Source organism: Triticum aestivum, chromosome 4D (genome assembly GCF_018294505.1).
Source record: "Triticum aestivum cultivar Chinese Spring chromosome 4D, IWGSC CS RefSeq v2.1, whole genome shotgun sequence".
In the NCBI taxonomy this organism is placed as follows: domain Eukaryota; kingdom Viridiplantae; phylum Streptophyta; class Magnoliopsida; order Poales; family Poaceae; genus Triticum; species Triticum aestivum.
In genome coordinates, this window is record NC_057805.1 from 62,567,808 (window position 1) to 62,639,896 (window position 72,089).

Sequence of the window (72,089 nt, forward strand, 5' to 3'; positions counted from 1 at the left end):
TTTAAAAAAAGGCGCTACTGCTGCTTAGCAGTAGCGCGCTACAACAAACAGCACTACTGATATCCACATAGCAGTAGCGCGTCAGGAGGAAACAACGCTACTACTACAATTGCCACGACCTTGCCGCCAGACTAGGTATAACCGTAGCGCCTGTTTCCTAAACGTGCTACTGCTATGTCGTTTAGCAGTAGCGCTTTATCCCAACGCGCGCTACTGCTAAAGCCATCCTATCTTCTCCAACCGACCGCCCCTCACTCTGCGCTCTCCACTCCACTCTCACTCCCTGCCGCAACCCCCGTCGTTCGCCGCTGCCGCCGTTCCCCGACCAGCGTCGTCGCCCGCCGCCGCCACCGCTCCTGCTCCTCCTCCACTGAGGCAGTTCCTCCATCCCTCCTCCTTCCACCTCCCTCCCCTCCTCGTCCCTCTCCTGATCCCTCCCTCCCTACCGTGCCCTCCTCCCTCCTCCTCCGGCCAAGCCCTCCGCCAGCAGCCCTCCTCCCATCGCCCTCCTCCCCCTCCTCCCACCCCCTCCTCCCCCTCCTCTCTCCTCCCTCCTCCCACCCCCTCCTCCCCCTCCTCCTCTCTCCTCCCTCCTCCTCCTCCCTCCCCCCACCTCCCTCCATCTCTCCAAAACCCTAAACTGTTTTTTACTGTTCTTGTATAATGTAGTTTTTTACTTTTTTAGTAAGTGTTTAATAGAAATAGTTTATTTAGGAAGTGGTTAATAGAACTAGTTTATTTATAGTAAGTGGTTAATAGAACTAGTTTATTTCTAGTAAGTGCTTAATAGACTAGTGAATAGGTTTTTTGAATATAAAAAAGTTGTAGTAATAGAAAATTTTAGTAATATAATTTTTTAGGTATAGAAAATTTTCAATTATAGAAATCTATTGGAATGCTATATGAGAAATTTTTAGGTATCAAATTTAGTAATAAAAATTTTTAGTAAGAAAATTTAGGTATAGAAATGTTTTGTAATTTTGTTTTTCAATATAGAAATGTATTGGAAAATTTAAGTATTTTTATGTCATTATCACTTTGTCATCAAAGAATGCTATATGAGATTTGATGATCTAAAATTTTACTCGGTGGAATATGCAGGCTTTGCAGAATCGTGTCTCCTTGGAGTGATCATCATCCGAGCTACCTCTACTTCCTCTACACCCGAGAGCTAAAAGTCCACCTCCTCCTTCTCTACTCCTCGGTGTTGAATAGAGTAGAACTAGGGTATTTAGTTATGCTTCTTAACCAAATGAAATGTTCGGGTTATAAGATATATTGAAATGTTTTTGTCAATATTGAACCATTGAAATGCAATGAGCACCAGTTTATGCTCATGTGCGAATGCTTATGATAATTGATTCGGATATAATTTCAAGTTTAAGCATCATTGTATGTGTATGGACATCTTTGTATCGCAGGGAAAATCTGAGTGGCCTATGTTTTGCTGGAGTGTTGATTCATTTCCGTTCTGGCAAATTTCAGGCGCTCGACATGTCCTATTTTAGCAAAGGTAATGCTGGATTTTTTCGTGAATTTAAGCATGACTTGTGCTAGAATATGTAGGAAAGAGAATTAAATGGCATTTGCTAGAAAGAGAATTAAACGACATTTCGCGTTGACTTTAAGTCTGTCGGGGCTCCATACATGACAGTCAAAAAATCAGCGAGGGAGAGTCTCCACCATACATGAGAGAAGAAGAATGTCGACTGTTGTCGTGGGGGTCGCTTCTCCGTCTTTTCCTTGTGCTAGATATTTGTAATGCACTAGGGAAAGGAGGAGTAGCGACCATCACCGACGGTCACAATATCAGAGAGGGAGTGTCCACCATATACGTGCGAGAGAGTTTAGGAACGAAGACTCGACAGACCTAAAGTCAACCCGTTGCATATTGAGTAATAGTGATCTGTGTGTTGAGTTTCCTGGTAGTTGCCCTCGATCTATTTTCAATTAATGTTTCAACTATCAACATAGGAAATGTCTGACGACGAAAGGGAAATCGTTATGTGTGAATACTGCGAAGACTAGGGCGGCCTCTGCGACAGGCCTCACCTAGTTGGTGGTAGGCGGTTCGGCATCATGCTGGATGAGACCTTCAAAGTGGATACAGTAAGTCACAACGACAAGTCTTTTTTCGTAATTAAGCATGGCTTCTACTTCTTTTGCTTCAACTTATAATTTTAATTTTTTACAATTCTACTAGTGTATCCCCTGCCATGCAAGAATGTATGTCTTGGATAAGATTGGTTTCAGTACTATGGAAAGTATGGAGGTAAAGAGAGTTCAGTTGAGGACCGAGCATGGTTATACTTTTTCCGTAAAATTATACAATGCAAACACCTACTCCTATTTCGAATGCAAAAATTGGAGAGCACTATGCAAGGCTTATGCATTTGAGCCTAATATGCTTATCACCTTTGATATTCGTCCGGAAGATGAAATTGAAGGTAATATCGACATCTGGGTCGATGTGCAGACGCCTCCAGTTCTACCATTATGTGAGTTTCTCAACCATATTTATTAAGTAATTTATATTTTTTATTTAAAAATAGTTGACAACTAATTTCTATTGACAACTTATTTCAATTCAAGCAAACATGTCCGGCGCTTGGTACACAGCACCTACTACTGTCCCGGGGCTGAACTAAACCGCGAGGAGATAGGTCATTATGTTTCATGGCTTGAGGATTTTGATACTGTCAAGACAGGTTATTTTCCTGGACTTCAAAATATTAGTACTCAAAACGTGCGACCAATAGTGTGCATATTGAACTACGGTCACATCTATTTAGGAAAGATGGTAAGATTTTTATTATTTGTCCTCAGTGCATCTTTTGCATACATTATTTTTCAAGCTAAACTTTATTGCTGAGTATGTTACTACGATGTTCTTCAACACGGACTCCCGATGAATGTTGTGCCTCGTTGGATCGAGCCTAAAGGTCGCATGACAATGGTTAGCTTACGGCCAAGATATCCTGCATTGCACATGAGTGCATTCATGATTTCTCGAAGCGAGCAAGTCTTAATAGTAAAAGACTGGAGCAAAATTGTGAAGGATCGCAGCAGAGAAGTACTAGGAGGAAGCAATCAGAAGCGCAGCCCATAATTAAGAGACAGGTTCATCTGCATTCTCCAATATGATGAAGCAGGAGTGCTACACATGTTTTATGTTATTTTACCTGAGAGAGAGCAGCAGGAGTGATTAGCTAGCTAGAATGAGTTTGAAGATGATGATGTGCTACACTATGACTATGATGATTAAATAGCTAGTGTTGGTGGTAATGACTATGATGATTATTTAGTTAGTGTTGGTGGTGATTAGATAGCTACACTATGATGATTAAATAGTGTTCGTGGTAATGACTATGATGATTATTAGCTAGTGTTGTTGGTGATGATATGATGCAAGAGTTTTTATATTAATATGATGATGATGTTGATCATGATTATCATGATGATTTGTTATTATGATCATGATTAGTTATTATATCATTGGTGGAAGAAACGCGGATTAGATTCATGTGGATGGATCAAAAGTGAACAAAAGTTGAATTAGTAGGATCATCGTCACACCGAGAGGGACCTAAGAATATCTCTCCATCGTCGGAGGAGCAAATCCCACTCTTGAGCTATCTAGCCCCTTGTCAAACTTCCCGATGAACCTGTAAGTTGTCATTATGATCACCGTGTTATAGATGACGTTTGAGAAAATCCAAAGTCCATCGTACGGTAAGAAGTGAGCATGATACTCTCATGGTCTAAGGAACAAAAGAATACATTAACTCTCCATGTTATATCAATTGACTTGTGACAATAGTATCTCAAAGTATAACAAACAAGTTGGGTCAATTCAGTATGATCGTTCTTCTAATCTCATACTCTCGAAGTTGTTTTGGGACTATCGTTACACCTAACGATATCCCATGATTTGTAAAACATGACCAACATACAACACTTGAGTTAGTCCTAGAGGCAAGACAAGGAATCAGGTTTTACCATTTATTATTCCACACGTGCTTATGAGTTTTCCACTGATCATAGCAGTTATAGCATAGAATATAAACTCTTAATTATAAACATGGAAATAAATAATACAACATTATTGCCTCTAGGGCATGTTTTCAACAAATCCTAGCTACGGGAATCTACACCGATGATCGTGACCAACTTTTCTTCTGATGTTGCTACAAGTTAGTAACAATCAAATCAAACCTTGTATGCATATTCATAGTGGTCCTGGGTCGGTGTGTAGGACGATTTTTTTTTGTTTTCTGTTGCATACCCTAAAGTGGCATCATGAGCCATGCTATGAGTAGATGTAGGATACGATCTAGAATACATGAGATGTATGGGTGTTGCGCAATATATTTTGTCGTAGATGAGATCTATTGCTAAATAATATTTGTGCGAGTAGTAGATGAAATCTATTACTTGATGTTCTTATTGCTTTCTTGAATTTGCGTATTTCTGATCTTGACGGCATGGTGGAATTTTGCAACAAAGTTCTGGTTATCTGCGATCCTTCTATGCTGCTCCCGAGTATGTTGGTTGACAGATCAACGATGTGCTTCAGTTCTTTGTGTTCCACTGTAGTTAAGAAAGATGAACTTTTTGCAAACTAAAAGACATGTAGATATGATCTACATGGGGGGGGGGGGTCATGCGTATGACGAAGTCACTATGGGGCTAGAGATTTTTCATTGAGTCTCGTGTTTCATACACCCTAGAAAGTAAATGTAGCAACTTGAATAATCATACTTGATGATGGACGTTGGTAGTTACGGTTTGTTTTGAAACCTTAAAAGCCGCGTAAAATAAAATCTTGTATGACCCAATTAGAGGCGTCTAACTTGGTTCTGCAGGATGTGCATTGAGATGTGGTATAGCCTTCGTCATATTAATGAGATTATGTGGGAGATGACTATATGATGTAATTAACATGACCTACGTGTCATGATTCGACATGATGACTGGAGCCATATGATTGTCACTTTAACGACCTGTGAGTCAACCTTGTTGTAATGCATTATTTTATTAGCTATAGAGATAGCAATATTATTTAGTGCATCGACATGGTGGTGAAAAGTTTTGCGAAGGTGGAAACCGACGCAAAAGCTGTACACGAAGACGGGGGAGCAATAGCTAAAGAAACAGACCTTGGCAGAAAAGTTCTACCACGACACTAGTTTTTGAAATTGTTGCTACGACAACGTTTTTGACTGAAATTTCATGAAGACGACAAGTACTTCTCCATCGGAATGGGATATAACTTATCATGATATTATGAATTGCCTAAAATGTTTATCCCTTGTATTCACACCCTTTTGATTGGACGATAGTCATTTTTTTAAGGTGATCTCTCACTTAAAATATCAAGTAGTTAGTGTTCTCCGAAGTGTAGCACCGTCTAGAACACGTATATTTTCGGGGTGCGCCATGTCACATGGGTACGAACGATTTGGGAGGTGTAAGGCGGGTGAAGGTGAGATCTCATAGTGAGATCACCTGGTTGTCTTGATGTTCGGGAGGAAAGTCCTGGGCTTGGAACACAGCCATCAAAAGTTGAACAAGAGTCGCATAGAGATGTGATTGGCAAGTTGGCCTACTGGTTAAGATTTTCGTCATCAGTGGTATTACATCAATGGAGAACAATCAAGACACGGATCTTGAATCACTCACTATCAATTATGATAGATATGATTTGAGTGGGAGCACACTTTATAATTCATTTTTTTAATTCTCAATGCAATTAATTATTGAACATTGTCTAAGTGTAATTTGCATTATAGTTGTAGAATAATGGCTCGTGTTTGCACCTTCCCCGTTGAAATAGAATACATGTTATTTATATGGTTACAGTTTTATGATTGGTAACGTAATGTGAGGATTGTCATCAAGAGTGCCAAGAAGGACTTTGTCATATTGCATGCTTTCTACATTCTCCCGCTGATGCTATGGATGATGTGACTCGCATCCTTCGATCCAAAAGCTATAATTCTATCACGGTCAAGTGCAGTATGCATGCTTCCACGAGACCCGAACTTCAGAAGTTTGGGATAGTTATGTGATATTCATGGAACTAAAAATTAGTTCCGGATACAAACAAGGGCTAAAATATATGAGATATCTAAAGCAATATTTTTTCAAGTATTAGTGAAATGTTTACAATGCATTAGATTGATGAGAAATGGGATCCAGAAAAACGGCAGTCATGTGATGATGGTGAACAAAACAACAACTTAAAAGAAAGGATAAGTCCAAAGGGTGTCCGTGACACATACACGCCTAGGAAATCCAGAGCTAATGCCACTCTTAAGTTGGGTGCTCCTTCTGTGAGTAGGGAATATTGGAAGTAAAACCATTAGAAGTATAAAAGGCAAAAAGGAAAGAAGATTGGAAGGTCCAGCTCGGGTATGAATGTCATACAAATTATAGATGTATAGATGGGTGGTCAAAGATATGATTCTTGGGAATCAGGATTAAATTGTTAATAGCTAATTCTTAAGTATTGTGATTAAAAGTTGATCACAAGGATACCTGTTCGATTGCATTATGTTGCAATTCGATGCAAGAACTACTATACGTCCTAAACGACCAGCTGGTAATGAGGGTAAGATACATGTTGGGAACTCTATAAAAATTACCATACTTTCCATCAGTGTATTACCGTTATATTTATTTTCGTAATTCATTTTAGAGTTTTACACTCTAGCCCATTTCATAATGTTTGTTGTAATAAGGTTGTTCATAAGAGAACAATTGATGTTCGTTGTTATGAATAGTGAAGATAATATAATACATTCATAACAATGATGCTAAGTGTCGCAAGACTAAATGAATACCACATTTATGCGGCACTGCGTTTTATCACATTGGGGAAACCCGCATGGAGAAATTTCATAGTGATGGATTTTGAAGTCATTTTGATTATGAATAATCTGATACGTGCAACTTTCGTCCGAAAAATGAAGTGACTAAAATACCGTTCACGGGCCATAAGGAACGAGCAAAGAACTAATTAGTAAACACAAATACCGATGTGTGTAGTAAAATGTTGTTGCTAGCAGTGGATTTGTCCATCTTTGGTGATGACTCAAGTAGATATGTAAATGTTTGCTTAATGAGACATAAGTCCGAATCCTTTGAAATAGTTTAGAAGGTTTCCAAAATAAAGTAGAAATTATTGTAACAAGAAAAATTATGTTTCTGCAATTGGATTGCAGAAAGGAATATTTGAGTTACAAGTTTAGCAAATGTGTGATGAGTTGTGACAAGAGTTTCATAACTTGCACCTCCTGGAACACCACTGAGAGTGGAATGTCCGAGAAGATGTAATCATATGGCATGGTAAGACCAAAGATGACATGAATCAATTTGTCGTTATCCTTTTTGAGGTAGTGCTTTAGTGACTACGGTTTTACACAAAAAGTAGCGCAATCGAATCTGTTGAAGTGACACCATTGTATGGTTCGCCAAACCATGTTTGTCTTTTCTTAACATTTGGAATTTAAGAAATGTGCAAAGTGTTTGCAAAACTATTCAAATCAGACAAGTGCTACTTTGTAGGTTATCCAAAATGTTGGGTATTCCTCCATCACTATGTCGAGGCAAAGTGTTTTTCATAGAGAGCAGTATATTTTGAAGAAAATGCCTTTTGCAAAAGAGTGAGTGTGAGGGCAGTGCAACTCGACGAGATAACATAATATTCATCATCACATCAAAGGAAGAAACAATGGAAGTTGTTCCAGAGTTTCCTACTACGATGGTTGATACAGAAGTCTCTACATGAGATGTATAGAATTCAGTTGAACTTACAGCTGAACCACACAGGAAAAACTCGTGCAAATGAGGCATTGCTGTTAGACAACGGTATACCTACGGTACACATGGAAGCATTGGTGGGCCCTGACTCCGGAATTGGCTAAATACCAGAATAATCCAAGATAGTATCCATATACATGATTCGAGATTAGATTTTGATAAACCCATCTGAAAGACTTAGAGTCTAACGAATACATATGGAACTATAAACTGATACAAATCAAAATGGTTTTTTATCCATAAATCTCAAGTTGTTGCTACTAAAAAATCAAGGAGTTGACTACAGCGAGATTGTCTCACCGCAGCGATGCTTAAAGTTAGTTCGTGTTATACTAGCAATTAATACACATTTCAATTATGAGATATGTTAGATGGACGCCAAAAGGATTTCCAAGGACATGTAAACAAATGTGAGACTAGACATAAGTAAACAAATGTTACTTTCACAAGGTGCGAGATATCCCAAATAAATAAATACTAGTATGGGAACACCACTATTGTAGAAACACAAACTATAAATGCATGTATGTGATCTCAACTCAAACATGGTCTTGATTGCAGTTTCTCTACCCAGCCAATTTTTTCAGTTCTATGTGATAGTAGATGGGGGCAAACAAATTGCAATTTCAACATGGTGATAGATGTTGTCCTCCTACCTAATCTACCATCTTGTGCATTCAACTTACTTGTACCATTAAAAAAGGTTACTCATGCCCATTATAATATGTTTCAAATTCAAAATGTTATTTCACTATAAATATTGCAAAGGACCTACTATGATCACTCAATACTCTTCAGTTACTACAACATGATTTTTCACTATAGTTTGCGTTTTTTTCTTCTCGTGAACCATGCAGCGGCACGAGATACCATCATCTTTTGACGATCTCCTAAGCCGGTGACAACTCTTTGTTTTTTATGACTTCATAGTAACGCACGGGCATTATGCTAGTAATAGTGAGGGGAGGGGGTAGCTCCCAATCAAATCCTTTAAACACCCACAAAGGCGGGGAAAATCTAACAAACGCCCACCAAACTTTAGGTCTCTTGTCCTCGTCACCCATCAAGCAGACAATGCTGCCCCTTGAAGCAACATCTCAGTACTATCTCACACCACACCACGCTAAACCAAACCACCGTGATATCTCATCGCATTGCCGAAAGTGCTACACAGCATACCGCATACACGATGACGAGCCCCACGCTCGCGCGCAAGGCCAAGCTCAAGAACCACCTCGTCTCCGCGAAGGCCAAGCTCCGGCAGCACGTCACCCTCCGCCGCATCGTCCTCGTCGCCGCCGCATCCGCCGCGGCCTTCATTCTCCTCCTCACCGTCCGCACCCTCTCCGCCTCGCACGCCAGATCACCAGGCGCCGCCTCGTCCACCACCTCCCCGCCCGAGGCCGTACGGCGCAACACGCAGCAGCAGCAGCAGCAGCAGGGCGGGTGCGCGAAGCTGCCTGGGCCCGTCGCCGAGGCGCTGGTTCACTACGCGACCGCCAACGCGACGCTGCCGCAGACGGCGGCCGAGGTCGGGGTGACCGCGCGCCTGCTGGCGCGGCGCGCGCCGTGCAACCTCCTGGTGTTCGGCGGCCTCGGCCCCGACAGCGCGCTCTGGGCGGCGCTCAACCACGGCGGACGCACCGCCTTCTTCGAGGAGGACGCCGCCCTGATCGCCGAAGTTGGCGCTCGCCACCCGGGCCTCGGCCTCGAGTCCCACCAGGTCGCCTATCAGACCACGCTCGCCGACGCCGACGAGCTCCTCGGCCTCCGCGGCTCCCCGGACTGCACCGCCTCCCCACCCAAGGATCATCCATTCTCGCCGGACCACTTCGAGGGATCCCCATGCAAGCTCGCCATGCGTGGGCTGCCGGCAGCGTTCTACGAGACGGAGTGGGACGTGATCATGGTAGACGCGCCCACCGGGTGGGTGCCGGAGGCACCAGGGAGGATTGGCGGCGCGATATACATGACCGGAATGGCGGCGCGGGCGCGGCGGCCGGGGAATGGCGAGACGGAAGTGTTGGTGCACGATGTGGACAGGACGGTGGAGGACAGCTTCTCCAGGGCGTTCCTGTGCGCAGGCTACCTCGAGGAGGAGGTCGGCAGGCTCAGGCGCTTCGCCATCCCGAGCCACAGGGAAAAGGAAGGCATGCCATTTTGCCCTTGAGAGCAAAACATAAGCATATCCAACTACAAAAATCTATTATGTTTGTAGGATTTAGAACCAAAAGGATCTGCAACATGTCAATTCCAAGATTCTTGATTTCTTTTTGTTGCCCTGGGACGGACAAGAATGTTTTGATTCATTTTCAGTTATAAACATGGGAAGATGGGATCTGTTGTTTTCGAACTCCAGGCTGAACACTCCCTGTGGCATTAATTTGTGCGAATTCTTTCCTGAATTTCAGTGATCTATCTTTCGGAGTACATTTTAAATTTTCATGCCACGTTGCAATGGATCAAGCAACGTAGTGCCACCCACCCAGGTAGCGGCAACTCGCTACAGCCAGGTAGGGAGTCACCAACTCCTTCCTATGCAAGCACCAACCTCAACAACTCCTCCAACAACTTAAAAGGGAATGGCCGAGTCGACTCATGAACTAACCACCTTTTGTTAGCAGGATCAGATCTACAGCCACCTTTTGTTTTCAAGATACGGGGCAACGGGGTATATATATATGTCATAGGAGATATAGTCTGATCTGGTCATTGCATTTTTCCTAATTTTTCAGGAAGATTGAACTGCAATACCAATTGCAGCTATCGTTCCGATTCCCAGCAGCATCATGGTTCAGCTTCTGCATTTTCATGTTAATATTATGGAAAATTATATGACTGAGGCAGGCCCAAGGATTTGGAGTTTGTTCAGTTGTCATGCTTGCATAATGCATATACCATGGGTTGTCCTGGTGGGATACTGGACTACATTGCTTTATCATGAGAAATTTGCCATCTTCTCAACTCAATGTTTGTTCAGAACTATGTTCTTTATGTTCAGGATAATTTACTAGAGCAATCTGTGGTATTTGTAGTGTACTACATCCTTCCTTGCAAATCTTCTTATACTTCAAATATCATCACGAAGACAAAATATGAGGACCATGAACCGTCAAAAATCCGCTACAAACCTTGGCTTGTATTTCTTAGACCTCCAGCCCCTAAGCTTCACCATGCCCCCTTAGTACACATTCAATACAAATGGCAGCATATGCTCATTAAGCTCACAAGGCATCTGCCTCGCTTAAAAATAATGCTATCGGTATCACCCAACTCTTGTAATGATCATCAGCTGTACAAAAATGGCAGTAGTTCTTTTTCAATTAATTATGCCCATTTGGAGAGAAGTTGCTCTTCTAGAGATGCTTTGTAGAAACATGCATACTGCCATCCCAGGACTTTGAACTTTGAAATGCTGGAATCTTAGACAGTTCGATCCCAATCATCTGTTTCACAGATCTCAACTCTTGATGCAGCGCGCTTTGCGCACCGCTTCCTGAACATTCCGCTCATGTTCTCTAAGCATATCCTGTATGTTCCCATCTTGAGTAGCCACTGGACCAGAGAAATTGACTACTTTGCTCTTACCCTTGTAGTCCTGATCAGATAAAAAACAAAGACATATAATATGTTAGGTAAGAGACATTCAAAATGTTTTAATAGAATAAACTGGAAGGTACATACAAAAGAAACCAATATGTATGAAATGATGGTGAACTGATGTCCCAACAAAGGACAACATAAGCATCTGAACTCTCAGCAGAAAATAATTCATCTTAAATCAAGCACTCACAAATAACCTTTGTGTTTCTTATTCTAGAAATACTAATATAAATATTTTATAATTTTTTTATCATGTCAAAAGAAGAGCTCCTTTTACTTAAGGAATAGTTTTGCAGCATAAACAGCGCCAAGACGCCAACAGTATCACTGGGCTCACACTAAAAAAAGTCCTCGAAGCTTAACTGACATATTATGTGATTTTCTGCTGTGCAGACTTATGCTTTGGTTGATTAAACAGCAGTTGTATGTAAAAAAACACACTATCTTTAGCATTACCATACTTACCACCATTGGGCCTTTTACTCCCATCTCTTTGTTGTGAGAAGCAGGCATAATGTTCCCTACGCCAGTCGATTCAGGTTTAAACATGTCTGAGCCCTTTGTCCTTGAAATGTTGGAATTTGCCAATCGGCCAGATTTGTATGCGTTCAGGTACTTCGTGATGGTCCATATAATTGTTACCTCCCTTGTTCCATGTGGAATCAAACCCTAGAGGTTGTACCTCAGTAGCCAACGTCAGTTGATCATCCTTTGGATTGAGATGTGCGCTATTGAACCTTGTTTTGGTATGCTGAAGCCTCTGTATGATGGAAAAGCAACAGAGTCAAATAATGCAATCCTGTTATTAAAAAGATTGCAGAATGTGACCACTTTAGGAAAAAAGACATAGGAGTGCATCAATTCACGTAAGGCATTCCGTTTCTTCTGATCGCAGTGATCATCAATAAAAAACTATACACAGAAAGGAAGCATCTCAACAAATGATTGCTGAGCTATTGTACGCACCTGCGGTTTAATAGAACCATATGCAGCAAGGTTTTCTCTAGGATTCTCAATTCCTGATCGAACAGATTCTGCCCTTCTTTGTCTATCGAAAGAGAAAGAAGAATTTCTGGGTCAACTAACAAAGCATCTCAACTGCATCCTCCCTATGAACAGAAAGAAAGGATATGAAATCATACCTTCTTGCTTCCTCTTGTCGGAGTCTAGCATCATATTCTTTGCTCGGTGGACACTTTGGCAAGTCCGAAGGGCTGCAAGCAAGTGGCTCTGTTCTGAAAAACTGAAGAATTGAATACATAGGTTAAATACTGGTATACACATATCTTTTAATAAACGCAGTTTGCAAAAGTAGCCAGCTGACCTAATAAATATATACCAACTGATCTAGAAATAATAAGTTGATGATCTTCACCAGGTTAGATGAGTTTTGGCATGATGCTAGGTTTTACTCCCTCCGTTCCAAAATAGATTACCCAACTTTGTACTAACTTTGTACTAAAGTTAGTACAAAGTTGAGTCATTTATTTTGGAACGGAGGGAGTAAAAGGTACTACTGGACCAATCTGACAGTTTATTCCAGCAAACAAAATCTGATAGCTTATTCAGGCCGTATGCACAATGTTCCATGCAATAAGTGGAAAACTAACCAAACTCAGATCTAGTCCAAATGCTTCAGTGAGGTAACTAGCCACATATAGTAGACTAATTAACTTAGTTTCATTTTGTTACTCCTGACATAACATATGCATGAAAGTTGTTTCAGCAAAAAAACATTCAGGCTCATCAAAAGATGTTCAAATTCCTCTACTTACCACAAACAAATTGTACAAAAGTAGATAATTTTATACCGTGGTAACCTAAAAGTTTTCATGGTACTAGTCCTGATCAGTATTTCAGGTTGCTGTTAACAGACCCAATAGTATTGTCCTTTTGAACCCTTGTGGCTGCCCTGCCTTGGTATTATCCTTTTATTAGTGTCATGATATAATACTTTCAGAATTTCTATAAGTCAATAATTTACAAACTAAAATGCGATGACCAGGAACCAGCAGAGTTTGACTAAACTTACGTCACTCTGAAGACTCGAGGCAGCTGTTCCACGAGCTTCTGGTTCTAATGCAAGCAAGTTATCTAGAAGAACTAGAGCTAATGGAGGTAAATCTTTGAAATTCTCGGCAATGCACCGCTTATACTGGCACAGGGGCTTGAACATCCCTGTTGGGGGCACTTCCAATTTCTGCCAGTACTCGTCAGAAGGTGATCCACAGAGCTTGAAAATCTTGTGAATTTGCTCCACCTAGCATGGAATTGTTGTAGAACACATATTAAATAACATAAGAACAACTGTGAGTCAACCAGATCACAATATACCCTTTTCTTGATGCTAAAAGTGTAGCAGTTTCTTGTACCTCAGTTCTGCCTGGCATGACTGGCTTGGCAGTCAGCAATTCCCCAAAAATGCACCCTGTACTCCACATATCCACAGCAGCACTGTACCTGGTGGCACCAAGCAGAAGTTCCGGTGGTCTGTACCACAATGTTGCAACACGGCTTGTCAGTGGTTGCCGACTCTCAGGATCATAAAATGTTGCTAAGCCAAAGTCAGCAATCTTCAAAACACCATTGCTATCAATCAAGAGATTGGAGCCCTTCATGTCACGATGAAGAATTCCTTTGCTGTGGCAATGATCAAGGCCACTAAGTATCTGTTGCATCAAGCACTTGACCTGGATGAGACTCATGAGAAATAATTTAAGTTCATGTCATGCATTCCAATCAAAATATCAGTACAAGAATAGTATCATAATCACCTGTGACTCGGTGACCTTGAGTTCTGGAGTTGCAGCAAGGCCAACAAGGTCATGTTCCATGTATTCAAAGACGAGATATAGGTTTTGTGAAACAGGAGATGTTACTATCCCTTCCAACTTTATAACATTGGGATGATTGAGTTTCCGAAGAACACATATTTCTCTAGCCATAAAGCGCACACTTTCAGGATCTGTATTGACAAACCGAACCTTCTTGAGCGCAACAATTTTGGCTGTTCTAAGATCCCGAGCTTTGTAAACACTACTATAAGTCCCTTGTCCAATCTGCAACTCAAAAGAATAAATGCAAAACGGGGAAATTGAGAAGAAGAAGAAGAAGAAAGTACTAACAAGAAACAATATCATTTTTTTTCCTGATGAAGTAACTTGTATCATCAAACTGATAATGTACCTTACTTAATCTCTCAAACGAATCAGCTCGCAGTGGGGCCCAGCCTTGCACTGCCTCAGGTGCCACAGTCACAAGCCAATCTGGCCAGCCAGTATTCAAATGTTCAGCTGATAACCGCTTCGCCCCATTGAAGAAACCTAAATCCAGTTTATTACCGCATCGTCCAATTATGCCATTGTGCCGAGTGCTGATCCAGATTTTGAGTCTATGTCTTGCCCTCGGCTTCCTAGGAGGGTCAAAACCGAGAACTGGCTTCTCTTTCAACTGGACATTAGGCACTTCTGTATTTCTGTCATCACCAGCAACTTCAGGTACAGCCGACAATTCATCCTTGCTGGACGGTGCGATTAACCCATGTATACACGTGCCATCAGTGGTCTGGCTTTTCGAGGTGGCACTATCTTCTTGTTTAGTGCATTTAGAACAAAAGTGGCCTATAAACACATTTAGTGCCTTTCCACTTGATCGAAGGAATTGAATATGTATCTTCATTCAGCAAAAAAACAAGCAATGCCTGAACTTCTCAATGTTACAACAGCCTTGAAGATATTTTAATTTGACGGCATGAGAAGTCCAAATTCCAGACTGTAATATGAAGAAAAAAGATATGTCCAAACATTTCCTTCAACTTGAGTGCAAAGTTCATTGTACTAGAATAAGAAAGCAAAACTAGGAGAAACTCAATTAGAATCTTATGTCGAGAATAAAAAAGAGAAACTTTGACCATGGTCATCATTGCAATTTCTAACTCTATCCAAGGAAGTTATTCCAAATTTAAAAAGGAATTATACTGTAAGCAGCCAAATGTGATCGAAATTCCACATTTCGAAGCTAGCATCAAGAGCAAAACAGTTTTACTATATCAAGGACAATTTAAAAACAAATACAAATTCAAATAGATCCATAAACCAAAGTTACAAGTTAAGAAGTAAAAAAAAAAGCAAGGATATAGACAATCCATCAAAACTGCAATGTTCTAATACAACAATAAACTAATATGATCAAAATTCCATCTTCTGAGGCTACATCATGAACTGGTCATTCTTCTGGTTAAAATTGATTCAATTGTAAGAGCAAAGCATTAAGGCTAAAACAATCGAAATTACTTTTTGAAGGGAAATCAAATAATAAACCTATAAAGAAAAATCACAAGTTAAGAAGTCAGCAACATGAGCAAGGGATGCCAACAATCCATGAAAACTACAATCTTGTCATACACAACTAATCAATTTAAGCTCTTCACAGCAAAGGACAGAACCATATATAGTTTAGCTGTCAACTAGTCATATATTTCAACATTTCGAGGAAATATGTGAAGAATTGTGATGGATACCTTAATTTCCCGCTTGACGCTCCTTTCAAGAAAATGCAATGGCACCAGAAATTGAACAATCTCCCCCACCTTCCCCTCACTCCATTCTAATCCTCAAATGGAGGAGAGGAAGGTGGGAATAACTATGCAAAATGAATTTGTTAAAACGAGATTGTGCCTTAATGGTATATTTTTGTGAAGATCTCTTTCGCGCTAATTGAACAAAAAGTAAGGTAGAGAAAATTCAAACAAAAAAAAGACAATAGAAAATGGCACCTAAAAGGTACAGTGATGCAGATTAAAAACTACAGGTGGGGAGGATTTGTAGAGAGCTAAAGTTAGCCCGTATGCATGTTTCTTCTGTCTATTTTCTCCCTGCCCTATTATGGATAGAAGTGGATGAATAAATAAACCATGAAATAATCCTGGGACGAAGAAATTACAGAAGCTTCCAGAAGTAACTAAACCTTGCAGTGCAGGTCAGGATTCCTGCATACCCGGAGTCGATCCGACTGACAATTTGACGTGACCTTCTATAACACCTTGGGGTGAGCTGATCATGTGAACCGGCTTTGTTCGAAGATTGCAACAAGCTTGACCCCCGAACAAGTGCGAGCACACAACATCCTAGTCCAGCATTTCGTCAAACACCTTATGATCAGTCTCCTCACGCTCGTCGAGCAGGCACCGAGACCTCATGGTGAATTGGTGGTGGTGGGCAACGTTGCCGATTAAATTCAAGATTGTTGGACGCAAGCGGTGGAGGTGGAAGTGGAGGTACGTGCCGGCCGGGGCCGGCATGAGAAGAGAGAGATAAGAGCATGCCATGTCATCTACAGCTCATCTTATAGCCAACATGTATAATAATAGATCAAAAGAGTGTACTTTTTTTTATTATGTGGCCCACCTTTCATTCTCACAAAGTGCCTAGGAGCACGTGCTAGAGCTGGCTCTTCACGAAGAGCCCGCTTACATTCTCTCTCCTTTTCTCTTTCCTCCAACTAAGCAGAAATATACTAGTTTATTTCTTATAGCCCGCTGACTCAGCTCTATTGTACTTGCTCTAGCGTCGGGGAGGGGGGACTGCTTCTTGGAAGTTCGTGTCCTTCGTCCAATTTTAGGTGGGTGCTGGGAGCTTGCTGCTGCATCACCACTGCCTCCCAACTTTTATGTGTCTTGGTCTGATGGTCACTTGTTCAGTGCATGTTTTAATTGTTGCGTTCCAAAATCCAAATTCTTGTTTCAACTGAGGCAAAAGATTTATCTGGTCCATTAATTAAGTAAAGAGGGTTGTTCACTTAATTTGTAAAAAAAAAGAGTAAATCCCATTTCGCAAAAAAAAACTGAGTGAATACCGTCACAAATTTCTTAAGGTACGAGGACTAGGGCATCTCCAACGCCGACCCGAAAACCTCCCGCGACCATCCGGACTGCACGGTCCGGACCGCGAAGCCATCCAATACCGACCTGTATCGGTCCGCAGGGCGGCCCGGACGCGATTTCTCCAGCAAACCGGTGACAAAACTGGAGGAGGTCTGAGGGAGACCGGACCGACCCCAAGCCCGCTTTCTGACCGCCCTGGCCCACCAAAAAACCCTCCTCCCTCCGCATGTTTTCTGTCAGCGCCGCTCCAGAGCGTCAGCGCCCACATTCATGCCTGGCCAGAGCGGACGCGACCGCTCACTGGCGCCGGCATTGAAGTGGCGCGCCAGCCGAGAGAGTGTCGCCCCCGCCGCTTCCCGGTGCAGGCAAATGTCGCGCGTTCAAACGACACGACAGCCGCCCGTCCGTCCATTTGCCACCCGCATTGATGGCACGCAGTTGCCGAGGTGTCTCCTCCGGCGCCACCTGCCCGTCCCTCTGCCGCCCACCGGTGCAATATAAATCGTTGCCTGGTACCCCTGCCATAGCCACAGTCATCCCTCTCTGCACCACTCCCCGCCATGGTTCCCTCCAAGCCAAAGCTCTCTGGGACGGGCTAACGTAAGAGCACAAGAAAGCCATGGCCGCCATAGGTGCGGACTGGCAGGCCGGTAGGTAGCCGGAGGACTCCTCCTCCGATGACGTGCAAATGGAGGACGCCTCCGACGACGAGCCAGCGCCACCCTCCTCTTCCTCCACGACACCCTCCTCCTCCGCTCCATCCTCGCCGGTTGATGACCCACAAGTACAGGGGATCAATTGTAGCTCTTTTCGATAAGTAAGAGTGTCGAACCCAACAAGGAGCCGAAGGAAATGACAAGTAGTTTTCAGTAAGGTAATGTTTGCAAGTGCTGAAATTGTAAGTAGTGTAGTAGTTCGATAACAAGATAATTTGTAACGAGCAAGTAACGATAGTAGTAACGAAAGTGCAGCAAGGTAGCCCAATCCTTTTGAGGCAGAGGACATGCCAAAACGGTCTCTTATGATAAGCAAAGCATTCTTGAGGGTACACGGGAATTTCATCTAGTCACTTTCATCATGTTGGTTTGATTTGTGTTGGCTACTTTGATAATTTGATATGTGGGTGGACCGGTGCTTAGGTGTTGTTCATACTTGAACAAACCTCCTACTTATGATTAACCCTCCCGCAAGCATCCGCAACTACGAGAAAAGTATTAAGAATAAATTCTAACCATAGCATTAAACTCTAGGATACAATCGGTCCCTTACGGAACAGCGCATAAACTGGGGTTTAAGTTTCTGTCACTCTCGCAACCCACCATCTAATTGCTACTCCACAATGCATTCCCTTAGGCCCAAAATATGGTGAATTGTCATGTAGTCGACGTTCACATGACACCACTAAGGGAATCACAACATACATACTATCAAAATATCGAACACATATCAAATTCACATGATTACTTGCAACATGATTTCTCCCATGACCTCAAGAACAAAAGTAACTACTCACAAATGATAAACATGCTCATGATCAGAGGAGTATTAAATAGCATAATGGATCTGAACATATAATCTTTCACCAAATAAACCATATAGTAATCAACTACAAGATGTAGTCAACACTACTAGTCACCCACAAGCACCAATCTATAATTCCGGTAACAAGATTGAATACACGAGATGAACTAGGGTTTGAGATGAGATGGTGTTGTTGAAGATGTTGATGCAGATTGCCCTCCCCAAGATGGGAGAGTTGTTGGTGATGACGATGACGATGATTTCCCCCTCCGGGAGGGAAGTTCCCCCGGCGGAATCGCTCCACCGGAGGGCAAAAGTGCTCATGCCCAAGTTCCGCCTCGAGACGGCGACGTTCCGTCCCGAAAGCCTTCCTGTTATTTTTTCTAGGTAAAAATGACTTATATACCAGAAGATGGGCACCGGAGGTGGGCCGAGGAGGGCACAACCCACCAAGGCGCGCCTGGGCTCCCTGGCGCGCCCAGGTGGGTTGTGCCCACCTGGTGGCCCCCTCTGGTAGTTATTTGCTCCAATATTTCTTAAATATTCCATAAAAATTCTCTGTGAAGTTTCAGCTTGTTTGGAGTTGTGCAGAATAGGTGGCCTGACGTAGCTTTTTCAGGTCCAGATTTCCAGCTGCCAGAATTCTCCCTCTTGGTGTGTAACTTGCAAATTATGAGAGAAAAGGCATTTGAATTACTCCAAAAAGCATTATTATGGATAAAAACATCATAAATAACAGCAAGAAAACATGATGCAAAGTGGACGTATCAACTCCCCCAAGCTTAGACCTCGCTTGTCCTCAAGCGAAAACCGAAATCGAAAAACATGTCCACATGCTTTGAGAGAGAGAGGTGTCGATAAAAACAAAATACGAACATAGAAGCATCATGTTGATTATTATAACAGCAACAAAATTAAACATAGGACTTTTATCATAGAATTTTTATCATACACTTCTCATGAATAAGTAACAGTTCATCACATAATCGAAGTATAAAGCAAAAGCTCTATTAAAAACCGACAAACTATGTTCTCAGTCAACTTTGCAACTACAATTCATCATCTTTTCAGGAAGAGTCACGTGTCGGAGCCTTTAGGCAAGTCCACATACTCAACCATCCTATAGTCTTCTATGATTGCTAACACTCACCTTGTACACATGATCAAAACGTTTCAACCGGACACATAGAAAGACAGGGGCTTATAGTATCGCCTCCCAACATACTCACCTCAAGGGTGATGTCAATAATAATAACGCATGCTATCTATATTCAACTGGACATATGTGCCTAGATCTTTCCTCATCACATGATGCTTGCCAAAGGAGAAAAATAAAAAAGGAGTAGAAGGAAAACTTTGACTCTTTGCATAAAAGTAAATACATGAAAGTAAAAGATAGGCCCTTCGCAGAGGGAAGCAGAGGTTGCCATGCGCTTATTTATTTGCATGCTCAATCCCTTAGTGCAAGAGAATGTCACGTTGTATTGCCCCTTAAGATGACAACCTTTATTATGCAGTCTGTCGCTTTTATTCTTTGTCATCCAAGTTCGTCCAACGCTCAATTTTCTCTTACACTAAATGATCTCACATATTTAGAAGCAATTTTTATTGCCTTTTTGCACCGATGAAAACTTACTTGAGGGATCTTGCTCAATCCCTAGGTAGGTATGATGGACACTTGAAAAAGATTTGGGTTTAAGGGTTTTTGGATGCACAAGTAGTATCTCTACTTAGTGCGGAATTTTTGGCTAGCAAAGATAGGGGCAAGCACCACATGTTAAAGGATCTGTGACAATATGACTTCTATGTGAATATAAACAAACATAAACCATTAAGTTGTCTTCCTTGTCCAACGTCAACAATTTTGGCATATAATATTTTGATGATGGATCACAATCACAAAAGATTTCTAGGATAGTATATTTATATGTGAATCTTCTCTTCCCTTATTAATTCTTTCATGAGTTGCATCATTGACTAATTCTATGTTTGTCAATCTCTAATAAAATTTTCTAGTTATACTTTTCCTTATGTGGTGCCATCACCTACCATAGGATTAGTATATGATCTATTGATTTGTTTCCTTCTTTTATTCATTCACTTGTTCTTTCTTATTTATTTTCTTTACTTGCAACAAGAAGGTAAAGAAATCAAAAACTCAAACTAAACTTTATTATATAACTTGCACACGATTACAATGATAGATCACTAAGCAAACTCTCAAAAAGAAAGGATCGAACTAAACTTTATTTCATCTAAAGCAAAAAGATCAAACTAAGATAAGTAAACGCAAAAAGATAGTGGGATGATACGATACTGGGGCACCTCCCCCAAGCTTGGCGGAAGCCAAGGGGAGTGCCCATACCCGATACTCAATTCTCCTTTGGTGGTGAAGAAGATGGTGGTGGTGATGTAGAAGAGGTCTTGTCCTTCTTCCTCAGCTTATGCTTGAGGATAGAATTTTCCTCCTTCAACTCTCCGATCTCCTTAGGCCTCTTTGGTTTATTAGGGAGGCTTGACTTCTTGAATTCCACATGCATGTCCCCAGGTTGAGGCAGCGGGTTTCGTCTTCATCTGAGCTCGTCTATTCCTTTTCCCTAGGATAATAGTCTTCCTCCTCCTCCGTAGTCCAGCCATAGTGCTCCTCATCCCCATAGGACTTGGGGTTTGCGACGAGATCAGCGACATAGCTCTCCCCTTCGGAGTCTTGGGATGACATATTTCAGATCTGTCAAGAAAACAGCAGGAAAAGAGAACAGAGGATTTCTCATCGATACGGTGGTTAACAGGTTCGGGAAGTATATATAGATTTTTTTTATCTTGAAGGACAAGTATACGGGAGAGAAACGGAGTCCGGGAGGTGTCCCAGGTGGGCACAACCCACCTGGGCACGCCAGGCATGCCTGGCGCGACCTGGTGTCTTGTGCCCACCAGGGGACGCTTCCTGGTAGTTTCTTTATTTCCTAAATTTTAAAATATTCCAAAACTGACAAAAAAATATTTTTGCGGATTTTTTGGAGTCCGTTTACTTACCGTATCATGTACCTCCTTATTTCCACGATTCTGGAGTGTTCCGGAAGGACTCTTTTATGTGTTCTTCTGGTGTCAAAGTTTGGATAATATTACTTTCAACATTAATGGGCGTACCTGAGATATAATGCTTTATTCGTTGCCCATTGACAACCCTCGGGTTAGTACATTCGAAATTATTTATTTTGATGGCTCCAGACCGGTAAACCTCCTCAATGACATATGGGCCTTCCCATTTTGAGAGGAGCTTTCCTGCAAAGAATCTGAAACGAGAGTTGTACAAAAGAACATATTCTCCGACTTTAAACTCATGCTTTTGAATTCTCTTGTCATGCCATCTTTTAACTTTTTCTTTGAATAATTTTGCATTTTCATAAGCTTGGGTTCTCCACTCATCTAGTGAGCTAATATCAAATAACCTCTTTTCCCCAACAAGTTTGAAATCATAATTGAGTTCTTTGACTGCCCAATAAGCTTTATGTTCTAACTCAAGAGGCAAATGACAAGCTTTTCCATAAACCATTTTATAAGGAGACATACCCATAGGATTTTTATATGCTGTTCTATAAGCCCAAAGTGCATCATCTAATTTCTTAGACCAATTCTTCCTGGACCTATTGACAGTCTTTTGCAAATTTAATTTTATTTCTCTATTGCTAAGTTTAACTTGACCACTAGACTGAGGATGATAGGGTGATGCAATTCTATGGTTAACATCATACTTGGCAAGCATTTTACGAAAAGCACCATCAATAAAGTGTGAACCACCATCAGTCATCAAATATCTAGGGACTCCAAACCTTGGGAAAATAACTTCCTTAAGCATTTTAATAGAGGTTTTGTGATCAGCACTACTGGTTGGAATAGCTTCTACCCATTTAGTAACATAATCAACAGCAACCAAAATATGTGTATACCCATTAGAGGAAGGAAAAGGTCCCATGTAATCAAATCCCCAAACATCAAATGGTTCAATAGCAAGTGAACAATTCATAGGCATTTCCTGACGCTTACCGGTATTACCTATTCTTTGGCATTCATCACAAGATGAGACGTACTTACGGGCATCCTTGAAGAGAGTAGGCCAATAAAATCCAGACTGCAATACCTTGTGAGCAGTTCTATTTCCAGCATGATGCCCTCCATAAGCCTCGGAGTGACATTTCCGTAGGATTTGTCCCTGTTCATGCTCAGGTACACAACGTCTAATAATACCATCTACTCCTTCTTTATAAAGATGTGGGTCATCCCAAAAGTAATGTCTTAAATCATAGAAGAATTTTTTTCTTTTGTTGGTATGTAAAGCTAGGCGGTAAATATTTAGCAACAATATAATTAGCATAATCACCATACCAAGGAGTACTACTAGCAACATTTACTGCAGCTAGCTCCTCATTAGGAAAACTATCATCAATAGGTAGTGGGTCATCAAGCACATTTTCAAGCCTAGACAAGTTATCGGCTACGGGGTTCTCAGCTCCTTTTCTATCAATGATATGCAAATCAAATTCTTGTAACAAGAGAACCCAATGAATAAGTCTAGGTTTAGCATCTTTCTTTTCCATAAGATATTTAATAGCAGCATGGTCTGTGTGAACAGTTACTTTGGAATCAACAATATAAGATTTAAATTTATCACAAGCAAACACCACTGCTAAGAATTCTTTTTCAGTAGTAGCATAATTTCTTTGAGCACTGTCTAGAGTTTTACTAGCATAATGAATAACATTCAGTTTCTTATAAACTCTTTGTCCTAGAACATCACCAACAGCATAATCACTAGCATCACACATAATTTCAAAAGGCAAGTTCCAATCGGGTGGTTGAACAATAGGTGCAGAGATTAGGGCTTTCTTGAGTGTTTCAAAGGCTTCAAGAAACTCATCATCAAACACAAAAGGGATATCCTTTTGCAAAAGATTAGTAAGAGGCCTAGAAATTTTAGAAAAGTCTTTGATAAATCTCCTATAGAAACCAGCATGACCTAAGAAACAATGAATACCTTTGATGTCCTTAGGACATGACATTTTCTCAATTTCCTCAACCTTAGCTTGGTCCACTTCAATACCCTTCTCAGAAATCTTATGACCCAAGACAATGCCTTCATTAACCGTAAAGTGGCACTTCTCCCAATTCAAGACAAGATTTGTTTGTTCACATCTCTGCAAAACTCGATCAAGATTGCTTAAACAATCATCAAAAGACTTCCCATAAACAGAAAAGTCATCCATGAAAACTTCAACAATCTTTTCACAAAAGTCAGAGAATATAGCAGTCATACATCTTTGAAAGGTAGCAGGTGCATTACATAAATCAAATGGCATACGTCTATAAGCATAGGTTCCAAAAGGACAAGTAAAAGTGGTCTTTTCTTGATCAGGTTGAGAAACAGGTATTTGTGAAAAGCCAGAGTATCCATCAAGGAAGCAAAAATGTGTGTGCTTAGATAATCTTTCAAGCATTTGATCAATAAAAGGCAAAGGGTAATAATCTTTTCTAGTTGCTTTATTTAATTTTCTAAAATCAATTACCATTCTATAGCCTGTAACAATTCTTTGTGGAATAAGCTCATTCTTATCATTAGGAACAACAATAATACCTCCTTTCTTGGGGACACAATGAACCAGACTTACCCATCTACTATCGGCTATAGGATAAATTATACCTGCTTCCAGTAGTTTTAATATTTCCGTTCTTACCACCTCTTTCATCTTCGGATTTAACCGGCGTTGGTGATCAACAACGGGTTTAGCATCAGGTTCCATATTAATTTTGTGCTGACATAGAGTGGGACTAATGCCCTTTAAATCATCAAGAGTATATCCAATAGCAACTCGGTGCTTCCTTAGAACTTTCAATAATCTTTCTTCTTCATGTTCTGAAAGGTTAGCACTAATAATAACAGGATATATCTTCTTTTCATCAAGATAAGCATATTTCAAAGTGTCTGGCAATTGTTTTAATTCAAACACAGGATCACCTTTAGGTGGAGGAGGACCTCCTGGAGTTTCAACATGCAAATTGTGTTTAAGTAGAGGACGTTGTTCAAAGAAAATCTTATCTATTTCATTTCTTTCATGCATATGTAACTCATTTTCATGGTCTAGCAAATATTGTTCTAAAGGATCAGTAGGTGGCACAACAATAGAAGCAAGACCAATTAATTCATCCTTACTAGGCAATTCTTTTTCATGAAGATTTCTACTAAACTTGGAAAAATTAAACTCATGAGACTCACCACCAAAGCTAACACCGACAGTTTGTTTCTTACAATCTATCTTAGCATTAACTGTGTTCAAGAAAGGTCTACCAAAAATAATGGGACATAAGTCATCTTGTGGGGAACCAATAACAAGAAAATCAGTAGGATATTTTACTTTCCCACACAGGACTTCAACATCTCTAACAATCCCAACTGGTGATATGGTGTCTCTATTAGCAAGTTTAATAGTAACATCTATTTCTTCTAACTTTGCGGGTGCTATGTCATTCATAATTTCTTGATATAAAGTGTAAGGAATAGCACTCACACTAGCACCCATGTCACATAAACCATGATAACAGTGATCTCCTATTTTAACTGATATGACAGGTATGCCAACAACAGGTCTACGATTATCTTTTTTATCAGGTTTAGCAATTCTAGCAACTTCATTACAGAAGTAAATAGCATGCCCATCCATATCTTCCTCTAAGAGATCTTTAACCATAGCAATGCTAGGTTCTACTTTAATTTGTTCATCAGGTTTAGGTGTTCTAACAAAACTTTTGTTAACCACAGTTGAAACTTTAGCATGTTCCTTTATCCTAACAGGAAAGGGTGGTTTCTCAATATAAGCAGAAGGAACAACTGGATCAACATTATAAAGTATAGTTTCTTCCTTAACTGGTACTGGTTTTTAATTTCTTCTTTAATAGGTGGGTGATATTTAAACCACTTCTCTTTAGGGAGTTCAACATGACTAGCAAATGATTCACAAAAGGAGGCTACTATCTCAGAGTCAAGTCCATATTTAGTGCTAAACTTTTGAAAAGCATCGATATCCATAAAAGATTTAACACAATCATACTTAAGTTTAATACCTGACTCTTTACCTTCGTCGAGTTCCCAATCTTCAGAGTTGTGTTTAATCCTTTCCAAAAGATCCCACCGGAATTCAATAGTCTTCTTCATAAAAGAACCAACACATGAAGTATCAAGCACGGTTTGATCACTACGAGAAAGCCGAGCATAAAAGTTCTGGATAATAATTTCTCTTGAGAGCTCATGATTGGGGCATGAATATAACATTGACTTAAGCCTCCTCCAAGCTAGAGCGATGCTTTCTCCTTCACGAGGCAAAAATTATATATATAATTCCGATTACGATGAACTAGATGCATAGGATAATTTTTTTTGGTGAAATTCCAATTTCAAGCGATTCCAATTCCATGATCCAATATCATCGCATAGCCTATACCATACCAATGCTTTTCCCTTCAAAGACAAATGGAAAACCTTTTTCATCACCTCATCTCGGGGTAGACCTGCAAGCTTAAACAATCCACAAATTTGGTCCACATATATCAAGTGCATATCAGGATGTTCTGTTCCATCTCCTGCATTAGGATTAGCTAGAAGTTGTTCTATCATACCCGAAGGAATTTCATATTCAATATTTTCAGTAGGTGCAGTAGGTTGAGGGGTAGCTAATTGTGGTTCTGGACGAGGTGAAGATACCCCGAACAAACCCCTCAAAGGATTGTTTTCCATAGTAACAAGTGACAATAAATTTCAGCACACTATATAAATGTTTCCTTACCGAGTTCCACTTACCAAAGGCGCGCGGTCTATTATGATAAGCAAAGCGTTCTTGAGGGTACACGAGAATTTCATCTAGTCACTTTCATCATGTTGGTTTGATTTGTGTTGGCTACTTTGATAATTTGATATGTGGGTGGACCGGTGCTTAGGTGTTGTTCGTACTTGAACAAACCTCCTACTTATGATTAACCCTCCCGCAAGCATCCGCAACTACGAGAAAAGTATTAAGAATAAATTCTAACCATAGCATTAAACTCTAGGATACAATCGGTCCCTTACGGAACAGCGCATAAACTGGGGTTTAAGTTTCTGTCACTCTCGCAACCCACCATCTAATTGCTACTCCACAATGCATTCCCTTAGGCCCAAAATATGGTGAAGTGTCATGTAGTCGACGTTCACATGACACCACTAAGGGAATCACAGCATACATACTATCAAAATATCGAACACATATCAAATTCACATGATTACTTGCAACATGATTTCTCCCGTGACCTCAAGAACAAAAGTAACTACTCACAAATGATAAACATGCTCATGATCAGAGGAGTATTAAATAGCATAATTGATCTCAACATATAATCTTCCACCAAATAAAACATATAGTATTCAACTACAAGATGTAATCAACACTACTAGTCACCCACAAGCACCAATCTATAGTTCCGGTAACAAGATTGAATACACGAGATGAAATAGGGTTTGAGGTGAGATGGTGCTGTTGAAGATGTTAATGGAGATTGCCCTCCCCAAGATGGGAGAGTTGTTGGTGATGACGATGACGATGATTTCCCCCTCCGGGAGGGAAGTTCCCCCGGCGGAATCGCTCCGCCGGAGGGCAAAAGTGCTCCTGCCCAAGTTCCGCCTCGAGACGGCCGCGTTCCGTCCCGAAAGCCTTCCTCTTATTTTTTCTAGGTTAAAATGACTTATATAGAAGAAGATGGGCACCGGAGGTGGGCTGAGGAGGGCACAACCCACCAGGGCGCGCCTGGGCTCCCTGGCTCGCCCAGGTGGGTTGTGCCCACCTGGTGGGCCCCCTCTGGTAGTTATTTGCTCCAATATTTCTTAAATATTCCATAAAAATTCTTTGTGAAGTTTCAGCTTGTTTGGAGTTGTGCAGAATAGGTGGCCTGACGTAGCTTTTTCAGGTCCAGATTTCCAGCTGCCAGAATTCTCCCTCTTCGTGTGTACCTTGCAAATTATGAGAGAAAAGGCATTAGAATTACTCCAAAAAGCATTATTATGGATAAAAACATCATAAATATGCAAAATGGACGTATCACCGGTGCATTGCACCATGACCAACGACGAGGCCCGTGCCCATTATATGGACATGGTGCGGGAGGAGCGGGAGGACCAGTTTCGGGAGGCGCAGGCCGACGCCAACTACAACCACAACCTCCTCCAGGGGCATCTGCAGGCAGAGGAGCAGGTCACCACCGGCAGGACGGTCGCGCCGGACGCGGACCTGGCGGAGCAGGAGGCGCTGCTCGAGTCCTACCGCTCCACCCACAAGATCCGCCTCGCCCCCTGGCGTTACCGGCAGTAGGTCGCGGAGGTGGCGGTCGTCGGCAAGGAGTGAAACGACGAGGCATTGTTCGGCGATACCGACGAGGAGGAGGCCGCGCCCCGGTGCCACAACCATGAAGATGTCGGCACGTCCGCGGGCACCGCCGGCAGCGAGGAAGAGTAGTGCACGGTAGGTTGCCGCTGCTCGTGTCCCAGGAGGCCACGGCTCCTCCCCTCTCGTCGACACCAAGCTTGGCGGGCTCACCATCTTCGCCCGATTAGTCGCTTGGCGGTGACGTGGAGTCGGACAACTTCAGTTTCCGAGGCTCTAGAGGAGGAGGTTACGGAGGCGGAGATGGAGAGCGCCGAGGCGGAGCTGGAAAAGGCGAAGCTTCTGTTCTCTTGGTTCATGGCCGGACACGGGGAACGGGCATCGGCGATCATTTAGATTAGGTATTAATTATACTCCAGAGCTCGCCTAGCACCGCTTTGATGTATCTGTAATGAAATCTGTCATCTTTATATGAAATCCGGCCTTGATTATATGAAATCCGGACTTGTTTGAACGAATTTCATCTGGTTGGTTCGAGTTTGTCCGTGGACGGATGTGGGAGGAAATTTGCGGGTTGCTGTTGGAGATGCCCTAAGAGCATCTACAACCGGACTTGTCTATATGACCTCCTACACGTTCACGGACAAGGTCGAGTCACCCTCAAATGTCCGCGTCCACAGCGGTCCTTCTCGCACAAAAACCCTCAATTCCACACAATCTCATGTAGTGTTAAACACACAACGTTAAACACACAAACATACATAATTCATCTAGATTAACAGATATAGCATAGGGGGGTTCTCTTACATGCCACCGGACTACCAAAAACTGACATGTTGTACTAGCTAAAATCTGGCTATGGAGGAAGTTCACCCTCATCCGCCCTTGCCCTCGTCCTTTCCTTTGCCATTGCCCTTGCCCTTACCTTTACCCTCTTCATCGCGGAAGTAGCGGTCGAAGACACAATATGGATCGAGCCAGAGCTGTCGGATGCGTCACCGGCCTACTCCTCCTCCTCCTCTACTTTGGGAGGCAGGCCGGCGAGGGCACGGTGTTGTTGTCTGTTAGGATGGGCGCTTTTGCTTTGTAGGTTTGTATGGTCGTTGTTAGTGTGGTGTTTGTGATACGCTCGTTGTTCTTAGCGAGTGGTAGTCTTCTTATACTTACAATTCTGCCTTCTATAAAGTTATGGTACACCTAGCCGTACTCTCGAAAAAAATTGTTCCCCTTGTGTTTTTCTTTCTCTGTCCAGAGCACCCAAAATAACTACAGATAAATTGCACAATTCATCCATAAAATAGCATGCAAATATTCTAATGCAATAATAGTTTAAATATAAATATTACAAACCAATATAAATTTTTAAATAAAATAGTTCAAATTTGATATTTGGGCATGTATTTTAGTTGTCCTTTTGAAGCGCTCACAGGTGCTCATTCCGAAGCTCGACGCTGAATCTGTTGATCCATTTGGATAAAATCCCGAAACATCGTGTGGACTCTGTGGTGAAAGTTCGATAGGACCACTCATGTTCTTAAAATCTAAACCAATGTGAATTGCCTCACCCTCATAATCATGTTGTGCATGATTACACAATCTATCATCACCTCCCACAATTTCTCTAGATCCCATAATTTTTATAGGTCTTCAAACAACTGCAAAATGGTCTTGAAGCATGCCAAATGCCCGATGGAGCGACGGACGTCCAACAAGATCTGGTGGGCGGCCGGCAATGGTACAACGCCGACGTCTATTTGGGAGGGAGCATATACAAAGTAAAGGAGGAGGGATGGAGTGAGAATGTGCGGGATCCGCAATGGTTTTGGCTGAGTCTAAGGTGTCGGAGGCTACATGGCGAAGGTCCGGACGCCTGCAAATCTTCCAACTTTGCAACCGGTTTGTGGGATTTCGGACAGCCAGATGCATCAGTGAATGTTTGAGGCATGACACTGGAAGACAAAAAAGGTCCGCGCGGTGTTGAAGTTGCACTTAGAATTGAGCCACGTCATCGGTTCGTTCATGCAGCTCGTTCCAGACCACTCAGGCCGCAACGGGACAGCAACCTATAAATGTGTCCGCTTGTCTTCCCCACACCCACACGCTGTCACGAAGCCTCGTGTCCGTCCTTTATCTTCGCTCTGTGGCCATGGACGCTCCACCCCACACCACCACCCCGCCCTCCTCCACCACCCTAACCCCTCCGCCCCCACACGCCTCCTCGCATTCCCCCAATGGCGGCCATTACCACCACAACCGCGTCCTCCTCCTTCCTCCACCGCCGTATCTCCTCGTCACCAGCAACAACCACCACCCCGCGTAGCCACCTGGTTCCCTTCCACGCGCGCAACCGGTGCCACCCCAGGTTCGCCTGCCGCGCCACCGATGTGTCCGGGGCCGAGCCATCGGCGCCTCCAGAGACCGGAGGGGGCAGCAGCTGGTTACCGGTGGTGCCGCTGGCGGCGCTCCCGCGGGGAGAGCGCCGTGTGATCGTACAGGGCGGGGAGGAGATCCTGCTTCTCTGGTACAAGGATGAGGTATTCGCCATCGAGAACCGCTCCCCGGCCGAGGGCGCGTACACCGAGGGTCTCCTCAACGCCAAGCTCACGCAGGTAAACTGCTCGGCAAAATGCCTGCATGTAGTCTAGTCTGTGTACCCGACTCATCTGTGTGACTCTTTTGGAAGGTTAAGCTCACACAGTCAGTTTTTCAAAGTGCTGTATAGAATAATAGAAGTATAGGCGAAAAAACACTTGGACAAGATACATACTAAATGGTGCATGTAGAGCTTGGCTTCTATTCTATATCAGTACAAAATTTCCATGTTCTAGGTTAATTGACCCTGCACACACCGAGACTGATTAAGCTGAAGGACAGCGAGCTCTATATGTCTCTTATTTGCTGATTTTCTTTCATCTTTTATCTGCTATGGCTTTTATGTATCTCCTCGGAGTGTGAAATTTTGTTATGATGTAGATCATCCCTGTTTTCATTGGACATTCTTTTCTTTAGCCGTGCAATTATATTTTTATTCTGATCGGCAGGTGTGTTGAATTTTACTAATTAATCAAGAAGTGAATGCTAAAAATTACCTATTAATGACCTTTGAAAACAAATTCATGAGCAATTCATCGAAGTTTCATTATATTAAACCAAACATAATACAGTTCTGAATATGAACGCTGAGACGAAAATAGTTGGGAAAGATGGACACACAAGACATTGTATTTCTGTTACAAGTACACACGTATATTCATCGAAAGGGATGGTGGCAATTCTTGATTTAAATATCGTATCAGAGATTTGAGGCCTTAAACTCCTGTTTGAAATATATTTGTCAGAGTGTTGGTGTTCAATTTCTTGAGTTACATGTCATTGACAGTTTTGCCACTACTGTAAGTAGCCCTAGTTTCTCATATTTTAAAATTCCATGTCATAGGGGAGTTTTGCCCATGTATCAATTTTTGTAACAGGACTAAATTTTTTTCGAAAAGGAGGAAGGGTAACAGGACTATGAACCGAGTGAGACAGATGTCAGAGTCAATTTGTTGCTGAGATGCCTATTAGCTAGCAAGTTTGAATAGGAGTGATTTCATGGCAGTTTTCTAGTTTCTTCTTTCCAGTTGCCTGCCTTCCCCTGAGACATGCTTTGGATATCCTTTCATTTCAAAACAGAATTATGCTATGAGACAACCATGACCTATTATTCAACAATCTTTATGTTTAATTTAAAGAAATGGTAGGGTCACTGCTCCAAATATGTGAAGGTACATGCAATTCTGTGAGTTCTATCACTAAGGATATAAATTCGAACACACATTTTATTTTCTGAACTGTATATATTATGCTGTTATATCAACTTTTGGGCACCTGGGTTTGCATAAAAGTTCACATTTAAATATGTTCAGAAATTTGATGTGAGGGAAACGTCTTCACTTCGAGTTAAGACAAAGTTCTAGAGGTTTCAGATAGTTATTCGCTTGTTGGTGCACCATATCACTTTGCCATCTGCTATTTCTTATACTGCAAGCTGCAATGCTGCTAGTCTTTTTTTTTCTTACCACACACTCTGAGTGTAAACTCCATCGCTTGCTTGCATGAGATAATTCCTCTCCATATCTCAAGGATGTAACCTTATGTTATTTGCATTTCAGGATGGCTGCATTGTTTGCCCATCAACAGATAGTACCTTTGATCTTCGCACTGGAGAAATAAAAGAGTGGTATCCGAAAAACCCTGTTTTAAGGGCTCTGACACCTGTATTGAGAAAACTATTCGTGTACCCTGCAAAAACGGATGGAGAAAATATATACATCAGCATTAGGGGCGCTGCTAGCTCTGTAGGATCAGCTGAGATTCTGTTCAGCGGGAAAGCTCAACCAGGGAGTACTGCATCTGATGTCAACATCGAAGAGGTTTCATTCTCCCTTGCTCCATTACTTTTACTCTGAAGCTTAAGATCATATCTATGCATAATGCATTTCTTTTATCTTTCATTAGATGATCCCTGCATGGATAATTTACTCTAGTCTACTCCATTCTTAGCAAAAAGGGAATTTTACCAAACTGGTTACAGTTTGCAACTAGAATATGACATGTTTGTGTTACATTTTCAGGTGAGAATGGTGGTCGATGAAGGTGTAGGAGGTTTTGGTTTCACTGCTTACAATGAACTGGTCAACGGAAAAGCTGCCATAATTGGCTTTCTATTGTTGATAGATTTTGAACTTTTAACTGGTAAAGGCCTTCTCAAGGGGACTGGTCTATTGGACTTCATCTATGCAATTTCAAGAGCTTTCAGCTCGTAAAGATGTTTTCTGTTTAGTGTGGAGTGTTATCAAGGTATATCACTACTCATGTAAGTCTAGATTTTGTTTACATACAGTTGAGTACACGAGCAATTGTAAGTGAACATTATGTTTGCCCACAAAGTAAGGAATACAAGATAACTTCTTCTACTCGCACTCTTGGATCTGTCTGATCGTCCATGAACCCCAAAATGAGGTTATAGGTTAAGCAAGAAAAAGGGCTACGGGCTTCTCTTATACTCCCTCCGTTTCTAAATATAAGTCTTTTTAGACATTTCAAATAGACTACAACATAAGGATGTATGTAGACATATTTTAGAGTGTAGATTCACTCATTTTGCTTCGTATGTAGTCACTTGTTGGAATCTCTAAAAAGACTTATATTTGGGAACGGAGGGAGTAATCGGTAATAAACTCACTTTTCCATTACCTGGTTGGGGTTCATGTGAATGAGAAAATTGATGTTAAGGAAAACCAAGAAAGTAGATTGCATGTATGACATGGGAAACAACAAAGCTGATGGTACCAGGAAAAACTTTTTCGTTTATTTTCCTTTATTTAAATCTGATCACAAAGATATTTCTGAAAGCCAGATACTATGGGGAGAAAGCACCATATTATGTATTACAAATAACTTCTCTTAGCAATTTTGTTTTTTGCTGTATATGTCTCTTGAACCTCATGGTATTGAAGGTTACCCAAACTCAATCCTAAAATCTCAGCTTTTGTAAGATAGGTCCTTTCTACCCCTTTTTTGATAAAGTAAGATAGGAACCATAAAATGAGATTGTTTTAACTATTTGAGTTTCAAAACAATCTCATCTTAGGATTTTAGGATTAAGTTTGGGCCCTATCTTACAGAAGTGCTGAAGCTTCTTCGTTTCCATCCCCAGCATTCTCTTTGTGCCAGTATTGCTGCCCTGTTAGCATACGGAGTTCATTGCTTCCAGTTTCTGGCTTCAGAAATCCCATTTTTTCTGCACTTGGCTGTATCTCAGATGAGATCATTGAGTGGTTTATCTCAAAAGAAGATGATAAGATTTTAAATCTAGGTTTCTGCTTGTTTGATTTTCAGGTTTATTAACTCGAACCTGAAAGAAGTGTTCGAGTGAATAAACCACTTCTTTCAGGTTCGAGTGAATAACAAGAGATTGCTGCTTGTTATCATGCAAGGAGTACAACAATACTGTATTATTTCCGGTGTGAGGTTTAGTGGAGCAATCTGATTTCGAAGTATTTATGTAAAGCGCCTTCGAGTGCCAGGCCGGTTATCTTGCCAGTTGATCTACTACGTTAACCAAGGGGGCAATGGTTGTGTGCATCATCGATGCAGAAGCAGGGACGCAATAAACTTTTCCACCATCTAACACAAAAGTGCACAACAATTTCAATGTCATCGTGAGGAAATGTAGAGAGCACATGCCCCAGGTTCATTTCAGTGTGGAGTTCAACAATGCTTATGCTCTTCTAGAAATGTAAAGAGCACATGCCCCAGGTTCATTTCAGTGTGGAGTTCAACAATGCTTATGCTCTTCTCTCAAATAGGATGCACAATAAATGGAAATTCAAAATGGAGTTCGGCTTTTTTGCTCCTGCGTGAACAGTTCAAAAGAAAAAAAAGGTAAGAAAAACCTGATTTTTTTAATGAACATGTTTGTGTCTTCTAACCGTGTGTATATCTTTTGTGAATAAAAGACCAGATCACCAAGCATGTCTTTTATTAATGAAAAATTGCGTGACTTTTTGGCAGTGCTTTTTTTGCCCAGACCAGTACACATGCCTTTTGTTCACCAAAAAATACACATAGTTCAAAGACACGAATATGTTCAATGTAAGAAAAAAAAACAGATTTTAACTGTTCATGAGTCTGAGCTCGAAAACTCCTCCCTCCTACAAAAGAACTTAATCATTTGACGTTCATGTACGATAGCTACGTGTTTGCAAAATCACAGACACTGTTTCTCCTTTGAAAATTTGCACATAGTTCGAAGACACGAAACATGTCCACAATCACAATGGCAGTCAAAATCAACCTAAGCTTTACTTATAAAGGGATAAAGGACCAATGTCATGCTCGGGAAGGAATAGGGAGAACATGCTCAAGGTCAACCCAAATCTCGGAGACACGGACTGAATCAGACAACTGAACAGATAGTAGTACGTTAACCTGGAATTGTTTTGACACACCCTTAAACTAGAGCTTTCTGCCCCCTACATTGTTTTGACCTCGGAAGCTTCCTTGAGCACAAAATAATCCAGTTGCCTACGTATACCTTCTTTCTTGATCTACGCGGCAACAAAATTTTGTGGTTTTATTCTTAGATGTCAATTGGAAAGTTGCATACCAGAAAGTGGGCAGTCTAAGGGTAATTTAGAGCGAAAATAGATTCTGGACCAAGGGGCGTATGTTCTCAGGATCTGAAGGGAATGTTGGTAATGTTTGGGAATTGGGAGTTGAGCCAGGAATGGTGAAATGAGAAATGGGGAGGATCAAAATTAATCATACTTAACTGAAGTTTGGACGTTGTTGGCAGATATTTCTGGGCTCATGTTCACCCTTCTTCCTCCTCCGGTAGATTACATACTTCCTTTTCTATCCTGGTCCTCTATGCTTCTTGTCTGGTGTGATGTCCTTCTCATTTTTCCTGTTTAGTCTTGTAGTCCTTATTCAGCGCGTGTGTGTGAAGCACGTACATCTTTCTTTCTAAATGGAGTGCGATAGATTAATGCGACAATTTCGGTGGTATTCCATTGTTCTAAGTCTCTATTCATCCTGCAATCTTATCTCTTGGTCTTTGTGCTGCCTGTATATCCATCCGTAACACATTTAACATAGCCAAAAGAGTACTACTTTTCAAGTAAGATTCTCACCCGTCCCCCGCGTCGCCCTCCTATGGCGACACGAGGAAACCCTAGCCGCGATGCTAGCGTCCTCCAACCCTTACATTCCTCTGCATCGCCGTCACCAGAGGTATTCTTCGGCAAAGCCTCTGCGGGCTCCTAGAACGATGGCAATGGGGCGGCCCTCCGGCGTTGTTGCGCGTTGGCGGATAGATGAATGGTTAAAGCGCCCAACTTATAATTGGTATATTTGCGGGTTCTTCTGCTTTTTGTCGCGGCGGCGATGGTTGCTCAGGCTGTGGGGGCGCACCGGCGGAGCTTTGTTCAGGCCTGAGCCTAGGCGTTGCGCCCGCCGGCGATTTGCATCGGCTGGAGCGTGACGACGCGAGGATGGGCAAGATCCGGCGAGCGTTGCGCTTGGCCGGGGCGGGTAGGCTCAGCGGGGCCACCCATGGTGTAGTTGACAACAGAGATCGGCATTCAGCCGGGGTTCCATGCGCGGCGGCTGGGATGGCGTTGCTTGGCCGAGGCGATAGCAACATCTTCTTTCTTTGACGGTGTGGCAGCTGAAGAGGTGGTTTGTGTGTTGTGGATCTGGGGCCCTGTCCAGATTCGTCGTTGGCGTGCTATGGCATGCCACAACGTGGGTTTGGGGCAATGGAGATGGGGCTCTGCGGTGGCTACATTGGCAGTCAGTGTGTGCTCCATTCGAACAGTGTCGTCATGGGTGCCAACTGGAGTTGACGGTGCGGGTGGTCTTTGGCGTGGCTACTCCCTCTAGTGTTGTGGCGCTGAAAGTGCTAGTTATCGACTAGAGAGGGGGCGAATAGACGATTTTTATGGAAGTCTTCAAGACAGGCAATGTCTTTGAAGACAGACAACCAAATAACACCTACACAGTATGCAGCGAAAGATAAACTACACTAGCCATGCCATAGTCAAAGAAACAGTAATGAGTAACCTTGAAGACAAATAGCAGCTAGGTAGAACAGATCGGAATTGAAAGACAATATGAAGCCAAATATGCAATCAGGTGAATGTCTTCACACAGAGAAGTCAATCAGAGCAGGCAAGTAATGACTTCATGAAGCTAAACTGTAAGTAAAGGAGTGAAGTGATAGAACCAGTAGCTTGACGAAGACAAGGATTTGTTAGACCAATTCCAGTTGCTGTGAAAACTGTATGTCTGATTCGGGAGGCTGAAATTGAACTCAGAAGACCACGTCTTCACCTTATTCCCCTTGAGCTAAGGTCACTTAGTCCTCTCCCAATCACTCAAGTAAGTCTTCAAGGTAGACTTCCAAACCTTCACGGGCTTCGTTCACCGGCGACCCATAATTACTCTTGGATCCTCAGAACGCGATGCCTAACCGACTGGAAGATCACAGTCTTCAAGTGTAATAAGTCTTCAGATCACGCAGACAGAAAGACTTCAGTGATGTCAAACACTCTTTGGGCTCTGGGTGTTTTGGGTTTTGTCCTCGCAAGGATCCTCTCTCAAAGGCTTCAGAGGTGGGTTGCTCTCAAATGACAAAAGCCGTGCACTAACTTTGAGAAGCCACCAATTTATGGTGTAGGGGTGGGCTATTTATAGCCAGGAGGCAACCCCACATGCTTTGTTTGAAATGACCCTGGATCACTAAAGAACCAACAGGTGTCTAATGGTCGCATTTCAAACACACGTGACAGCTTGACTTGGGCTACAAGTAAAGCTGACTTATCCAACACAGGATAAGATTTTCTCTCATTGTCTTCACTTGAAGACATATGATTTGGGTTGAGCATCACGTCAATTTTCTGACATTGTTCACTTGGAACCCACTTGACAGTTCGGTGGTTCCTATGACTCAAGAAAGAAGAAAATGAACTATGGAAGAAACTATGTCTTCAAGCGAATGTATTCAAACGTCATTATCTTCGACATGAATGTCTTCACGAACCACCATTGTCTTCAATGTCTTCATACATTTTTAGGGGTCATCTTCGACTGGTAAACCGAATCAATAGGGACTTCTACCTGTGTTCTCCTGTGAATCCCACAAACACATTAGTCCCTCGACCACGTTTGTCGTTAGTACTCCAAAACCAACTAGGTGTGGCACTAGATGCACTTACAATCTCCCCATTTTTGGTGATTGATGACAAACTGGTTGAAGTTTTCAATGGAGATAAAAGTATGTGAAAGTTAAAGAACGTGGTCATTGGCTTCATGAAGTTGAAGGGTCCCCCTGAAGATGTGCATATGAGTAATTTGCTTTTGAATGCAAATGCACATTGCAGGTTTTGCTTTGTGGAGATCTCCCTCTGTTCATGAAGTCAAATCATAGTGCATACAAGAATGTATTGAAGATAATGATATGCACAATGATAAATGGTCGTCTACGGAATGATTTCATGCGCATAAGATAGAAATTCAACCACGCAGTCAAAAACAACAGAAAATGTAGCAGACGTCCCATCTGGACTTAAGTGTTACAACTCGGAAACCAACAGTTTAGGAACAAGAGTTGCAAGACTTAACAAAATAAGGCACCCGACCCATATAGACCCGCTTGAATGCTATCAACCCGTATGCTTCTCCCCCTTGTCATCGAATGACCAAAAAGGAATGAAGACATAGGGTGTCTAAGCTTTCCCCGGAGGTGTTGGTGAAGATGTTGGGGCAGCCGGGTCGACGGTGGAGTTGGGCGGTGCAGAAGGGCCTGATGCATCATCGTGATGCAGTGAAGCCATAGTGGGTGAAGTGGCGTCGTCCTCCTCATCAATGACGCATGCGACAATGGTTGGAGCAGATGATGAGTAGTCAGAATCTTCAATTGATGGTGTAGGACACCAGTTAGCTGACTGCGGAGGCTTGGAATCAAACTTGAATCGTTTTGTGAAGCCATCTGCAATGAGATCATCTTCAGAACAGAGCGGTGTGAGGCTCTTCCAAGCATGTCGGCAAGCTTCATGAGCAACAAACGAGTTCTTGGTGGAGAGGTTGTGAATCAGATTGACATCCACAAGAAGACTTTGCATCTAATGCTTCATCCAATCATGATGCCTATCATGCTTCTGATGAAGAGAAACTAGAAGTTCTCTATCATTGAGTACGCGAGCATGCTTATGAGCCCTCTGAGGAACTGTGCTGGCGGTCGCATCAGTGTTGGCACGATGCGGCAGACGAAGCTGACCGACAAGTGGACCAGCAGCAACAGGATTGGGCACATGGGTGGCTTCAAGAGGAACAGAGAAGCTCTAAAAGGCAGCATTGTCTTCACGAACTGGTTCTTTGGCAGGCTTAGGATATATGATTTCAAGAGACATATGCACTTGAGGCAAGAAGACAACATGATTGCGCGCCGGAGCTTGATAGTTGATGCTGGAGCGAAGCTTATTAATCAGCCACATTATCCATGGAGCACAGAATTTCTGGCCAAACAGATAAATGCCTGAGGCTGCCAACTGCCTGATGAAGAAGTCATGCGTATTGAAGCGGATGCCATTGAGGATATAGAAAACTAAAGTCTTCATGGTGCCTTCTAGCTTCGCAGAGGAGGAGTGCCCTTTGATTGGCCACGGAGTATGCCTCACAATGTGGTAGATGGTGTGGGGCAAGTACTCGAGGTCATTGACGAAGAAATGAGTGGGGTACTCAGCATCTGTAGGCAATGGCTTCATCATAGACAATATTTGGCTCTGGCTTCTGGAAGATGTGTAAGTGCATCTAGTGCCCCTTAGTGATTTTGGTGTATTGAAGACTTATAGGTTAAGGGACTAATGTGTTTATGAGTGTACACAGGTCTATAAGTCTATGAGGAGTTTGATATTTACAGAGAAAGTCGACCCCTAAAAATGAAGTTCTTCGACTGAAGACTTTGGATTTCTGAAGACTTTCTGAAGACTTTGAAAGTGAAAAAATTGGTGTGACCTTGAAGACTTGGTATTCATTTGAGGAACATGAAGCATGAAGACTTTTGTTTTCGTAGTTTCATTTTCTCTTTCTTGAGTCATAGGAAACACCGTACTGTTAAAGGGGGTCGAGGAAATACTAAGGAAAAATTTCCATGTGATGCTCAACTCAAAATCCTACACCTACCAATCCCTTCGAGTGAAGCCATTGGAAATCTCATACAGTTCAGTCATATTCTTCAGTGTCTCTGAGGAATTTGTTCTGACTGAGGAGTTAGGAATTCGCCAGCGCGGATTGCCTACACAGTGAGGAACATGATAGCCCTGAGGAATTTGATACTCAAATTTCCGACCGTTGCTGTGCTATGCGCCAGCTGTCCCAAAATATCTACCCACCTAACAGTCATATCATTGAAGGGCATTTATGTCTTATCATGTCGGGCAGCTCCCTAGGCTATAAATAGCCGCCCCCTACAACCACTAGCTGGTTGGCTGCTCCGAGAGAAACTGTCACTTGTCATTTCAGAGCATCCCATCCTCCGAGGACTTTGAGCGAAAATCATCGAGTGAGGAAAACCCAAACCCAAACACCTACAAACCCAAAGTGATTGAGCATCACTGAAGAGATTGATCCTGTGTGGATCCGACGCTTGTTACCTTTGAATACTGTGCTTCTTCCAGACGGTTAGGCGTCATGGTCTAGAGCATCCAAGAGGAATTGTGGATCGCCGAGTGACCGAGTTTGTGAAGGTTCGAAAGTCACCTGAAGACTTACCACGAGTGATTGGACGAGGTCTGTGTGACCTTAGTTCAAGGAGAATACGGTGAGGACAGTGTGTCCGGGACTGTGTGTCCTCAGGTTTAAATACCTAGCCGCTCCAACCAGATGTACAACTGAGACAGCAGTTGGAACTGGTCTACCAAATCATTGTCTTCACCAAGCCAACCGGTTCTATTTCCTCAACTCTTTCATTTCCTCATTACTGTGTTGTGTGTTTGTCATATCTGTGTTTGAAGACTTTGACTGAAGACTTTCTCAATTTCCCCAGTTCAATTTCTTTAGTCTGTTTGTCTTCATCCTGTGTTATCCTGTGTTTACGCTTTCTATACTTTGTGCCTGTCTTCATTTCATCGTGATGACCATGCTTGTATCCTGTTATGTTTACTTCTGAGTACTTATTCTGCTGCAAGTAGTTCTTCGCTAAGGAATTTCCTCACCCGCAAATTCCTAAGTGAAGAATTCATAAAAATCGCCTATTCACCCCCCTCTAGTCGATATAACGCACTTTCAATTGGTATCAGAGCAAGGTACTCCCTTGTTCTGTGTGATTTTGGTTTAATCGCCTGGAGTTTTAGTTATGTCGACTGCAGGGATGATCAATGTCTCTGCTGGGTGTCCTACCTTTGATGGGACGGACTACCCCTATTGGAAGAATAAGATGCGAATGCATCTTGAGGCAATTGATAACGATCTCTGGTATGTTGTGGAAAATGGTGTTCCCTCTGTCTCACCCTCACTGAATGCTACCGATGTGAAGAGATTCAAGCAACTCGATTCTCAAGCGAAGAATATCATATGTGGCCATCTGAGCAAAAGACAGTATGGAAGAGTGAGTGCTTTGGAAACTGCTAAGCTTATCTGGGATAGGCTGTCCAAAGTGAATGAAGGAGTCTCAACTCAGCGTGACTCTCGAGTTGATGTTCTTCGCAATCTCTTCAACCGCTTCAAAAGACTCGAAAATGAAAATGTTCAACAAACCTTTGATCACCTCACTGACATCTCAAATGAGCTTCAAGCGCTGGGTGCCACTAACATCACCGACCATGAGGTGGTGAAGAAATTGTTGAGATCACTTAATTCCTTATTTGATACTCTGGCATTGATGATACAAGAACGTGCTGATTACAAGTCACTTGATCCCGCTGATATCCTCGAAAGGCTAAATACTCATGAGTTCCAGCTTGCTGAAAAGAGAGACCTCTATGGTTCGAGCTATGGCAGATCACGTGCACTGAAGGCCAAGGCAGTTTCTGAGTCTGAAGATGAAGACTCTGGCAGCAGCCTTGGTGATCCTGAAGAACTGAGCCAGGAACTAGCACTGCTCGTGAAGAAATTTCAAAAGTTCTCAAGACGTGGTCGCTTTGGAAGATCCTCAAGGAGCAATGATTCCTCATCCAGTGACTACAAGAAGAGGCTTTGTCACAAATGCAAGAAACCTGGACACTACATTCAAGATTGTCCTCAGTGGGAAAAGGAATCAAAGAAGAAGAAATACAAGGATTACAGTTCTGATGATGCGAAGAAAAAGAAGAAATCCTCAAAATCTTCATCATCAAAATCCTCAAAGTCTTCATCTCACAAGAAGAGCAGCTCCAAGAAGGCTCGGGCATTCATTGGCAAGGAAATGGACTCTGAAGCTGAATCTGAGGAACATGAGGAAGAGGAGGCATCTGAGGAGTCTGAGTCTGGAGTAGCTAGTCTAGCTCTCGCTACCGCATTCGTCAGCAAGTCTATCTTCAACTCTGAAGAAAATGGCTTCACCAACAAGGCTGATGAAGGCAATGATGACTACGCTCCCACCTATTGCTTCATGGCAAAGGGTGCCAAGGTACTCAAATATACCTCCTCTGAATCTAGTGAGAATGAATCTGATGAAAACCTCAAGCCCAGCTACTCTAAACTTGCTAAGATTGCTGTGAAACAACAAAGGGCTTTTGAAAAGGTTCAAAACATGCTAGACAAAAGTGATGATATGTTGGGTGAAGAAATGGATCACACTAAAACCTTGACTGAAAATCTTCAGAGACTTCAGACTAGGTTTGACAACCTTCAAGGTCATCATAACACTCTCTTATCTGATCATGAAAAGCTTTCTTATGAATTTATTCAAAGAAAGCAAGATCTTGAGAAGCTAAGAGTGAGTTATGAAGATCTTCAGAACGAGCGCGATTCATTACTGGCTCAACAAATCAGCGCTGCTCAGGAAGAATTTGTTCCTCCATGTTTGAAATGCATTGAACATGAATCTGCTAATTCTTCACCTGAATGTTCAAATGCTTCTAATGCTACAAATTCTTCAACTATCTCTGCTATCACTAATTCCTCATCTGAGGACATTTCTAGTATCACTGACGATGCATGGCTGAAGGAATTGTACATGACAGGCATGTACAAAAGCCTCAAAGGGCATCAGACTGTTTGTGATGTGCTTAAAAAGCAGATCCTCAACAGGAACCCTAGGAAAGAGGGTATTGCCTTTGAGAGGAAACTCAATGTTGATGGTACATATTGGAAGCCTGAGCAGTACCCCAAAACCTCATGGGTTGCTGCAAAGGGACCTCCAGTTGATCCATCTAATTTACCTGGCTTTACATGTGAATCTTCTCATTCTTCTGATGAGTCATTTGACTCCAACTATAAACTGTTTAAAAATTAGAATGGTGAAGTATTTGCTAGATATGTTGGCACTAACTGCAGGAACGGTTCTCCTATGAAGAAAATCTGGGTTCCCAAAAGGTGCCTTGAAAGTCTTCAGGTGAATGTCCTCATGACACCACCTGTGAAGAATAGGAACCCCAGATCAAATTCTTCATATGGACCAAATTCTTCATATGGATCCAAGTCCTCATACGGACCAAATTCCTCACGTGGATCATATTCCTCAAAAGGATCAAAGTCCTCATCTGAACATCATTGTGCTAACAACTCTGTTTCGCAGGGAAGAGCTAAGGGCTATGAATATGAGCATTATTCTTCTAATCATTATGTTCATAAGTCCTCGAAGAATTTCTTTGCTTATTCATATGCTTACCCTAACTCCTCTTATGTGAAACGAAATGGATTGGCTTCTATGCCACCTTTCTCGTATGGAACTCGCAGAGTGATGAACTCTTTGCCACCCCTTCAGATGTGGGTGGTGAAGAAAAATGACTAATCTCTTATGCAGGGTTAGGTCTCTAGACGTGCTCAAACGTCTGAAGATTTGCTGGAGACCTGAAAAGTGTCTGAAAGGATGCAGGCTAATCATGAGGAAATGAACTTTCATTTTTCACGTCCTCATATTGTTTTAACTGTTGCATTGCTTGATGAAATTGGTCTGATGAATTGTGATGGCATATTCTTCACTGATGAAGTATATGAAGTTTGTAAGCTGCACTAATTCATCTGCAGGATGATCAACCCAAAGCCACTGAGTGGGTCCTCGATAGTGGATGTACAAATCACATGACTGGTGACAAGAATCTATTGATGGATGCTCCCTTATCACCATCGCATCTGAAGCATATCATCTTCGCTGACAAAGGCAAAAGTCAGGTATTGGGTCTAGGTAAGGTTGCGATCACAAAGGATCGACACATGGACAAAGTCATGTTTGTTGAGTCCTTAGGATACAACCTCATGTCTGTCTCAATGCTTTGTGATCTTGATATGGTTGTTGTCTTTGGCAAGTATCGTTGTGTTGTGGTTATGGAAGCTGACAATTCCAAAGTCTTCGAAGGCTTTAGGAGAGGAGACTTGTATATTGTTGATTTCTCTACAGGACCGCAACCAGCCGTGTGCCTACTTGCAAAAGCTTCAGAAGGCTGGCTATGGCATCGACGACTTGGTCATGCAGGCATGAGGAATTTGCACACGCTTGTGAAGAAGAAGCACATCATTGGCATTGAGAATGTCAAATTTCTCAAGGATCACTTATGCGGAGCCTGTGAAGCTGGAAAGATGACCAAGGCTAAGCATCCAGCAAAGACTATCATGACCACTACTCGACCATTCGAATTGCTTCATATGGATCTCTTTGGTCCTAACCATTACTCAGCAGTCACAAATGATGCATCTCTCTATGCCTTTGTTATTGTTGATGATTACTCTCGTTACACTTGGTTACATATTGTCACTTACAAACATGAAGTGCAGGAAGTCTTCAAACGATTTTCCTCGAGGGCTTCAACCAACTTCGGTGTGAAAATCAAGCACATCAGAAGTGACAATGGAACTGAGTTCAAGAATTCTGGTCTTGATGACTATCTTGATGAACTTGGTATTACTCATGAGTTATCTGCTCCTTACACTCCTCAGCAGAATGGCGTCGTGGAGCGCAAGAACAGAACTCTTGTTGAGATGGCTCGCACTATGCTTGATGAGTACAAGACGCCTCGTCACTTCTGGATTAAGGCAATTTATACTGCGTGCCACATCATCAACAGGGTATATCTTCACAAATTCTTCAAGAAGGCTGCCTATGAACTCCTCATTGACAAGAAACCCAATGTGAGTTATTTCAAAGTCTTCGGTGCTAAATGTTGGATTAGAGATCCTCATCACAATGCTAAATTTGCAACAAAAGCACATGAAGGTTTTATGATTGGTTACGGAAAGGACTCGCACACCTACAGAGTCTTCAACAACGTTCTTCACAAGGTTGTTGAAACTGTAGATGTGCCGTTCGATGAAACTAATGGCTCACAAAGAGAGCACCTACCCTCTGTGATAAATGAACCAGCACCTGAGGAAACTATCAAGTTCAAGGCTACTGAGGATGTCATTCCTACCGAAGAATCTGCTGAAGAATTCATTCCAGAACGTCAAGAACGTCGAGCTAATGCACCTGAAAAAAATGTTGAAGAAAATGGTGCTGAAGAAAATGCTGATCAAATTCCTCGACGACAACCAACTCATCCTCATGTTGCAAAAGAAGTGCAAGTTGAAAAGATCATCGATGACATTGAAGCACCAGGTACTCTCACACGCTCAAAAGCTTCACATTTATCTAACTTTTGTGGGCACTATGCTTTTGTCTCTATCACAGAGCCCACTAAGGTAGATGAAGCATTTCTGGAGCCTGAGTGGATTCAGGCCATGCAAGAAGAATTACATCAATTCGAGCTCAACAACGTCTGGGAACTGGTTAAACGTCCAGATCCTCGCAAGCACAATATCATTGGCACAAAGTGGATCTACCGCAACAAGCAAGATGAAAATGGCCTTGTGGTGAGGAATAAGGCACGGCTTGTAGCTCAAGGCTACACACAGGTTGAAGGAATTGATTTCGATGAAACTTTTGCACCTGTTGCTAGACTTGAAGCTATTCGCATATTACTTGCTTATGCTAACCATCATGATCACTTTATATCAAATGGATGTGAAAAGTGCATTCCTCAATGGTAAGCTTGAGGAAGAAGTATATGTTGCTCAACCCCCAGGTTTTGAAGATCCAAAGCATCCTGACAAAGTCTTCAGACTCAATAAGGCCCTCTATGGCCTCAAGCAGGCCCCTCGGGCATGGTATGATACTTTGAAGGAATTCCTCATGAAGAAAGGCTTCAAACCCGGTTCACTCGACCCTACTCTTTTCACTAAATCTTATGATGGTGAATTGTTTGTGTGCCAAATATATGTTGATGATATTATCTTTGGCTGTACTGACCAATGTTATAGTGATGAATTTGCCTATATGATGAGTGAAGAATATCAAATGTCTATGATGGGAGAATTGAAATTCTTCTTAGGTCTTCAAATTCGTCAACAGCGCAATGGCATATTCATATCTCAGGAGAAATACCTCAAGGATGTACTGAGGAAATTCGGCATGCAAGATTGCAAAGGCGTCAAAATTCCGATGCCCACAAATGGCCATCTGTGCATTGATGAAAATAGTATTGACTTCGATCAAAAGGTATACCGCTCCATGATTGGTTCTTTATTGTATTTATGTGCATCTAGGACAGATATAATGCTTAGTGTTTGCATGTGTGCCCGATTTCAAGGTACACCGAAGGAATCACACCATAAGGCTGTGAAGCATATTCTTCGATATCTAGCTCACACACCAACACTTGGATTACGGTACCCCAAGGGCTCGGCTTTTGATCTCACTGGATATTCTGACTCTGACTATGCTGGTGATCGTGTGGACCGCAAGTCAACATCTGGTACATGTCGTTTCCTCGGACGATCTTTGGTCTGTTGGTCCTCGAAGAAACAGAACTGCGTATCACTGTCTACTTCTGAAGCTGAGTACATTGCTGCTGGTTCTTGCTGTGCTCAATTGCTGTACATTGCGTCAACGTGAAGAATGTGCCTCTCTTCTGTGACAATGAGAGTGCCATCAAGATTGTTCACAACCCAATTCAGCACTCGAAGACAAAGCACATTCAGATTCGTCATCATTTTCTTCGTGATCATGTGTTGAAGGGCGACATTTCTATTGAGCATGTGAAGACTGAAGAACAGCTTGCCAATATCTTCACAAAGCCCTTGGATGAGAAGAGATTTAGCAAGTTGCGGTGTGAGCTAAATATCCTAGAATCTTCGAATGTTCTTTGAAAAGGACACTCATCCCAACACTTATGCAAAATTGATGACTTAGATGTGCAACACATGAAGAAACATTTTTCTTCAATCAATGAAGAATAACACTCTAAGTGTGAAGAAATTAATGAAGAATTTGATTCTCAGAGCCCTACGACAATTGTACGCGGTGTCTGAAATCATCATTCTTATACGGTGGGTCACGCCACCACAAAAGTTGAAAATCTTCAATTTGAGTTTTTCCTCAGTTTTTGAAATTCCTCAGTTGTTCATTTTCTTCAACTTTGCATTGTCTTCACCGTTTCCGTCGTTTTTCTTCATTGGCTATATATATATGTTTATGTCCTCTACAACATTCACTTATGGCTAATTCTTCAAGTTGCTTTTTCTGCTAAGTGAATGTGATCGGACCCTTCCCCCTCTATGCTATACTCAACCCAATCTATTCATAAATTCTTCATGTGCGTTCTATTTGAAACTCGTTCAAAATCTTCACTGTGTCCTTGTCACCTGAAGAATTTGCGAACGGAACGTTAAAACTTATCTTATCCAAATTTTCGGCTTTTCCGCTCAAACCGTTCCGCATCCCACGAAATACTTATCTATTCACCCACGATCTAACACAATCTCCACTTCTCAGTACGTGGGTGACACATGTCAAGCGAATGAGAAGGGTCAGGGGCACGTTCGTCCAATTTCTTCGGGCGAACAGTTTTTCACCGTGGCTATAAATACCCCCTTCCCCTTCCTCACTTCCTTTACTCCCCTAACACAATCTCCCCTTCCTCACTTCCTTCAATAGCAATAGGGGACTGAGGAATTTGCTGTAAAGGTGTGAAGAGTGGAGAGTTGGGGTGCTGACTTTCCCAAAAGTCATCATTCATCACTGGTACAGCCAATATCCACGTCTTCATCTTCTATTTCTTCAACGCCGGCCTCTTTAGCAGTAAACTGAGGCATAGGCGAGGAAACATCTGGAGTTGAAGGGATTTCATCCACTTCAATTTCTTCATCCATCTGCTCTGACATAGCAGTAGAAGGAGTTTCTTCATCAGATCCGCTAGGGACCACATATTCTTCATCAAAAGGGACGATTTCCTTCGATGGCATGGAGGAAACAGGAACAACATCAATTGGATTAGCAAATGAGCTTGTCAATTTCTTCATCTTCTTCGGTGCTGAAGAATCTGAAGGAGCTGATGCTTTCCTTTTCTTCACTGCTGCACGTTCTGCAGCCTTGGTCTTCTTCACATCTGATGCAGATGGAAGGATTGGAGTTGGGGTAGGCGCATGAGGAGCAGAGGAATGTGGTTGATTTTCTTCAGGCACAACTGATGCAGTTGCCCTGACCTCTTCATTTTCTTCAGGTGCACCACTAGTGGATGCCCTGGCAATTTCATCAGCGGCTGGAATGCAGTCATCAGCCCTGGAACTCACATTTTCTTCAGCAGCCTGAAAGTCATCAGCGGTGCTGGCATGTTCTTCAGTTGGCTGAGCAGATGCTTCAGCCTGAGAAATTTCTTGTTGCGATGGGGCTGCAACATTTGAGGTGAACTTCTCAGTCAGTTTAACAAACCTGACCTTTGCTCCTTTCCAATCAGCATAGTAAGCATTGAAATCATCGCTGAGGACTTTGATTTCAGACTGGATCTTCACAAGTTCATCAGTTGTCATAGAGACAATGTTGTTCTTCAGGAATTTCTCCTTCCTGTACTGCGCTTTCTTGATCTGCCTGGCCTTCTCAAATTTCCATTTCTCTTCTTGGATAAAGGAAGTCAACATATGACTTTGGCCAGGAGTCAGCTTGAAGTCAGGCATAGGAGTGTTTGGGTCCTTGTGCCAGAGATCAATGTAATCGAGGATCAACTTTGGATCTAAAAGCAGAGGCACATTTGTGCCCTTGGCTCTAGCGGCCCTGACTTGCCTATCTCTGATGATTTCAGCACGTTCTTCATCATCAGCTTCGTCTTCTTCAGACGGCACTTGGAAGGCGACCTGCTTCTTGTGAGGACTTGGGCGAGAGCCTCGTCCAGCAGTGGTCTTTGTCTAAAGCTGAGAGGGTCCTGTTGAAGAATTTGGAGCAGCTGAGGAACTAGCTGAACCTCCTGAGGCAATAGAGATGCCTGTAGTCCTTTGGCACGTGGCAAGATGCACAGGTGCTGAGGACTTGGTCGTAGCAGCTGAGGACTTTGGAGGAGCTGAGGATTTTGGAGGAGCAGGGGCAGCGTGAGGAATTGGCCGTGAGGGCATTGAAGGTGAAGCACTTGGCTTACGCGCAGGCTTCTTTGCCATGGATTTCTTCAGCTTGACAGAGGCCTCAGCGGCAGCAGCAGAGTCTACATTGAATTTCCTCACGGCTTCTCTGGCTTGTCTAGCCAGCTTGACCTGGCGCTTGGCCCATTCATCAGGATAATCCTCACCACGCTTGAGGCTGGTGAGATCAGCTTCTTGGCCAGGTGCCAATGGAGGTCTTGGGCATGGAGGATTGAGTGTGAATTTCTTCATGTACTTGGGAGTCACATACCTGTACTCCCTCCACTCTCTTGCCCATCTCCTCTCTATCTTCTGAATGCGCACCTTACGCTATTTTTATCTTCCTCAGGGTGTGTGCAGTACCCAACATAGATGTCCTCAGGGATTTCAAATGCAGTGTTGACCTCAGGCCTCTTTCCTCCTTTCTGTGGCTTCTTTCCATCAACTATTTTCTTCAGATGAGGAATTTGAACAATTGAATTCTCTGAAGAAGTATGCAACTTTTCTTCAAGGAACGCTGCAAATGAGTTAAGTTGACGAGAACCTAGAGATTCAGCAGCGGACATGAGTACCTGTGAACAGAGTATAGTTGCGAGAAATTTGGAGAGGTCATATGCGTTCTCAGAAGGTTTTTCAAAAAGAACAAGTTTGAGGAATTTGACCAGATGAGTCTTGAAGAATTTCACTAAGCGTTCTTTGTCTTAGGTTCTAGAGTTGTATAGATCGAAGATCCACACAATTGAGGAATCTTGAAGAAAAATTATTGCTTAGAGAAACGAATCAAGAACAGATGACATGTGAGGTGTTTAGTGTGTGAAGAATTTGAAGAATAAACACCTTTGAAGATTTTGTAGAAATCATTTGAATCAAAGAGGGCAGTAAGAGTAACTTTTAATTACCCTGGATGAAGAACACGACGAACTGTGAGGTGGAGATGTGAAGTTCGTCAGTGCAGATCTTCCACGCCCTAACTTGGCGGAGGAAGACAGCTACGGCGGCGGCGGAGTGAAGAAATCCGCGGCCGGCGCGAGTACGGCGGCGACGAGGTCGAGGCAGTGAAGCTCTTCCTCACCGGCGACGATGAAGTAGCGGCGGCGCTAGGGTTTGAGAAGCTCGAGCGGGAGAGAGAGGTCGAGCGGAGTAAAGAAAGTGAGGAAGGGGAAGGGGGTATTTATAGCCACGGTGAAAAACTGTTCGCCCGAAGAAATTGGACGAACGTGCCCCTGACCCTTCTCATTCGCTTGACATGTGTCACCCACGTACTGAGAAGTGGAGATTGTGTTAGATCGTGGGTGAATAGATAAGTATTTCGTGGGATGCGGAACGGTTTGAGCGGAAAAGCCGAAAATTTGGATAAGATAAGTATTAACGTTCCGTTCGCAAATTCTTCAGCTGACAAGGACACAGTGAAGATTTTGAACGAGTTTCAAATAGAACGCACATGAAGAATTTGTGAATAGTTTGGGTTGAGTATAGCATAGAGGGGGAAGGGTCCGATCACATTCACTTAGCAGAAAAAGCAACTTGAAGAATTAGCCATAAGTGAATGCTGTAGAGGACATAAACATATATATAGCCAATGAAGAAAAACGACGGAAACGGTGAAGACAATGCAAAGTTGAAGAAAATGAACAACTGAGGAATTTCAAAAACTGAGGAAAAACTCAAATTGAAGATTTCCAACTTTTGTGGTGGCGTGACCCACCGTATAAGAATGATGATTTCAGACACTGCGTACAATTGTCGTAGGGCTCTGAGAATCAAATTCTTCATTAATTTCTTCACACTTAGAGTGTTATTCTTCATTGATTGAAGAAAAATGTTTCTTCATGTGTTGCACATCTAAGTCATCAATTTTGCATAAGTGTTAGGATGAGTGTCCTTTTCAAAGAACATTCGAAGATTCTAGGATATTTAGCTCACACCGCAACTTCCTAAATCTCTTCTCATCCAAGGGCTTTGTGAAGATATCGGCTAGCTGTTCTTCAATCTTTACATGCTCAATAGAAATGTTGCCCTTCCACACATGATCGCGAAGAAAATGATGACGAATCTGAATGTGCTTTATCTTCGAGTGCTGAACTGGGTTGTGAGCAATCTTGATGGCACTCTCATTGTCACAGAAGAGAGGCACATTCTTCACGTTGACGCCATAGTCCTTGAGAGTTTGCTTCATCCACAGCAATAGAGCACAGCAAGAACCAGCAGCAATGTACTCAGCTTCAGCAGTAGACAGTGATACGCAGTTCTGTTTCTTCGAGGATCAACAGACCAAAGATCGTCCGAGGAAACGACATGTACCAGATGTTGACTTGCGGTCCACACGATCACCAGCATAGTCAGAGTCAGAATATCCAATGAGATCAAAAGCCGAGCCCTTGGGGTACCATAATCCAAGTGTTGGTGTGTGAGCTAGATATCGAAGAATATGCTTCACAGCCTTATGGTGTGATTCCTTCGGTGTAGCTTGAAATCGGGCACACATGCAAACACTAAGCATTATATCTGTCCTAGATGCACATAAATACAATAAATAACCAATCATGGAGCGGTATACCTTTTGATCGAAGTCAATACCATTTTCATCAGTGCATAGATGGCCATTTGTGGGCATCGGAATTTTGACGCCTTTGCAATCTTGCATGCCGAATTTCCTCAGTACATCCTTGAGGTACTTCTCCTGAGATATGAATATGCCATTGCGCTGTTGACGAATTTGAAGACCTAAGAAGAATTTCAATTCTCCCATCATAGACATTTGATATTCTTCACTCATCATATAGGCAAATTCATCACTATAACGTTGGTCAGTACGGCCAAAGATAATATCATCAACATATATTTGGCACACGAACAATTCACCATCATAAGATTTAGTGAAAAGAGTAGGGTCGAGTGAACCGGGTTTGAAGCCTTTCTTCATGAGAAATTCCTTCAAAGTATCATACCATGCCCGAGGGGCCTGCTTAAGGCCATAGAGGGCCTTATTGAGTCTGAAGACTTTGTCAGGATGCTTTGGATCTCCAAAACCTAGGGGTTGAGCAACATATACTTCTTCCTCAAGCTTACCATTGAGGAATGCACTTTTCACATCCATTTGATATAAAGTGATATCATGATGGTTAGCATAAGCAAGTAATATGCGAATAGCTTCAAGTCTAGCAACAGGTGCAAAAGTTTCATCGAAATCAATTCCTTCAACCTGTGTGTAGCCTTGATCTACAAGCCGTGCCTTATTCCTCACCACAAGGCCATTTTCATCTTGCTTGTTGCGGTAGATCCAATTTGTGCCAATGACATTGTGCTTGCGAGGATCTGGACGTTTGACCAGTTCCCAGATGTTGTTGAGCTCGAATTGATGTAATTCTTCTTGCATGGCCTGAATCCACTCAGGCTCCAGAAATGCTTCATCTACCTTAGTGGGCTCTGTGATAGAGACAAAAGCATAGTGCCCACAATAGTTAGATAAATGTGAAGCTTTTGAGCGTGTGAGAGGACCTGGTGCTTCAATGTCATCGATGATCTTTTCAACTTGCACTTCTTTTGCAACGCGAGGATGAGCTGGTTGTCGTCGAGGAATTTGATCAACATTTTCTTCAGCACCATTTTCTTCAGCATTTTCTTCAGGTGCATTAGCTCGACGTTCTTGACGTTCTGGAATGAATTCTTCAGCAGATTCTTTGGTAGGAATGACACCCTCAGTAGCCTTGAACTTGATAGTTTCCTCAGGTGCTGGTTCATTTATCACAGAGGGTAGGTGCTCTCTTTGCGAGCCATTAGTTTCATCGAATGGCACATCTACAGTTTCAACAACCTTGTGAAGAACGTTGTTGAAGACTCTGTAGGTGTGCGAGTCCTTTCCGTAACCAATCATAAAACCTTCATGTGCTTTTGTTGCAAATTTAGCATTGTGATGAGGATCTCTAATCCAACATTTAGCACCGAAGACTTTGAAATAACTCACATTGGGTTTCTTGTCAATGAGGAGTTCATAGGCAGCCTTCTTGAAGAATTTGTGAAGATATACCCTGTTGATGATGTGGCACGCAGTATAAATTGCCTTAATCCAGAAGTGACGAGGCGTCTTGTACTCATCAAGCATAGTGCGAGCCATCTCAACAAGAGTTCTGTTCTTGCGCTCCACGACGCCATTCTGCTGAGGAGTGTAAGGAGCAGATAACTCATGAGTAATACCAAGTTCATCAAGATAGTCATCAAGACCAGAATTCTTGAACTCAGTTCCATTGTCACTTCTGATGTGCTTGATTTTCACACCGAAGTTGGTTGAAGCCCTCGAGGAAAATCGTTTGAAGACTTCCTGCACTTCATGTTTGTAAGTGACAATATGTAACCAAGTGTAACGAGAGTAATCATCAACAATAACAAAGGCATAGAGAGATGCATCATTTGTGACTGCTGAGTAATGGTTAGGACCAAAGAGATCCATATGAAGCAATTCGAATGGTCGAGTAGTGGTCATGATAGTCTTTGTTGGATGCTTAGCCTTGGTCATCTTTCCAGCTTCACAGGCTCCGCATAAGTGATCCTTGAGAAATTTGACATTCTCAATGCCAATGACGTGCTTCTTCTTCACAAGCGTGTGCAAATTCCTCATGCCTGCATGACCAAGTCGTCGATGCCATAGCCAGCCTTCTGAAGCTTTTGCAAGTAGGCACACAGCTGGTTGCGGTCCTGTAGAGAAATCAACAATATACAAGTCTCCTCTCCTAAAGCCTTCGAAGACTTTGGAATTGTCAGCTTCCATAACCACAACACAACGATACTTGCCAAAGACAACAACCATATCAAGATCACAAAGCATTGAGACAGACATGAGGTTGTATCCTGAGGACTCGACAAACATGACTTTTTCCATGTGTCGATCCTTTGTGATCGCAACCTTACCTAGACCCAATACCTGACTTTTGCCTTTGTCAGCGAAGATGATATGCTTCAGATGCGATGGTGATAAGGGAGCATCCATCAATAGATTCTTGTCACCAGTCATGTGATTTGTACATCCACTATCGAGGACCCACTCAGTGGCTTTGGGTTGATCATCCTGCAGATGAATTAGTGCAGCTTACGAACTTCATATACTTCATCAGTGAAGAATATGCCATCACAATTCATCAGACCAATTTCATCAAGCAATGCAACAGTTAAAACAATATGAGGACGTGAAAAATGAAAGTTCATTTCTTCATGATTAGCCTGCATCCTTTCAGACACTTTTCAGGTCTCCAACAAATCTTCAGACGTTTGAGCACGTCTGGAGACCTGACCCTGCATAAGAGATTAGTCATTTTTCTTCACCACCCACATCTGAAGGGGTGGCAAAGAGTTCATCACTCTGCGAGTTCCATACGAGAAAGGTGGCATAGAAGCCAATCCATTTCGTTTCACATAAGAGGAGTTAGGGTAAGCATATGAATAAGCAGAGAAATTCTTCGAGGACTTATGAACATAATGATTAGAAGAATAATGCTCATATTCATAGCCCTTAGCTCTTCCCTGCGATACAGAGTTGTTAGCACAATGATGTTCAGATGAGGACTTTGATCCTTTTGAGGAATATGATCCACGTGAGGAATTTGGTCCGTATGAGGACTTGGATCCATATGAAGAATTTGATCTGGGGTTCCTATTCTTCACAGGTGGTGTCATGAGGACATTCACCTGAAGACTTTCAAGGCACCTTTTGGGAACCCAGATTTTCTTCATAGGAGAACCGTTCCTGCAGTTAGTGCCAACATATCTAGCAAATACTTCACCATTCTAATTTTTAAACAGTTTATAGTTGGAGTCAAATGACTCATCAGAAGAATGAGAAGATTCGCATGTAAAGCCAGATAAATTAGATGGATCAACTGGAGGTCCCTTTGCAGCAACCCATGAGGTTTTGGGGTACTGCTCAGGCTTCCAATATGTACCATCAGCATTGAGTTTCCTCTCAAAGGCAATACCCTCTTTCCTAGGGTTCCTGTTGAGGATCTGCTTTTTAAGCACATCACAAAGAGTCTGATGCCCTTTGAGGCTTTTGTACATGCCTGTCATGTACAATTCCTTCAGCCATGCATCGTCAGTTATACTAGCAATGTCCTCAGATGAGGAATTAGTGATAGCAGAGACAGTTGAAGAATTTGTAGCATTAGAAGCATTTGAACATTCAGGTGAAGAATTAGCAGATTCATGTTCAATGCATTTCAAACATGGAGGAACAAATTCTTCCTGAGCAGCGCTGATTTTTTGAGCCAGTAATGAATCGCGCTCGTTCTGAAGATCTTCATAACTCACTCTTAGCTTCTCAAGATCTTGCTTTCTTTGAATAAATTCATAAGAAAGCTTCTCATGATCAGATAAGAGAGTGTTATGATGACCTTGAAGGTTGTCAAACCTAGTCTGAAGTCTCTGAAGATTTTCAGTCAAGGTTTTAGTGTGATCCATTTCTTCACCCAACATATCATCACTTTTGTCTAGCATGTTTTGAACCTTTTCAAAAGCCCTTTGTTGTTTCACAGCAATCTTAGCAAGTTTAGAGTAGCTGGGCTTGAGGTTTTCATCAGATTCATTCTCACTAGATTCAGAGGAGGTATATTTGAGTACCTTGGCACCCTTTGCCATGAAGCAATAGGTGGGAGCGTAGTCATCATTGCCTTCATCAGCCTTGTTGGTGAAGCCATTTTCTTCAGAGTTGAAGATAGACTTGCTGACGAATGCGGTAGCGAGAGCTAGACTAGCTACTCCAGACTCAGACTCCTCAGATGCCTCCTCTTCCTCATGTTCCTCAGATTCAGCTTCAGAGTCCATTTCCTTGCCAATGAATGCCCGAGCCTTCTTGGAGCTGCTCTTCTTGTGAGATGAAGACTTTGAGGATTTTGATGATGAAGATTTTGAGGATTTCTTCTTTTTCTTCGCATCATCAGAACTGTAATCCTTGTATTTCTTCTTCTTTGATTCCTTTTCCCACTGAGGACAATCTTGAATGTAGTGTCCAGGTTTCTTGCATTTGTGACAAAGCCTCTTCTTGTAGTCACTGGATGAGGAATCATTGCTCCTTGAGGATCTTCCAAAGCGACCACGTCTTGAGAACTTTTGAAATTTCTTCACGAGCAGTGCTAGTTCCTGGCTCAGTTCTTCAGGATCACCAAGGCTGCTGCCAGAGTCTTCATCTTCAGACTCAGAAACTGCCTTGGCCTTCAGTGCACGTGATCTGCCATAGCTCGAACCATAGAGGTCTCTCTTTTCAGCAAGCTGGAACTCATGAGTATTTAGCCTTTCGAGGATATCAGCGGGATCAAGTGACTTGTAATCAGCACGTTCTTGTATCATCAATGCCAGAGTATCAAATAAGGAATTAAGTGATCTCAACAATTTCTTCACCACCTCATGGTCGGTGATGTCAGTGGCACCAAGCGCTTGAAGCTCATTTGAGATGTCAGTGAGGTGATCAAAGGTTTGTTGAACATTTTCATTTTCGAGTCTTTTGAAGCGGTTGAAGAGATTGCGAAGAACATCAACTCGAGAGTCACGCTGAGTTGAGACTCCTTCATTCACTTTGGAGAGCCTATCCCAGATAAGCTTAGCAGTTTCCAAAGCACTCACTCTTCCATACTGTCCTTTGCTTAGATGGCCACATATGATATTCTTCGCTTGAGAATCGAGTTGCTTGAATCTCTTCACATCGGTAGCGTTCAGTGAGGGTGAGACAGAGGGAGCACCATTTTCCACAACATACCAGAGATCGTTATCAATTGCCTCAAGATGCATTCGCATCTTATCTTCCAATAGGGGTAGTACGTCCCATTGAAGGTAGGACACCCAGCAGAGACCTTGATCATACCTGCGGTCGATATAACTAAAACTCCTGGCGGTTAAACCAAAATCACACAGAACAAGGGAGTACCTTGCTCTGATACCAATTGAAAGTGCGTTATATCGACTAGAGGGTTGGTGAATAGGCGATTTTTATGAATTCTTCACTGAGGAATTTGCTGGTGAGGAAATTTCTTAGCGAAGAACTACTTGCAGCGGAATAAGTACTCAAGAGTAAGCATAGCAGAACATAGGCATGGTCATCATGATGAAATGAAGACAAACACAGAGTACCGAAAGCGTAAACACAGGATAGCACAAGATGAAGACAAACAGACTGAAGAAATTGAACTAAGGAAATTGAGAAAGTCTTCAGTCAAAGTCTTCAAACACAGATATGACAAGCACACAACACAGTAATGAGGAAATGAAAGAGTTGAGGAAATAGAACTAGTAAGCTTGGTGAAGACAATGATTTGGTAGACCAGTTCCAACTGCTGTCTCAGTTGTACAGCTGGTTGAGACAGCAGTTGGAACTGGTCTACCAAATCATTGTCTTCACCAAGCCAACTGGTTCTATTTCCTCAACTCTTTCATTTCCTCATTACTGTGTTGTGTGCTTTTCATATCTGTGTTTGAAGACTTTCTCAATTTCCTCAGTTCAATTTCTTCAGTCTGTTTGTCTTCATCCTGTGCTATCCTGTGTTTACGCTTTCTGTACTCTGTGTTTGTCTTCATTTCATCATGAGGACCAGCCCTACATGTGAATCCATTGTACGCGTGATTTTCGCTCTGCATAGGTTTCTTCTGGATTAGATTTATACATCTCATATAGATCTGGAGGCAGATCCAGTGCAGTGTTGTCTCTGTGTTGCCTGCCCCCTTTTTAGCTGACTTACCACGTGCCATTGGCTTCACAAGAATGATTGGCTTCACAAAAGAGATTGTCTTCTCTTTACTGGTTAGACAGGAACTGGCTTCAAGAGAATCAATATGACGATGTAAAAAGTCTGCAAATGAATTCAGACTATGAGAAACAAGAGACTTGCCCACAGACATGTACCGCTCAAGAACAGATGGAGAACTGCTAGATGAGTTTGGAGAGGAGGCCGAGCTGTTTGATCTCCCGCGCCCTAACTTGGCGGCGAAAGATAGCTACGACGGCGGCGAGGCGAAGATGACCGCAGCCGATGTGAGTACGACGACGGAGAGGTCGTGGTAGCAAAGCGCTTCTTCTCCGGCGATGATGAGAGCTAGCAACAGCACTAGGGTTGAGAGCGAAATAACGATGGGAGTAGCAGATTTAATGACCGCGGGGGCTTTGTATTTATAAGAAGAGTAGCGACGTTGTGAATTTACTCTGCTGCCCTTGGCGGTACGCATCTGTGCGATGTGTGGCATGCATGCACAGTTTAAACAACTGTGCCACGACCCCGCGCATTGCTGGTATGACGGGCGGTCATTCCGGCTTCTCCGGATTCTAGCAAAAAGGATAATAATAATTAACTAAAATGTTTTAAATGTTTGTCTCAAAATCTTCAATTGACAAGGACATAGTGAAGACAATCGACCCGTGTCAATAGAATGCATATGAAGATTTAGAGAGTAGGAGAAATAAGCATAAATGGGGTAAGGGTCCGATCACATTCACTTAGTGCAGATAAAGCAACTTGAAGACATAGCTATTAGTGCATGTTGGAGAGGACATGATATATATATATATATATATATATATATATATATATATATATATATATTGTAGTAGCAATTCATGTTGCCTGGAATGCAAAATTCAGAAATACTGAATGTCATTTCTATGGATTTGTTTTTCAAAAAATTGGGAGAGACATAGCAACTGGGCAAGATCATGTGCTGGCTGCCTGGGCTAGAATGGACAGTATATCTTGTACCAAAAATGACAATATAAACATGTTTGCTGGAACGAATGAAAGCTTTACTCTCCAGAAAATAGTGTTTTGACTTTCCAAGTCTGATATGCTGCGAACACACTTCTACACCTGTTAGATGCTAGTTCTACTATTAAGCAACCAACATCCCAAGTTGATGAGTGGTTGAATTGAACACTGCTTGTACAACAGAATAAATGGATGAGCTCTCAGTTTGACAAAGTTTCCTGTACATGAAAGTCTCCTATGTGATAGCAGCAGCTCCTTGGTATAAATCAGAGCATGTCTCCCTGGTATAAAAAAACCAGAGCATATTTAGTGTTATGTGCTCCGTGGTATAACAAAACAAGAGCTTGTTCAGTATTATGCGTTGCTTGGTATAACAAAACCAGAGCATGTTCAGGTTTATATGCTCCTTGGTATGACAAAATTAGAGTTGTTCAATATATATCATGGGCTCCTGCTACTTGGTACACCCCAGTCAACTCAACGTTGGTCAAAGAAAATAAGAGAAAGACAGTTGGATAGAAGACATATTCTCTTTCATTACAAGAGTTCAGTACCTTAAAAAAATCAAACAACAACTCAAAAGGTGTATAAATTCATGAGTTTTGAAGACAACCGAGGGCCATCATGGAACACCATTTCCCTTCACCTCTTGCACAATCTCAACCCGTTTGCCTTTATTTTTTTTGCTGGGACAATTGCGACTATCATGAAATACTATTTGGTTGCACGTCTTGCACATGCGTGCGACCTTTCCCTTGGCTTCCTTCTTCTTCTTTTTCTGATCCTCCTGACTCGTTTCCTTTCCACTTTTTATTCTTTTGCATCTCCCCACGATACGAACATCAGTTGGTGGGTGTATGTCAACTTCGGTAGGAATGTCACAACCAATAAAAGCCTCATACTCTTCTTGTCTAGTGTGCTTCAGACCTGATGCAGGAACCATTTCATCTAAAGGCGCTTCAATATTCAATACACTTGATGTTAAAAAGTCCATGCCTTCATCCGAGTGTTTGGCCTTTTGAATTAGATCTTCCAACTTATTGCGTACAATTGAAATCTTCTTTTTTGTAGCCTCATTCAAGGAGTCGGTGCCCTTCTCTTCCAGTAAATTTCCATGCTCATCATAAACATTCTCCCTGTAAATAAAAGAAAATTATGTCAACCATTAGATTTCCAAATAGATATGAATGGCAACTGTATAAATTTTTATACCGTTTGCATCGCTTCTCCCATATTTTCATAATGTAGTAGGATGGAAGTACATTTTGATTTTCAACTCTCAACACCTGGATAATATGGCGGCATGGGATTCCAATTGCCTCAAATAACTTGCATGAACAAGTAGCTATCATGGTTGTCGTGTCGCACTGATCTTCCCTAATCTTGTGGGATCGACCTCTCAAGGTCACATTTTTTACTGCTCCATCTTGTGAAATGCCTTGAACGCAACAGTGGTCTCTTGCTGCAAGAATCTCCTTCTGAAATCTCTCAAATACTTCATATGTAAACACTTCTCTACCTTGTTTTTCTATTGCCCATGGTGTCAATAGTTGCGGCGTCCTATGAATGCTTCAGTTGTCTGCAATCAACTCCTCCTCACGTTGGCATTCTAATGTTGTGTCAAACCTGAGCCAGAACTCAACAAAAGCAAGCTTGCGATGAATGAAACGGTTAAAAAATGAATTTGCACTTTCAGACCTTGAAGTGGTTCGTAGAATGCCCGCCAATGGTATGTCCATAAAGTAAGCAGGTATCCATGACTCATGAATGCTAAATCTGTTAGCCAACCACTCATTCTCCTCCAGGCGATAGTCTGAAATGATGGAATTCCATTGCGACTCAAACTCGACCGGAGTTTCTGAACCCCATACACACGAATTCATCCTCTCCCAAAATTCAGGTTCTTCTCTAATCATTGGTTCAATCTTCTCAGGAACTTTCTCCATTATGTGCCACATGCAGAACCTATGCACAATGTCTGGAAATACTTCATCAATTGCATTCTTGATGCTACGGGCTTCATCTGTTATGATTAGTTTAGGCGCTGCCCCACCCATTGCTGTAAGAAAGGTCTCAAACAACCAAACATATGACTTGGCATCCTCATTCGGCAAGAATGCTGCACCAAAAACACACTTTGTAAGTGATGATTGACCCCTGTAAACGGTGCAAAGATCATGTTGTACTGATTAGTGGTGTATGTAGAATCAAATGATACCACCCCATTAGCACCAAAGTGACTGTAATTCTTCCTACTCATGGCATCTGCCCAGAACACATACATTAAATTCCCCTCTTAATTTATAAAAAAATCATAGAAAAAGGCTGGTTTGACTTCTTGCTTTCTAGCTAGCTCGGCAACAAACATTTGAGCATCGGCGTTCTTGATTTTATACCTGAGGCCACGGTAGTAATTTTGCAAGTCCCTCTTTGAGCATCCAACATTCGGAATCCCTCCTTCGCTGACTTGAAGGAGCCTGTATGCTTGGCATGTACCTATGCTTGCTTTGTGGCATGTGTATAACGTATTTTTTGCCCTCTCACTAACTCTACGATTCGATCTGATCAAGTGAAGTTTATCAGGAGATACAAGGCCATGGCTGTGGCGCTCAACCCATGAGTGTATCTTGTAGGTGTTTTCGCCACACAACTTGACGAAGATATGTGCATTACAACCACATCCGTGGTCATAACCTTACGACTTTTTAGTGATGGATCTTTAATATCCTTGCTTTTCTCAGACACAAAACCTTCCCTACTGCACATGAAACGCTTTTTCCGGACCACGTCCTTGTTCAACTTTTTTTGTTGTCCAACACGAACTCCAAAACCCACTTGATGTGCATAGGACTTGTAGAACTCCCCACACCCTCGAGCCCTTCAAATGTCATCCCTACTTTAGGTTTCAGTTTCTCGTCGCATCTCGGTGTAAAAGCTGAGCACTGAAACATAAATAATAAATAACAGTAAGCATCTTCATTCATAATTCTCTTAAGTTAAAAAATAACATGGCGAAGGGAAGTTTGTTAAACTCATAGATGGCGTCGTATCCTGTGAATCCACATATGTTTGTGAATCCTTGCATCCGCTTCTGGTGAGCCGATCGATCAAAATCTTGTGTCTCACGTGTGTCTGTGCTCCTTTTGCACAATCACGCCCGCATCCAGCCCAGGTGTGCCTGTGAATTTTCCAAAAAGGTCCCCGGCCCATTGCACTACGATTGCTGGAGTTATGGGCTGGGGACCTTTTTGGAAAATTCACAGACACACCTGGGCTGGATGCGGGCGTGATTGTGCAAAAGGAGCACAGACACACGTGAGACACAAGATTTTGATCGATCGACTCACCAGAAGCGGATGCAAGAATTCACAAACATATGTGGATTCACAGGATACGACACCATAGGCACACACACACACACACACACACACACATATATATATATATGACAAATTTGTCCTATCACCAGTGGTAGTTACCGCCACTTGCGTTTTGTATGTTGTATGTAGTATCTGCCAAAACCGAAAGTATATACGTGTAGTATGTAGTATATAACGATATTTAGGTAGTATATATATATATACTATTTTTTATGTAGTATGTACCACATTTTGAGCATGCTCTTTTTACGTACAAATATGTACGTATTTCACAAATATAACAAAAACTATGGGCTCGTATGTAATTTTTTTCATGCAACCTGCCTTGAAATATTTTAGATATAGTATATGAACATATTTATAATGGTAAAATAGTATATATAGTAACACATGATATTATATGAGACATGTGGGGTAACTACCCCTAGGTGATAGGATGTATTTTCCCTATATATATATAGGCAATGAGATCCAGATCAAAATGTGAAGATAAATCATAAAGATAAATCCAATGATGAAGACAAATCATTATGAAGATAATGCAGTGTATGTGACGCCAAATGAAAATCTTCAAGAGGAATTGGTGGTGGCGTTACCTACCGTATAGGAAGTATTAGACCCGGACACGGTGCACAATTATCGTGGCGCTCCGATGTCAGTTTTCACATTAATGTCTTCACACTTAGAGTGTATATCTTCATGAGTTGAAGACATATGTTACTTCGTGTGTTGCGCACCTATACCATCAACATGCATAAGCGTTAGGATGTGTGTCCATTCACAAGACATTTGAGGATTCTAAGATATTTAGCTCACACCTCAGCTTGCAAAATCTCTTCTCATCCAAAGGCTTTGTGAAGATATCTGCCAATTGCTCTTCGATGTTGATGTGAATGATATCAATGTTTACCTTCAACACATGATCTCTGAGAAAATGATGACTGATCTGAATGTGTTTTGTCTTCGAGTGCTGAACTGGATTGTGAGCAATCTTGATGGCGCTTTCGTTGTCGCAGTAGAGGGGCACCATCTTCTTGTTGATGCCATATTCGTTGAGAGTTTGCTTCATCCAGAGAAGCTGAGGCAGCAAGACCTAGCAGCAATGTATTCAACTTTAGCAATACAGAGTGACACACAGTTCTGCTTCTTTGAAGACCAACAGACAAGTGATCTCCCAAGAAAATGGCATGTGCCTAATGTAGACTTGTGATCCACCTTGTCACCAGCATAATCAGCATCTGAGAATCCAACTAGATCAAACTCTGAGCCCTTTGGATACCGTAATCCTAGTGTTGGGGTGTGAGCCAAATATCGAAGTATTCGCTTCACCGCGAGGTGACGCGACTCCTTTGGTGCCGCTTGGAATCAGGCACATATGCAAACGGTAAGCATTATATCTGGCCTAGATACACATAAGTATAATAAAGAACCAATCATGAAGCGGTATACCTTTTGAACAAACTCTTTACCATTGTTTTCGGAGCCCAGTTGACCATTGGTTGGCATTGGCGTCTTGTAGCCCTTGCAGTCTTGCATTCCAAACTTCTTCAGGCAATCCCTGAGATATTTTTCTTGAGAAATGAAGATGCCATTACTTTGTTGACGGATTTGAAGACCAAGAAAGAATTTCAGCTCCCCCAGCAAAGACATCTGATATTGCTCTTGCATCATATGTCGTCGTGAAGAGAATGGGATCTAGAGAACCAGGTTTGAAGCCTTTGCTCTTCAGGAATTCTTTGAGTGTGTCATACCAAGCTAAAAGCGCTTGTTTGAGGCCATACAGTGCCTTGTTGAGCTTGTAGACCATGTCAGGATGCTTTGGATCTTCAAAGCCAGGTGGTTGAGCTACATAGACTTCTTATTCAATTTTACCGTTGAGGAAAGCGCTCTTCACATCCATTTGATACAGAATGATGTCATTGTTGTTAGCATAGGCTAGTAGTATGCGAATGGCTTCAAGTCTAGCCACAGCAGCAAAGGTTTCATCGAAGTCAATTCCCTCTACTTGTGTGTAACCTTAAGCAACGAGACGAGCTTTATTTCTGACAACTTGACCATATTCATCTTGTTTGTTGCGATAAATCCATTTGGTGCCAATAATATCGTGCTTGCGTGGATCAGGACGTTTGACTAGCTCCCAGACATTATTGAGCTCAAATTGTTGAAGCTCTTCTTGCATAGCTTGAATACATTCTGGTTCCATAAAGGCTTCATCAACTTTCTTGGGTTCGGATATGGAGACGAATGCGAAATGCCCACATAAATTTGCTAGTTGCGTAGCTCTTGATTGAGTAAGTGGACCAGGTGCATTGATGCTGTCAATTATCTTCTCAATCTGAACTTCATTAGCCAACACGAGGATGAACAAGGCAAATGAAGGAAATATGCCCTAGAGGCAATAATAAAGTTGTTATTTTATATTTCCTTATATAATGATAAATGTTTATTATTCATGCTAGAATTATATTAACCAAAAACTTGATACATGTGTGGATACATAGACAAAACAGAGTGTCCCTAGTATGCCTCTACTTGACTAGCTCGTTAATCAAAGATGGTTAAGTTTCCTGACCATAGACATGTGTTGTCATTTGATGAACGGGATCACATCATTAGAGAATGATGTGATGGACAAGACCCATCCGTTAGCTTAGCATTATGATCGTTTAGTATTATTGCTATCTCTTTCTTCATGACTTATACATATTCCTCTGACTATGAGATTATGCAACTCCCGAATACCGGAGGAACACTTTGTGTGCTATCAAACGTCACAACATAACTGGGTGATTATAAAGATGCTCTACAGGTGTCTCATATGGTGTTTGTTGAGTTGGCATAGATCGAGATTAAGATTTGTCACCCCGAGTATCGGAGAGGTATCTCTGGGCCCTCTCGGTAATGCACATCACTATAAGCCTTGCAAGCAATGTGACTAATGAGTTAGTTGCGGGATGATGCATTATGGAACGACTAAAGAGACTTGCCGGTAACGAGATTGAACTAGGTATGATGATACCGACGATGGAATCTCAGGCAAGTAACACACCGATGACAAAGGGAATGACGTATGTTGTCATGCGGTTTGACCGATAAAGATCTTCGTAGAGTATGTAGGAGCCAATAGGAGCATCCAGGTTCCGCTATTGGTTATTGACCGGAGATGTGTCTCGGCCATGTCTACATAGTTCTCGAACCCATAGGGTCCGCACGCTTAACATTCGATGATGATTTGTATTATGAGATGTGCGTTTTGGTGACCGAAGTTTGTTCGGAGTCCCGGATGAGATCACGGACATGACGAGGAGCCTCGAAATGGTCAAGTGGTAAAAATTTATATATTAGAAGGTAGTATTTGGTCAAAGGAATGGTTCTGAGTGATTCGGGTATTTTATCGGAGTACCGAGGGGTTACCGAAACCCCCAGGGGGGAATCATGGGCTTCATGGGCCATGGGAGAGAAGAGGGGACAGCCCACAAAGGGGAGGCGCCCCCCCAAGGGGAGTCCGAATATGAAGGGGAGGGGCGCGACCCTCCTTTCCCTCTTCCTCTCCTCTCCTTCCCTCTTTCCCCATCCGTTGGAAGGAAAAGGTGGGGGGGGGGGCGAATCCTACTTGGACTGGGAGTCCAAGGACTCCCCCCTTGGCGCACCCCTCCTAGGCCGCCGGCCTCCTCCTCCCCCCTTGATATACGGGGGCGGGGGCACCCCAAAGGCACACCAAGATTTCTCTTAGCCGTGTGCGGTGCCCCCTCCACAGTTTAATCCTCCGGTCATAGCGTCTTAGGCGAAGCCCTGCGCGGATCGCATTGCCATCACCATCACCATGCCGTCATGCTGACGGAACTCTCCCTCGACCCTCTACTGGATCAAGAGTTCGAGGGACGCCATCGAGCTGAACGTGTGCTGAACACGGAGGTGCCGTATGTTCGGTACTTGGATCGGTTGGATCGTGAAGACGTTCAACTACATCAACCGCGTTAATGTAACGCTTCCGCTTTCGGTCTACAAGGGTACGTGGACACACTCTCCCCATCTCGTTGCTATGCATCTCCTAGATAGATCTTGCATGATCGTAGGAATTTTTTTCAAATTGTATGCTACATTCCCGAACAGTGGTATCAGAGCCAGGTCTATGCGTAGATGATATGAACGAGTAGAACACAATGAGTTGTGGGCGATAATAGTCATACTGTTTACCACCAACGTCTTACTTTGATTCGGCGGTATTGTTGGATGAAGCGGCCTGGACTGACATTACATGACCGCGTTCATGAGACTGGTTCTACCGACGTGCTTCACACACAGGTGGCTGGCTGGTGTGTGTTTCTCCAACTTTAGTTGAATCGAGTTTGACTATGGCCGGTCCTTGTTAAAGGTTAAAACAACACACTTGACGAAAAATCGTTGTGGTTTTGATGCGTAGGTAAGAACGGTTCTTGCTAGATGCCTGTAGCAGCCACGTAAAATTTGCAACAACAAAGTAGAGGACGTCTAACTTGTTTTTGCAGGGCATGTTGTGATGTGATATGGTCAAGACGTGATGAGATATAAATTGTTGCAGGCCATGTGATTGCTTTACTTTATCACTAAGCGATAGCGATAGTCGTAGAATCAATAGTTGGCGAGACGACAATGATGCTACGATGAAGATCAAGGTGTCAAGCCGGTGACGGTGGAGATCATGACGGTGCTTTGGAGATGGAGATCAAAGGCAGAAGATGATGATGGCCATATCATGTCACATATTTTGATTGCATGTGATGTTTATCCTTTATGCATCTTATTTTGCTTAGTACGGCGGTATCACTATAAGATGACCCCTCACTAAATTTCAAGGTATAAGTGTTCTCCCTGAGTATGCACTGTTGCTACAGTTCATCGTGCCGAGACACCACGTGATGATCGGGTGTGATAAGCTCTATGTTCACATACAACGGGTGCAAGCCAGTTTTGCACGTGCATAATACTCATGTTAAACTTGACGAGCCTAGCATATGCAGATATGGCCTCTGAACACTAGACCGAAAGGTCGAACGTGAATCATATAGTAGATATGATCAACATAGTGATGTTCACCATTGAAAACTAATCCATCTCACGTGATGATCGGACATGGTTTAGTTGATATGGATCACATGATCATTTAGATGACCAGAGGGATGTCTATCTAAGCTGGAGTTCTTAAGTAATATGATTAATTGAACTTTAATTTATCATGAACTTAGTCCTGATAGTATTTGCATATCTTTGTTGTAGATCAATAGCTTGCGATGTAGCTCCCCGTTTATTTTTGATATGTTCCTAGATAAAAATAAGTTCAAAGATGATAGTAGCAATGATGCGGACTGGGTCCGTGATCTGAGGATTATCCTCATTGCTGCACAGAAGAATTATGTCCTTGATGCACCGCTAGGTGACAGACCTAATGCAGGAGTAGATGCAGATGTTATGAACATTTGACAAGCTCGGTATGATCACTACTTGATAGTTTAGTGCATCATGCTTTACGGCTTAGAACCGGGACTTGAAAAATGTTTTGAAAGCCATGGAGCATATGAGATGTTCCAAGAGCTGAAAATGATATTTCAGACTCATGGCCGTGTTAAGAGGTATGAGACCTCTGACAAGTACTTTGCCTACAAGATGGAGGAGAATAGCTCAACCAGTGAGCACGTGCTCAGAATGTCTGGGTACTACAATCGCTTGAATCAAGTGGGAGTTAATCTTCCTGATAAGATAGTGATTGATAGAGTTCTCTAGTCACTATCACCAAGTTACTAGAACTTAGTGATGAACTATAATATGCAAGGGATAGCGAAAATGATTCCCAAGCTCTCCACGATGCTGAAATCAGCGAAGGTAGAAATCAAGAAAGAGCATCAAGTGTTGATGGTTGACAAGACCACTAGTTTCAAGTAAAAGGGCAAAGGAAAAGAAAGGGAACTTCAAGAAGAATGGCAAGCAAGTTGCCACTCCCATGAAGAAGTCTAAAGCTAGACCTAAGACTGAAACCGAGTGCTTCTACTACAAAGGGAATGGTCACTAGAAGCGGAACTACCCCAAATACTTGGCGGATAAGAAGGATGGCAAAGTGAACAAAAGTATATTTGATATACATGTTATTGATGTGTATTTTACTAGTGTTCATAGTAACCCCATGGTATTTGATACCGGTTCAGTTTCTAAGATTAGTAACTCGAAACGGGAGTTGTAGAATGAACAGATACTAGTTAAGGACGAGGTGACGATGTGTGTTGGAGGTAATTCCAAGGTTGGTACGATCATCATCGCACACTCCCTCTACCTTCGGGATTAGTGTTGAATCTTAAATAAATGTTATTTGGTGTATGTGTTGAGCACGAATATGATTTGATCATGTTTATTGCAATACGACTATTCATTTAAGTTAGAGAATAATTGTTGTTCTGTTTACATGAATAAAACCTTATATGGTCATACACCCAATGTGAATGGTTTATTGAATCTCGATCATGGTGATACACATATTCATAAAATTGATGCCAAAAGATGCAAAGTTGATAATGATTATGCAACATACTTGTGGCACTGCCGTTTAGGTCATATTGGTATAAAGCGCACGAAGAAACTCCATGTAGATGGGCTTTTGGAATCACTTGATTATGAATCATTTGATACTTGCGAACCATGCCTCATGGGCAAGATGACTAAAACTCCGTTCTCCGGAACAATGGAGCGAGCCAATGACTTATTGGAAATAATACATACCGATGTATGCGGTCCAATGAGTGTTGAGGCTCGCGGCGGGCATCGTTATTTTCTGACCTTCACATATGGTTTGAGCAGATATGGGTATATCTACTTAATGAAACACAAGTCGGAAACATTTGAAAAGTTCAAAAAAATTCAGAGTGAAGTGGAGATTCATCGTAACAAGAAAATAAAGTTTCTACAATCTGATCGCGGAGGCGAATATTTGAGTTACGACTTTGGCCTTCATCTAAAACAATGTGGAATAAGTTTCACAACTCACGCCACCTGGAACACCACAGCGTAATGGTGTATCCGAACGTCGTAACCGTACTTTATTGGATATGGTGCTATCTATGATGTCTCTTACCGATTTACCACTATCGTTTTGGGGTTATGCATTAGAGACAGCGGCATTCATGTTAAATAGGTCACCATCTAAATCCGTTGAGACGACACCATATGAACTGTGGTTTGGCAAGAAACCTAAGGTGTCGTTTCTTAAAGTTTGGGGCTGCGATGCTTATGTGAAATAACTTCAACCTGATAAGCTCAAACCCAAATCGGAGAAATGTGTCTTCATAGGATACCCAAAGGAAACTGTTTGGGTACACCTTCTATCACAGATCCGAATGCAAGATATTCGTTGCTAAGAATGGATCCTTTCTAGAGAAGGAGTTCCTCTCGAAAGAAGTGAGTGGGAGGAAAGTAGAACTTGATGAGGTAATTATACCTTCTCCCGAATTGGAAAGTAGTTCATCACAGAAATCAGTTCCAGTGATTCCTACACCAATTAGTGAGGAAGCTAACGATGATGATCATGAAACTTCAGATCAAGTTACTACCGAACCTCGTAAGTCAACCAGAGTACGGTCCGCACCAGAGTGGTACGGTAATACTGTTCTGGAAGTCATGTTACTAGACCATGACGAACCTCCGAACTATGAGGAAGTGACGATGAGCCCAGATTCCACAAAATGGCTTGAGGCCATGAAATCTGAGATGGGATCCATGTATGAGAACAAAGTATGGACTTTGATTGACTTGCCTGATGATCGGCGAGCCATTGAGAATAAATGGATCTTCAAAAGGAAGACGGACGCTGATAGTAGTGTTACTATCTACAAAGCTCGAATTGTCGCAAAAGGTTTTCGACAAATTTCAAGGTGTTGACTAAGATGAGAGTTTCTCACCCGTAGCGATGCTTAAGTCTGTCCGAATCATGTTAGCAATTGCTGCATTTTATGATTATGAAATTTGGCAAATGGATGTCAAAACTGCATTCCTTAATGGATTTCTTAAAGAAGAGCTGTATATGATGCAACCAAAAGGTTTTGTCGATCGTAAAGGTGGTAAACAAAGTGTGCAAGCTCCAGCGATCCATTTATGGACTGGTGCAAGCATCTCGGAGTTGGAATATACGCTTTGATAGTGTGATCAAAGCATATGGTTTTATACAGACTTTTGGAGAAGCCTGTATTTACAAGAAAGTGAGTGGGAGCTCTGTAGCATTTCTAATATTATATGTGGATGACATATTGTTGATTGGAAATAATACAGAATTTCTGGATAGCATAAAAGGATACTTGAATAAGAATTTTTCAATGAAAGACCTCGGTGAAGCTACTTATATATTGGACATCACGATCTATAGAGATAGATCAAGACGCTTAATTGGACTTTCACAAAGCACATACCTTGATAAAGTTTTGAAGAAGTTCAAAATGGATCAGTCTAAGAAAGGGTTGTTGCCTGTGTTACAAGGAGTGAAGTTGAGTCAGACTCAATGCCCGACCACTGCAGAAGATAGAGAGAGAATGAAAGTCATTCCCTATGCCTCAGCCATAGGTTCTATAAAGTATGATATGCTGTGTACTGATACGTCTCCAACGTATCTATAATTTTTTATTGTTCCATGCTATTATATATTCTGTTTTGGATGTTTAATGGGCTTATTTATACACTTTTATATTATTTTTGGGACTAACCTATTAACCGGAGGCCCAACCCAAATTGCTATTTTTTTTGCCTATTTTAGTGTTTCGAAGGAAAGGAATATCAAACGGAGTCCAAACGGAATAAAACCTTCGGGAACGTGATTTTCATAACAAACATGATCCAGAGGTCTTGGAGTGGACGTCAAGAAATCACCGAGGAGGCCACGAGGCAGGGGGCACGCCTACCCCCCCTGGGCGTGCCCTCCACCCTCGTGGGCGCCTCGTAGGTCCACCGACCTACTTCTTCCTCCTATATATACCTACGTACCCCCAAACCATCAGACACGGAGCCAAAACCCTATTTCCACCACCGCAACCTTCTGTACCCGTGAGATCCCATCTTGAGGCCTTTTCCGGCGCTCCGCCGGAGCAGGCATTGATCATGGAGGGCTTCTACATCTACACCATAGCCTCTCCGATGATGTGTGAGTAGTTTACCTCAGACCTTCGGGTCCATAGTTATTAGCTAGATGGCTTCTTCTCCCTCTTTGGATCTCAATACAAAGTTCTCCTTGATTCTCTTGGAGATCTATTTGACGTAACTCTTCTTTTGCGGTGTGTTTGTCGAGATCCGATGAATTGTGGGTTTATGATCAAGATTATCTATGAAAAATATTTGAATCTTCTCTGAATTCTTTTATGTATGATTGGTTATCTTTGCAAGTCTCTTCGAATTATCAATTTGGTTTGGCCTACTAGATTGATCTTTCTTGCATTGGGAGAAGTGCTTAGCTTTGGGTTCAATCTTGCGGTGCTCGATCCTAGTGACAGGAGGGGAAACGACACGTATTGTATTGTTGCCATCGAGGATAAAAAGATGGGGTTTATATCATATTGCATGAGTTTATCCCTCTACATCATGTCATCTTGCTTAAAGCGTTACTCCGTTCTTATGAACTTAATACTCTAGATGCATGCTGGAT

The 72,089-nt window shown here is 42.2% G+C and overlaps 2 protein-coding genes and 1 pseudogene across 3 annotated transcripts; 2 read left to right on the forward strand and 1 right to left on the reverse strand.

The window, feature by feature from the left end:
- Positions 1–8,928: 8,928 nt before the first annotated feature.
- LOC123096217 (glucuronoxylan 4-O-methyltransferase 2-like) lies at positions 8,929–10,180 on the forward strand. The gene has a single exon (XM_044517875.1). The coding sequence runs from the start codon at positions 9,014–9,016 to the stop codon at positions 9,992–9,994; it is 981 nt and encodes a 326-aa protein (XP_044373810.1). The 5' UTR covers positions 8,929–9,013; the 3' UTR covers positions 9,995–10,180.
- Positions 10,181–10,594: 414 nt separating this feature from the next.
- On the reverse strand, positions 10,595–16,665 carry LOC123096216 (probable serine/threonine-protein kinase At1g54610; annotated as a pseudogene).
- A 13,716-nt stretch (positions 16,666–30,381) lies between these two features.
- LOC123096218 (uncharacterized) lies at positions 30,382–34,557 on the forward strand. 2 transcript variants are annotated; one of them, XM_044517877.1, is made up of 4 exons: positions 30,382–30,836; positions 32,379–32,639; positions 32,841–33,066; positions 34,108–34,557. In XM_044517877.1, the coding sequence occupies exons 1-3, from the start codon at positions 30,459–30,461 to the stop codon at positions 33,030–33,032; spliced, it is 831 nt and encodes a 276-aa protein (XP_044373812.1). In that variant the 5' UTR covers positions 30,382–30,458; the 3' UTR covers positions 33,033–33,066; positions 34,108–34,557. The 2 variants fall into 2 exon arrangements, with proteins under 2 accessions (XP_044373812.1, XP_044373811.1); XM_044517876.1 differs by lacking the exon at positions 34,108–34,557 and having other exon boundaries at positions 32,841–33,182.
- The last annotated feature ends 37,532 nt before the right edge of the window (positions 34,558–72,089 follow it).

Bases quoted from the DNA above. Each gene is read 5' to 3' on its own strand.
- LOC123096217 (XM_044517875.1), top strand. From the start codon at position 9,014: ATGACGAGCCCCACGCTCGCGCGCAAGGCCAAGCTCAAGAACCACCTC.
- LOC123096218 (XM_044517877.1), top strand. From the start codon at position 30,459: ATGGCGGCCATTACCACCACAACCGCGTCCTCCTCCTTCCTCCACCGC. The intron at 30,837-32,378 runs GTAAACTGCTCG...TTTGCATTTCAG, and splicing joins TCAACGCCAAGCTCACGCAG to GATGGCTGCATTGTTTGCCC. The intron at 32,640-32,840 runs GTTTCATTCTCC...TTACATTTTCAG, and splicing joins CTGATGTCAACATCGAAGAG to GTGAGAATGGTGGTCGATGA.